At 34.6% G+C, this 72,089-nt stretch overlaps 1 long non-coding RNA gene across 1 annotated transcript; it reads right to left on the reverse strand.

The window, feature by feature from the left end:
* Nucleotides 1–13,553: 13,553 nt before the first annotated feature.
* On the reverse strand, nucleotides 13,554–39,212 carry LOC122235781. Its single transcript, XR_006213819.1, has 3 exons — nucleotides 39,103–39,212; nucleotides 35,940–36,058; nucleotides 13,554–13,881 (listed from the first exon to the last, which is right to left on the reverse strand). It is a non-coding gene; the product is annotated as an uncharacterized LOC122235781 (long non-coding RNA).
* Nucleotides 39,213–72,089: the final 32,877 nt, after the last annotated feature.

Genomic DNA, 72,089 nt, shown 5'->3' on the forward strand with positions numbered 1-72,089 from the left:
CATTCAGAGTAATTATTGACAGATATGAACTTAGTGCCATTTTATTACTTCTTTTGTCATTTCTGAAGATTTTCTCTCTCCCTTTCTTGTCTTTGTCAATTTTGGTATTTCCTTTCCACTCATAGAGTCCTCTTTAATATTTCTTACAGGGCTGGTATAGTGGTCACAAACTCCTTTAGTTTTTGTTTGTCTGGGAAACTCTTTATCTCTCCTTCTGTTGTGAATAATAGCCTTGCTGGATAGAGTATTCTTGGCTGCAGATTTTTCCCATTCAGCACATTCAATATATCATGCCACTCCCTTCTGGCTTGCCAAGTTTCTGTTGAGAGATATGCAGCTAACCTTATGGGGCTTCCCTTGTAAGTTATGGACTTCTTTTGACTTTCTGCTGTTAGGATTTTTTTATCACTATAGTTTTCAAATTTATTTGTAATAGGTCTTGGTATTGGCCTACTCTAGATTTTTATGGGATTTCTCTGTAACTCCTGGATTTGGATGACTGTTTCTTTCCTCAGATTAGGGAAGTTTTCAGCTATGATTTCCTCAAATGAATTTTCTGCTCCCCTTTCTCTCTGTTCTTCTCCTGGGACTCTCTTCCGGGACTCCTATAATACAAATATTATTATGTTTGATGGAGTCACAGAGTTCCCTAAGTCTATTCTCATGTTCCATAATTCTTCTTTCTCTCTTTTGTTCAACTTCATTATTTTCCATTAATTTATCTTCTATATCACTTATTCATTCCTCTCCTCCTTCCATCTTTGTGTTCATTGCACACAGTCTGTCTCTAATCTGTTATGTATTTTTCATTTCTGTTTTTTAACTCTTTTTTCTCTGTGGTAAGGACCTTCCTGAAGCCTTCCTTTATTTTCTCAAGCCCAGTGAATATCCACGTGATTGTTGTTTTAAATTATCCTTCAGGTATATTACCTATATTTGTTTTCCTTAGAATCTCTGGCCATGACCTTATCTTTTTGTTTAATTTGGGATGAATTAAACATCTTGGCATTTTGTCTAGGTCTCTGTCTTCTTCTCCATGTCAGAAAAGCCTATTATGTTTCCTGATCCTCAGAGTAATGGTTTTATGAAGAAGAGGTCATATGGTGACCAAGGACTGGTGCTTCAGGGAATGTCTACAGTGTGTGTTGTGTGCACTCTGCTGTGTGCATTTTGGCTGCTCTGTCCTTCAGGCCAGTCCTCTGCAGAGGACTCTGTGCCTACAGTGGGCAGTTTTTGGTCATTGGCCAGACTGTGGCAAGTTAAAAAATTTTTTTAAAATATTTATTTCTTTATTGAGAGAGAGACAGAGAGCAAGGTGGGGAGAGGCAGAGAAGGAGACACAGAATCTGAAGCAGGCTCCAGGTTCTGAGCTGGAGCCCAATGCAGGGGCTATTTTTTCTTCTCACACATTTTTGTTTTTGCTATCACATTCTGCATCTTTTTATATTGTGTATCCATTAACATTTTCTTGTTGCTATAGTTATTTTAAATACTCTCTTCCTTTAACCTTTATGCTAGACTTAAGTGGCTAACACATCACAAGCATTCGAGTATTGTGATCTGACTATATACTTGTGTCTACCAGTGTTTATTTATTTTCATATGTTTTCATGCTACTAGGTAGCAACCTTTTATTTCAGCTTTAAGAACCCCTTCCCAGCCTTTCTTATAGGGCAGGTCTAATGGTAATGAACTCCATTAGCTTTTGTTCATTTGGGAGAGTCTTTATCTTACTTTCATTTCTGAAGGACAATTTTGCTCAACAAAATATTCTTGGTTGGGTTTCTTTCTATCAGAACTCCAAATGTATCATTCTATTCTCTCCTGGCCTGCAAGATCTCTGCTGAGAAATTCACAGATAGCTTTATGAGAATTCTCTTGTATTAGAGAGTTATTTTTTTTTCTTGCTGCATTTAAAGTTCTCTTGTCATCTTTGATTTCTGAGAGTTTTAGTATAATGTGTTTTGGAGAAGTTCATTTGGATTGGAATTTTGAGGTGACGTATTAGCTTCATGAACTTGGATGTCCAGATCTCTTCCTAGGTTGGGAAATCTTCAGCTATTATTTATATTAATAAACTTTCTACCTCATTTATTCCTCACAGCCTAATGATATAAAGATTGTTTGTTTAAATGGTATCCTATAAGACCTGTAAACTTTTTCATTCCTTTTCACTTTTTTTTATTTTTTCTCCTCTAACAGGATATTTTCCAGTAATCTGTCTTCAAGTTTACTGATTCTTTCTTCTTGATGGTCTAGTCTGATGTTGAAGCTCTCTGTTGAATTCTTCAAATTTATCATGGTTTCTTCAGCTCCAAAATTTGTTTGGTTTGTTTGTTTGTTTGTTTATTTATTTATTTTAAGTTTATTTATTTATTTTGAGAGAGACAGAGACAGCATGAGTATGGGGGGGGGGGGGACAGAGAGAGGGAGAGAGAGACAATCCCAACTAGGCTCTGTGCTGCCAGTGCAGAGCCTGATGTGGGGCTCAAACCAACAAAGCCATGAGATCATGACCTGAGCCGAAATCCAGAGTCAGACACTTAATCTCCTGAGCCACCCAGGTGCTCCTGTTTGGTTCTCTATATGTTTTCTATCTTGTTGAACTTCTCTTTTGTTTTTGTATTGTTTTCTTGATATTATTCAATTAATTCTTGGTATTCTTTTGCAGCTCTCTGAGCATCTTAAAATACTTATTTGGCCTCTTCCTTGTCCATAACCATCTCTATACATCTCAGCTTTGGCAATCTCTGAGTGGGATGAAACCAAAACAGGACCCTCCTTCAGTGCTCTAAAAGGCTAGGGAAGCTGTTCACTTACCCCATTCTTCTTTTCCCTGTGAGGAGAACTCTTTCTAGCTGGGTTGTTTCTTCTTGGCACTGAGAAATGCCAGCTTATGGGATGAGATGATGTAGGTAAAGTGAAGCTGTTCTCCTTTCCTTTTGTGCAGTTATTCTCAATTTTTTGTTCCACTGAATGATTGAAGTTTCTTAAGTGGGCTCTCCCAGATCTGTTTTTGTTTTGGGATAGTTGTCTAATTGTTGATCTTTGTCAGGGATGGAGGCTAAGGTCTCGCACTTTGCCATCTTAGCAATATCACTCTTTGTGTTTATTCTTACATAGTAACAAATACCTGGGGGTTTGTAGATAACTTTATAACTAAATGCCATTGAATTTTTTCTTAGGTGTGGTTCTATGAAGTCTAGACCTGCATAGATGGGAAAACTTTTGCATACAATTTGTTGCTATGTCTATGGAATTAAAATTATTGGATTATTCTGGTGTTCTGAGGATGCCCCAAGGGGCAATTCAAACTGCCATTCAATTGACTGTGCTATGTAAAAGAGCTTACTGGTTTCTAATGTGACCAGAAAAATAGTAATTTCACTCATTACACATAGAAAGGGCCTATAGTGTTTGCAATGACCTTTTAACTAGTTGGATTTTTTGCCTACCTTCTAATAGAAAAAAACAAAACAAAACTTTGGAGTAGACTTACTAACCTTTTTAAGCCATGAGGGTGTTTTTTTATATAATGAAGTAGTAATTTAAAAAATGGTGAACCAAATAATTAAATGACTAAATGATATCCAATGAGTCAAAAGAATAAACATAGCTTCTCAAAGATCCTAATTGTCAGGGTATAGTTTATATATTAATAGATGATCTTTTTATATAACTTTAGATAGTTCATGATTGAATGGCAAAATTTATCTATCTACATAAAAATGCAAGGATCTGTATTATAATGCAAGTATATTGAAAAGAGAAATTATTATAGGCTTAAATTTGAAAATTACTTTATTGCCATTTCAGTATTAGGATTATGCAAGTTTCTATTAATCTCCTAATTTTACTGTTGAATAAGCTGAGACACTAAGAGGCTAAGTTACTTTTCCAAATTTATAAACTGAATTGGTAGCAAAACTGGAATTACGGAGTCCCCACTCCATTACTTCGTTCACTGAATCACTTTGCGTTTCTGCTTTGTGTGTGAGGATTGTTTTACATTAATTAAAGAGCCTGACAATAAACACTCATTTACTCATTTTTGCTTTTTATAATGAAAAATGTTCAACTAAATGAAAAAAAAGTCTTTACTTTGGCATTCACATTAGCCTAAAACAGCTGAACTGGATTTTTGTCAAACTTGGCAAGGACTGAAGTCTGACAGAGAGTAAACTCATGCCAAGTTCCGTTTGAAATTAAATGTTCTGCCAAAGTTATAAGCTACTGAAAATTGGGACTTCACATTAATCTGTGATTTCAATATACTATACCAATGTCTCATAAAATTTCTTATTCTAATAAGTAATGTTGATGTTATTATAAAACTTATGTGGTATGCTACGTGCTGGACTTCCCAGAAAAAATGACTCTGAAGTGTAATTCTTTGGAGATTCATTAGATATTCCATTTATATTTTGTTTTTTATTGTTTCTTTCTTTATATGCAGCTTTTTTCATCTTTGTTTTGACCCCATTTCCATGTTTAAATCTAGTTTTACTAGTATTCTTGCTTTCATTTCATTTTTAGGTGAAATACTTTAGAAATATCTAGGTGTTCTCTCTTTTAAGCAACTCCATATATGGATGAATTTATGGCATATGTCTTGCTGTCCACTAAAGGCAAAATTGTTAACTAAAGTCTCCTACTCCTGACTGCTTTCTTCTCCTTTTCTTCTATTTACCAGAGAAAGGAGCATATTTCCACTTGAAACTACCCTTAGAATTGAAGAAGAGCTAATTAAGTATGTGTAATGTATCTGTCAAGAATTTTAAAACCAGAATATACTACTTTTAGATTTTTGGAAAAATTAAAAGCCCAACAGGTGAGAACATGTTAAAATAGTGTTTTTTTTTTTATACCAATTAAATGCCTCACAGTTAGTTACAATGCTGCCAATTACTTAATGACTTACAGAAGCTCAATGCCCTGCCCTTCTCCCACCCTCCATACTCTAACTTGTGTTGTAAACCAGATATTTGGGCATCCCCATCGATTATCCTTTCCCCCAACCCTCACACTTCAACCCTTCTAATTCTAGTCTTAAGTGTTTCTTGATACATTTCCTTCCTCCCTGTCTCTGTTGCCATTTCCATTTTCTTAATCAGAATCTCACCTTGATTACTGCAACAGATGTGATCTTCTTGCTTTTGTACACACCTCCCTCCAGTAAAATCTTTTTATGCCTCCAGAGTGATCTTTTAAATAGGAAAAGTCTGATCTCTCCCTTGATTAAAATCCTCCTGTAGCCCTTTAGTGCCTTCATGATAAAATCTGAACACCTAACTTTGCTATCTAAGACCTTCCACTATCTGGCTGTGGCTTCCACTACAGATTAATATCCTGCCAGTCCTGTATTAAACTTTACGTTGTAGTTCCCTGTAGCTCTTGTATATCCTATACTATGCCACAATGAAACTTCAAGCTGTAGTTACGTTGTAAAATCCACCCTTAAATTATCCTTTCTTTATCTGAATAATTCATGTGCATTTTTCAAGACTGAACAAAGACATGTATACTCAAGGATGCCTCCTTCTCTGTCTGCTCTAGGTGCCGGTAAGTGCCTTTTACCCTGTAAGTATTTGCATCACTGCACTCAACACACTGTAAAAGAGTGTCTTGTACCCTAGCCATCTCCCTTATTAGATTATATGGTATTAGAGGACAGAGGATGTTTTGTTTAGCCTTGAAAGTTAGTTTCCCATAGTGCTTGGTACATGGTAGATACTCAGTATAAATATGCTGAATAAATCAATGAATGAACACATCTCTTTCCTCTTTGTGCTCCCATATGTTCAATATTACTTCAATTTTTCTTACCTGGCTCAAGACAAAACCTCACATTTCTATTTGACAATTTATGAAATAAAACTTTTAGAAAAAAAAGCTGCATCATAAATAATAATTACGTTAGAGTAAATTATTTGGTGGGTTCTATTCCAAAACCTTTACAAACATGACCTCACCTAATCGTAACAAAACCCCTTAAAAGAGGTGCCATTAATAATACCAATTTGTAAATGGAGAAACCAAACGAAAGCTTCAGAAGGTTAAGCAGCTTATCTGACCGAGATCCTCTAGCTAGAAAGAGACAGAATCCATATTTAATTCCAAGCTAATTACAAATGCTTGTCTCCTAAGAGCCACATTATACTTACTTTATCCTAAAATCTCCTTGTATCATCTTGCTATAATTAAAACTACTGGTGCTAGTACAAATTAGTTAGTTGGAAAAAGCACTAAAGAACCATTGACAATAAGCCTTTTTCAGTAACACAGATAACTTTTGTTTCATATATTTTATGATTTGTTTATAGGGCATGGAAAAGGTATAATGCTTAAAAGTAATTCATTTATTTGACTGATATCTGCTTTGTAGACTTAGACTTTTTATTCATCTGCTTTGTAGATTTAGACTTTATTTGTTTGTAATTCTTTTCCACTGCTTTTCCCAATACTTCTTTAAATGTTAAGCTCTCACAACTCTGAAAGAGGAAAGAAGCCGTTGAATGCATCAGAATGGGATCAGTTGCAGTTTTAATACTCTATTTTTGTCTTTTTGGGTTTCAACAGCCCTTCCTTCCTCTCTTGATGGTTTCGAAGATTACTTTTTAAGCTAGTTATATTACCACAGTGTATAATAAAAAAAAATGCTAGAGGCACTTTTATGACAACAGAATCTTTTTTGTTCCTTTTTGACTTTAGCAGCTGAGATTGTTATGAAGAAGCATTGAGAGAAAAGGGAACATGACAACAATGATAAACAGTTACTTGGAGAATGGGGGAGATACACAGCCAATTTAATTCATTCTTAGTGACACAGGCAGACCCTTGAGGCTAAAATGGCTAGAAGATTACATGGCTCCTGAGATGGAGTAGAAATGGGGATAAGGAGGTAGGGAGGGGATTTTTCCTGGGAACATCATGAAAATTTGCACATGATCTCAAGAAGATTTCTTTCCATCATTCTCATACCCTGTTCTAATATTTCCATGTGGTGATTATTCATACAGTCCAGGTGAGCATTTTTATATTAATTTTCTACTATATGCTCAAGGTAGAGTTGCCAGATAAATCAAATATAAGTAAGGGGCAACTAGTTAAATTTGAATTTCAGATAACAGATATCTATATATGCCCCATGCAATCCTTATACTAAAAAAAAAAAAAAAAGTGTTGTTTATCTGAAATTAAATTGAACTTGATGTCCTGTATCTTATCTTGCAACCTTAATCCAGGAGCTCTTTCAGTTTATTTATGTAGAATTAACACATATTTCTGTGAGTAAACACAATATACAATAGGAGAGGAAACATAGAAGGGATTCAAAATCTGTCTAAATTTTCACAAATCAGTTTTGGTGCCTGAATAGAGTTGTGAGAGATGGCATCTTACTACTAGGTTTTATTTATTAATCGATTGAGAGATATATACAGGCTTCACCTTTTCTGTAGTTCCATATGATCATTAGTCTTGATATATTTAAAGTTCCTGGCTGATAACATAAAGCAAATCCCTTGTTCTATTGCATACACAAAATTCAGCACACCTAGAAAATGGGCCCCACTGAGGCTTTATCTTAAAAGGAATAAGCCCTCCTACCAAAGAAAGTGACTTTAAAAGTTGACTGGACTTAGTCTATAAGGTTTTACTTTTAACTCCTGAAAGAGTTTTGTTTTGTTTTGAGATTTTTGTGTAAACAATTCAGTTATTCTTTGATAACTGTAGAATTCAGGGCTAGTTTAAGCCCTTTGGATATCTTAAGAACTAAGATTATGGTTATAGCTTTACCTACTGCCCATCTAATAATACACAATTCAACATAAAGAAACACCAAACTATAAAATATCAATAGAAACACCAAAAATAATTTCTTGTCACACTTTTGGAAATTTAAACTTTGTTCAAAATAAATAATTTTGGTCCCTCTATTTTGCTGGTGTCCTAAACATATATTTTGCTATCATATAATCCATCATGAGTATTATTCTCATTACAAAATAAGCAGTAAACTACTTATTAAGTAGTTTACAAATATAAATAAAAATGACTAATAACAAGGTATAAGTCATGCTCATTCATAATTAAATGTTTAGTATTAACTATTTGTGAGAACTTTGTACTGTGTCTATTTACCTAAAGTGAAACCATGTTTTCCAGAATTCCCTTCCCTGGCCACAGGATATTTTGTGCAAGATCTGGAAGGCAGATCTTAAATTCTGAATACTGGTGCAGATCACCAGGTACTGTGGAAGCTTATTTACCTCATTACTGACCTACTAACTCATTTCAATAGAGTGGAGCACCAGAGGACCATCCTGTTTCTTCAAGTTTTGGGCCAAGTTTAGTGTAGCAATATGGCCAAGGGTGCCTCCTTTTCCTACAGCCATCATGGCATCATGATTGTAGCTAGTGACAGACGAACACAAATTCCACTCTGTCCTTATGGATTCCAGTAGTCACCTTCTCATGGATTCCAATCTGTGCAGGTCTCAGTTTTTCCACTTTATTTCCCAACTACTAATCTGGCCAAGCTAGAGACAGAACAACAGACAATACCTACAAAGGTTGATCTACCCATTCACAATGGTTTGAGGTCCAACTCCTATAATGTATCAGCATTCTAGATCACTTGTACTATGTTTGCTTCTCTGATAGAACTCTGACTAATACATAGTCCTCATCAGATTACTGGGAGTGGCTTAGACAAGATTTGTGTGGAAATGTCTATCCTGAGACATCTTCTTCATACCTCTTCCTGGTTCTGCATTTTTTCCCTCTAGATACCTAAGCTTGCCAATGATCCATGTTTCATGTTACAGTAGGACAATCAGTAATGAATTATCACTTTTTTTTTTGTCAGAACTGTATAAAAATAAATAGCATTCCATTTACTTTTACTGTCTATAGTTGGTTTATTAAAATATTTATTTAAATTCAATTAGCTTCTGCTTCTGAGTGTCTTCTGAAGTTCTACAGTTAACTTATCTTAGAGTTTTATAAAGAAAAAAAGTATCATTTAGGAATAATATAAGCCCCAGATAGAATAAACTATATAATATTTACTTATGAGCCAATGTATCTTTACCAAGCTACAAGCAATAGGTGAGCAATCCAGCAAGTAAAAATTATGTAACTTTCAGGCAATGTTTTTCCCAAGAAAACATTAGGAAGAGCTTTTCTTCTCTCTTTTTCCCTTAGCCAGTATGGCTGCAGAAATAAAGAGAAAACTTGTCTGTCACCTTGTAACAGATGCTGCCTGGTTAGAGTATTATATGTAACCTGATTCTTGCCCTTGGTTAGCAGGCAGCAATGACACAGTCCACTCCTAGAAACTGAGTTCTTTACTGACTTGACTTTGATGTATCTAAATCTGATTTTAGTTTCTCTACTAGCAGGATACTCTTCTCCCTCTAAAATTCCCCTTCAGCTAATAACAACAGATTTTTCATTACTGTTTGAATATTCCTTGAATTTTTGTATATGGGAGTTTAATATGTTTGAACTGTTAATTGTTGTTGTTTTTTCAGATTTTTTTCCCTGCACATATACACTTTCATTCTAGCCAGGCTCTTTTGTAGTCACTGCTCTAGGAAAACTATGTCACAGCAACAGAAAGCAATGAATAGGGAATTTTCTAATTAGCTTTTAGTTTCAAAAGATGAGACAAAAAAACAAACAAACAAACAAACAAAAAAAACAAACTAGATATTTCATTGGATACCAGCAAGGACAAATAAAGAATCAGATGTTCCAATTTCCCTATGATGCCTTAGAAATGAATAATCTCTTGAGTTTGGACCCACCTTGAAGGAGGTAGAAGATGAAAAATAAATATGGACAACATAGGATAATTTCTGTCATAGGGACTGGGAATCCCCATTCATATTAGAGTAGTCACACTGCTAATAAGAAGCTATCAGGGAACTGATTACTGGCAGAAGAAAGTAGAGCGTATGAAAGGTGTATGAAAATTTGCTTGTCATATCAATGAAATTTTGGGGTGATGGGGGAGTTTGTGGGATATGTGTGATATTCCTTGGACACTCCCTGCTACCCCCAAACAAAAAAGGACAAAAAACAAATGGTTATACTGGTAAGAGTCTCTACCAGTTTACCAGAAAAAGGCAATCCCTTCAACAGCCTGAAGTCCAGGAACTCTCTCCGGTCTTCAAGTTAATGCTTTAAAGGGAAAAACAACCTTAGCTTGACAATTAGCTAGGCCTCCAGTAAGTCTTTAGCATGTGAAAGTCTCTTTGGAAACTGCCTCTTGACTTTATCTCCCCAGACTCCATAAAAGGGTCACTGCCACCCACCCCACCCCCACATTTGCAGTGCAGCTCTTCTTGCCCATGGGTCCTGTCCTTGTGTTTTAATAAAATCACCTTTTTGCACCAAAGAGGTCTTCAAGAATTCTTTCTTGGACATTGGCTCTGGACCCCATGAACCCCCATCACCCCAAAACTTCATCAAGACACTTAATCAACACTGAGCTACCCAGGCACCCCTATCAGTTAACCACTTGTCTTCCCCTTTCCTTTGTTCTTGGGCAGCCAGGAATGCCTGAGGAATGTCATACGTATCCCACCTGGGCTGGGGTTATTCCCGGCTTGTGCTTTGCTCTAAGCTTGCCTTATGCTCCCTCATCAGTATAACATCCTATATTTGTAGAAAATTAAAAAGTAGAAATAATAAGCAATAAATATAATTGCTACCATTTAATGAATGTATACTGTGTGCCAAAAATTTGTTAGCTACTTTACATATATTGCCATTAGTACTTTCACAACACTGGAAGTAAAGCATCCCCATTTTATGAGGGAACAGAGTTCATAGAGATGATGTGATTTGCCAAAATCACAGAGAACAACTGGCAGACCCAAGATTCTATAAAGGTTTGTCTGAGTTCAAAAACATTTCTTGTCTAATGTGTTCCTGTTCAAAAGCTAATTGTCCTGATGTGCACATTTTATTTTATTAAAAATACCTGTAATTATTATTTTTGAATCTGTTCAATAAGCATTTATTGAGCACCACTTTCACGTAAAACATTGGGCCATAATCTGAGCTTATAAGAATAGAAAAACATATAATAACATCCTCAAATTATAATTTTCAAAAAGTCATGATACATCTTATGAAAAATATTATTTGTAAATTAAATTATAGCTATACTTTATGGATTAAAATCTCCATGTTTCAAAAGAAAATTAAGTTGCTTACAAAAAATGTAGTAAAAAGTATAATGTATATATAATAACCTATATGAAATTTAAAAACACATGTAAAACCACAGAAGGAAGAAGAGATTTAGGCATGAATCAAAATCCTGCATTAAGTGACTTAAACTGGCTGTAGATATTTTTCCTATCAGTAGACAAAGAGAAATAATCAAAGTATCTCACTATATATTTTGTGGAATCCCCTTATCATTACCTGAATTATTTCAGAAAAAAAGATAAAACAAACTTCTACTGGGTTACTTGGGTCCATTTTGCTTTAAAAAACAGATGTGGACTCAACTTAATAATAAATACTTTCACTGTTTCTCCTAATAACAAGTCTAGACTCTAGAAGTTGGCTTGTACACTTATCCATTTAGATATTTTTGATGCAATTATATTTCTGCAGCACTATATTGACATAGTTAGCCCAATCCGTCTCAGAATTAATCATCTCTATCCCATTTTCTTAGTCAGTGAAAAGTAATTTAATTTTTTGCTAACACTTATTTAAATAAAAATGTTTACCATTTGTTTTTCCTTCAAAATGCTTGCAAATGAAAATAAATATTAACTAGCATGACTTCTAATAGAGTTTTCATAATTTAGAATTAAACCTAATATTTGAATTAGTTGAATTCATTTAGAGTAGCACAGAATTGAAAATGTCATAGAATGAAAGAAATATCAAATATTAGAGAACTAAAAGGAGTAATAACCTAATGCGGGGATAATCTAAGGATAGAATTGTTTAACCTGTGTTTTTATTCAATATTAAGTAATCTGTTTTTGGAATTTTTTTGAATGAAAGCACTGAAAGTACTAAGAGAGTACAATGCTGAAAGTATGTCAAGATTCCTCTACAATTAGCAGAATTCTTTGTCATTTTGGCAGAGCTGAAATAATCCCTCACATAACTGCTTAAACCCACGTCAAAATGTCATCAGAAGTGTTTTTTTCCAGTACTCAGAATCCTATATAAATGTTAAACAGAGGCATTAAGCTCATTAAGACTATGCCACTGGGTGATTCCTGAGGGTGTTCAATCTAGAGAAAACTAAATTATAGAAGTTATTTCAGCACCTTTTTGATTTTAACCCAAACTACTAGCTGTAGTAAGAGAAGCCTCTGCCAGGCAGTCAGCCATTAACGCTGAGAAAACCAGAACAGGAAGCAGAGGCAGGGCAGTTCTGATCTAAGAGTTCTTGCCTAGGAGTTAGAAATTACTCAACAGGTGTGCTAGGCCACTTCAGGTAAACCACTTGACCCTTTTTATCTTGACTTCTTAGAAGTTAAAATTATGAGAACACTGACCTTATTGTACATAACAGTTGGGAAATATCGCTAATAAATTCACAGTAAAGTTCTCTAAAATGTTGAGCGCTAAATCATACACAGAGATAATTGTTTTAATCTCCTCGTTTAAGAGTAGTGTTTTCACTCACAATGTTTAGAAACCATGATAAAATAATTGTTAGAAAAATGACGACTTTCTTTAGGATGCCTTCATCTATAAGTAAATGAAAAGCCTAAATGACTTAATAAATGAGAATTTGTTATCTCACATTACTAGCTATGTGAACAGAGTGGTTGGAGGACTGGTTTATTCAGAGATGTAATGATGTCATCAAAGATATGGCTCCATCATCCTCTCTCTTTGCCATCCTCAGCATATTCTTCTAGTTACAAAATAATGGCTGAGGTTTTAAGTATCACTGGCAGATTAAGCAAAACAGAGGAGGGGAAAAAAGCATTAGCTTTCTCTGTTTATTTCTTCTTAAGAATTGTGAAACTTTCCCAGAAGCTCCACATCCCTTCAGGCCTTTCACATCTCTTTGAGCAACTCTAAGCCAATTTATAACAAAAGGAATGAGGCAATATGATTGGATTTGGATTAGTTTAATGAGGATTTATTTGGGTCAAGTAAAGGTGGGGTACCACAACACTGAATTACCCCAGTACTTCCTTTTCTCCCGCACTACCATACTGCTGAATGTAACCATACATATCGTTAGTGTCCCGGTGCTTCATGGTATTAAATCATATTTAGGCCCTCAATGCTGTTCAGAAAGTCTTCTATTTCTACTTGAAATATAAAATTTAAAAATATTGATGTCTTGGGGCACCTGGGTGGCTCAGTTGGTTGGGCGTCCGATCATGATCTTGCCGTTCCATGATCTTGCTGTTCCAGAGTTTGAGCCCCGCACTGGGCTCTGTGCTGACAATTTGGAGCCTGGAGCCTATTTCAGATTCTGTCTCTGTCTCTGTCTCTGTCTCTCTCTCTCTGCCCCTCCACCACTCGCATTTAGTCTCTCTCTGTCTCAAAAATAAGTAATAAAACAATAAAAAATTTTAAAAATATTGATGTCTCTATCTACTGGTGTCCTAAGGTTTTCTATGCCTTTTCTGTAAACTTGCAGTCTCCACTCTTATGCTAGATCTTGTTCTCTTGAGTCTCCTCATGTGTAACAGTGGTGGTGTCTCACCATTACTCCAGTCCGTAAGAAAAATCCCAACCGATTTTGCTATAACAGAAGTATCATTAACTGGATGGCTTGTAGTTCAGGAGGCTGTGAAGTCCAAGAGCATGGTGCTGCTAGATTTGGTGTGTTGGCGAGAACTCATTTCCTAGATGGCCATTTTTCACTGTGTCCTAATATGGAACAAGTGCAAGGGATCATTTAGGCTTCTTATAAAGGTCCTAATCCCATTCCTGAAGCTCTATCTCAGGACCTAATAATCTCCCAAAGACTCCACATCATCATATCATCACCCTGGGGGTAGAATTTCAACATACAAATTTGGGGAGCACAAATATTCATTCTGTTGCACTGCCCCTTGAAATCCCAGGATTTCACATTTTGTGAAATCATGTTTATAGCTAAATATTAAACCTTGCCTTTCAGCAACAGATCCATATGTTCACCTGCTTGACCTGCCCGCAAAGCTTTCTTTGTGGAAGAACTAGAAATAATTGGGACATAGCTTAGTCTAAGCATAAGGAGATCCAATATATTAACTTTTGCAATTTTCCACTAGTTTTCATTCTAGTTTCTAAATGATCTAACGTCCTACCAATAATGAAATTCATTGGTGTCTCTACTCACATTAAGAGAAGAGACAATGGTATCTGGCTCAATCTCTCACAGGAAATCATAGCAGCACCATCTTGAACATTAGTGTCAAATTATATAAATAGTTTATAACAAAACTTTGCATTGAGGTATAAGATCTAAAATACTAGTGCAGATATGACAAAATAATAGAATCTCAGCAACTTTTTTAATGAAATAATTTCCAAAAAAAGAGACAAAACTTGACCTGACCTCATTATGATTTGGATTCCAATATGATTCATCTAAAGAGAGAACTACACACTGAACTAGAAAAAACTCTGGCCTTATTTTCACCAGATATATTGAATTACTATTTATAATACTTTTAGTTCCAATTAATTAATCTTCTTTTATCTAGTAAAACAAAATGAAACAAAAGTGACCAAGTTGATTGCTTGGTCCAGGAAAATAACTGACACCTGAGTTAAAGTATAATCCTTCAGTGGCTATGGGTGATGATGGGAGCAGTCTTTTATTTCTCTAATAATTTCTGTGCATAGACCAAGTTGATTTTCATTAAGAGGCTTTCTATGAGGTTGATCATCCTGAATTCCCATTTAATAAACAAAGGTTGCAAAAGAAAGCATTAACTGCACTGGCAGGAAACTCTTACAATTGGTTGAGACATGTATCTCATACAAACCAAGATGGTTGGTTTCTAAAACCATAGTTTCCAAACCAAGTTCTGTTTAGAAAATACCTGGTGAGCTTCCTGGTGTCCATGGCAGATTTATTGAACACAAAAGTCTAGAAGAAGGATAATAAAAAATCTCTACTTAAGAACAGGTTCCTTTGGGATTTCTGATGATGCTTGTCCTTCAATATTTCTTTGGCAATCATTTTACTCAACATATGTTTACATTGTTGTGCCTGGGACATATTCTCTTGAGATCTTGCAAACATCATGCGGCTGGGTGGCAGAGACCAATGTATGCCACTCCACATGGCTCACTAATCTCTATCTTAGTGCTATCTCACTCATTTTTTCTGTGTTTCAGTATGACTGAATGGTAGTTGGCATTATTTATCCAGTGGCCTAAGACAAAATTAGAATTATCTATGATATTTCATTTACACATCAAATCAACTACTAAATCTTATCCTAACTTTCTTGTTTCTAACATGTATTCTATTCAATCCATTCTTTCCCCTTTATGATTTCTCAAATTTACTCACCATTATTTCTCATTTGGACTGCATAAATGTGTCACTAAATCATCCCCATTCTTATGCATTTGCACACTCCACTTCATTCTCCCACTCTGGGGTGATACTGGCAATCCCTTGATTAATGGGTCCATATATCCCCGTTGTCTCAAGATATAATCCCAAAATTTTCAAAAGACCTCTAATGGTTTAATGATTTCAGTAGTAGAATGAAGTTCCTTTGTGAGTACTTAAGAGATTTTCAAGAGGTATGTTTAGCATTAACAGTTAAAAAAATCAATTTCCTGACCCTCAAATTCCATATGCATTCCTTCCTAACTTTATGTAGTTTCCTTCTTCACCTTCCATGTCACAATTTCTCATTCCTTACTTCAGAGGGAAAAAAATGCACATAATTCACTCATCCAAAATTTTATTATGGTACATTCCTTAGTTATGTAAAGTGCTTTAGGGTAACTAAAAATGGAAGATTTATTGCATCAGAAGTCTTACTGACTCTTTTTATTTTGAACATATTGTTATTACACATGGAGCATGACTTTAAAAATGAGTTGCTCTGGCAATTGTGTGGATTCTCTGACTCCACATGTAATGGTAGAATGTGTGGGCAGGGAGAATTATGGTAATTTTCTTTTAAGAATCCTACATCTTTCATCCACTGAGTGTCAAACAAGGCAAAGATTTTATGGGAGAGTATGATGAGGTGAATCAAAAGGAATAATTGCTCCAAAAAATAATGAAAAAAAAAATGGCCTTTTCTCCCACCTAAGTATGCAGTTTATTTTGGATGTATTCACGTTCCTAAGATGTGCATTAGTTGGAAAAGGAAAGTATTTTTAAGTGATTAAGAGGCCCATGCTATTGATATTGATATACTTCAAAATAGCTGAAAGGTTTTCAGGGACTACCAGAAAGTTATGTAGGAAAAGATCCACAGATTAAAATGTTACATAGTTTCTTGTCAACTCAGGGCATATTTTACAACTGTCCATGTGCTAAATCACGTGGGTAAGTCTTAGAACTAGGTTTCCAAGAAATTACTTCCTGGCATGTTCCAAGGTAAGAGCGGTCTCTTAAAAGCAGAAATCTGTGCACAATTTTGAAGGCTGAAGTAAAGCAGACACTATTGCTCTTGGGAAGCTGTTAGTCTGACAAGGTGACAGAAAGATGCCTGGAACCCCAACTTGTCCTCACTCTGCTCTGCTCTGCATCTCTACGGCTGGCTTTACTGAATACCAGCAGCCTGGTCTATCCCAAGCTGTTTGGACCTAGCAGCCCATAAGCAGCTACTGCAAGGAGGCAACAGCTTCCTGAGGGGGCAGTTTCCATGGACCTCTCCATGGGTTGCCCCTTTCAATCTCACTTATGTGGTCAGATATCTCAAGTTCTTACATTTTTTTCTAAGAAAATCTTGTCTTAGAATGCTTAGACTTGTCCACTCACTTCAGTGTTTCAAGAAGACTGGTTAATGACGGTTTCTCTGGTCTTGCTGTTTTGATTTTTCTTCCATAGCTTCACTTTGCTAACACCCTCCCACGTTCATGTAAGGTTTAATTCCTATACTAATTGTCTCATTCTCATATTACTTCTAGAGCCTCTGGTTTCCATAGGAACCTTCACAGATACAGTCAGCTAAAAGCCTATGTTATCAACCATAGTATGAAATCCTATTCTAGTATTAGTTGTCAGTTTACTAGCCTTAACAGATGATTAATATTAGCCTTAAGTGATTAACATTTCTTGTGCCTGTTATCACAAATAAAATTATATATTAGATGTTGGACAGATTATTTTTATTTTTTTTTAATTTTTTTATTTTTATTTTTTTTTTCACAGTAAATATTTATTTATTTATTTATTTATTTATTTTTTTAATGGTTTTTTTTTTTTTTAATATATGAAATTTACTGTCAAATTGGTTTCCATACAACACCCAGTGCTCATCCCAAAAGGTGCCCTCCTCAATACCCATCACCCACCCTGCCCTCCCTCCCACCCCCCATCAACCCTCAGTTTGTTCTCAGTTTTTAACAGTCTCTTATGCTTTGGCTCTCTCCCACTCTAACCTCTTTTTTTTTTTCTTTCCTTCCTTCCCCTCCCCCATGGGTTTCTGTTATGTTTCTCAGGATCCACATAAGAGTGAAACCATATGGTATCTGTCTTTCTCTGTATGGCTTATTTCACTTAGCATCACACTCTCCAGTTCCATCCATGTTGCTACAAAAGGCCATATTTCATTTTTTCTCATTGCCACGTAGTATTCCATTGTGTATATAAACCACAATTTCTTTATCCATTCATCAGTTGATGGACATTTAGGTTCTTTCCATAATTTGGCTATTGTTGAGAGTGCCGCTATAAACATTGGGGTACAGGTGCCCCTATGCATCAGTACTCCTGTATCCCTTGGATAAATTCCTAGCAGTGCTATTGCTGGGTCATAGGGTAGGTCTATTTTTAATTTTCTGAGGAACCTCCACACTGCTTTCCAGAGCGGCTGCACCAATTTGCATTCCCACCAACAGTGCAAGAGGGTTCCTGTTTCTCCACATCCTCTCCAGCATCTATAGTCTCCTGATTTCTTCATTTTGGCCACTCTGACTGGCGTGAGGTGATATCTGAGTGTGGTTTTGATTTGTATTTCCCTGATAAGGAGCGACGTTGAGCAGGACAGATTATTTTTAAGAATATTACCTTTCTGCCTGAACAGCTGGGTGGTTCAGTCATTAAGCGTCTGACTTCAGCTCAGGTCATGATCTCACAACTTGTGAGTTCGAGCCCCATATCGGGGAGAGTTTAGTCATGATGCACAGTGGCATTAATTAAATTATGAAGTTTGTTATATATGATTCTTATTTATTCTTAAAAAATAATATATAGAATTCAATATATTCACACTTTACTAAAATGATATTATACCTTTGGTCAAACCTCTCATTTTGTAAACAACTTATAGTTTTAGCTATATATTGCATTGCTTTATTGAAGTTAGCAATAAGAAATAGCATTTAGAATAAATATTATTATGACTTCTTATAAAAACAAATGAATTAATAATACTCTTTATATTGGTTTAATCTTGATTGATTTTTGCAACAGACCTTTAAAAGGTGTTCCCTAATTTATTTCTCACTGGGTTTTATAATATTCCTTAAACATGTAACATATACTTGAATTGAAAAATGAGGTTAGGCTTTTTCTGACAGAAGTTTGATTTACCTTATACGAGAACTAGTTTTGCTAATTAACTTACATATGAGACATTACATGGAAGTTGCAAGAGCTGAATATGCAGGTGTTGGCAAAATTATATTTAAGGTACTTGATAAAAGTAAAGCATTTTATTAATAACTACTGTGTTGATAAAGATAATAAAATTTAACAAAATATTTATTCTTTCATATTTTTTGAGTAAATTGGGATATATAAAATGCCTCTGTGGGTAATTTTATTAATTGATACAATTGATGCTAAGTTATATCTCATTCTGGCATCCAACAAAATTTATTTATAGAAAATGAATTGGAAAAATTTTAACTTCATCACATGAAAATAATTTTTAACAAAATTTTACTTAGTTTTAAAAAATAAATAAAATGTGGGGTGCCTGGGTGCCTCAGTCAGCTAAGCATCTGACTCTTGGTTTTGGCTCAGGTCATGATCTCATTGTTTGTGGGTTTGAGCCCTACATCGGGCTCTGTGCTGATGGCGCAGAGCCCACTTGGGATTCTCTCTCTTCCCTCCTCTCTCTGCCCCTCCCCCACTCTCGCTCTCTTGCTCTCTCAAAATAAATAAATTTAAAAAAATAAATAAAATATTTAATACCTTCATGTTATGTGATAATTTAAAACATAAATCCAAAATTATATTTCATATAAGTCTTATAATCACAGGAACAATTTTAAAATAACTTTTGATTTCAAATTTATTTCAGAAAAATGTGATATATGACCAACAGAAAGTTTTGAGACATAAAACCATTATGTTAAACAGAAAGTCTGTGAGCAAAGTAAAATTAAAAAATTAAAAAAATTAAGGGGGAAAATATAATGATGTGTAGTTTCTCATAAGATCCTGTCCATGTATTTTCTAAGTAGATGCTGATGGAAAAGTCACCCTAATATTTAGATTTCATTGAGTACTAAGGTGATGTAACCATTTCATTTCAAAATATAATATTTACACATACTGGAAAAATTTTTGCTTTGTATCTTTTTCAATTTGATTAAAAGTTTAAAATGTCTGGGATGCCTTGGTGGCTCAGTCGGTTAAGCATGGGACTCTTGATTTAAGTTCAGGTCATGATCTTACGGTTTGTGAGACTGAGCCCCAAGTCAGGTTCTGTGCTGACAGTGTAGAGCTTGCTTGGGATTCTCTCTCTTCCTCTTTCTCTGCCCCTCCCCTGCTCACGTATGCACACTTTCTCTCTCTCTCTCTCTCAAAATAAACATTAAAAAAGTTTAAAATGTCTATCTAAAACTGTGTGAGATGTGCATAACTTTCCAAAATTATTTTAAGAGGTACCTGTACATAAAGGTTTCCTAACTGATCTATCCTTTATTTACTTTTTCATATCCCTCATTACTCATTACCCTTCCTCAAATTCATCACTAATCCAGCCATACTTAACATCCCATGTTTCAAAATTGCCATGCATTTCTTTGCCTACAATGTGCTAAGCACCAAACTTCTCCCTGCCTACCTCCATTCCATTCCCCGGTACCAAGATACTCCTTACCTATCATATGCAGTTTTTATTTTTCATGTCAGGGTGAAAGTATCATTATCATGGGCATTGATCATAGTAAATCAGGTATCTCTCCTAACTGCTCCCAACAATCTTGTGCTTGATGAAGCTTGTGGTTGCCTATTTACTTATTTGACACTTCTTTTTTTTTCTTAATGTTTATTCTTTTCTAAGAGAGAGAGAGAGAGAGAGAGAGAGAGAGAGAGAGAGAGAGAGAGAATCAGTGGGAAGGGGGCAGAGAGAGAGGGAGACACAGAATCTGAAGCAGGCTCCAGGCTCTGGGCTCTCAGCACAGAACCAGACACAGGGCTTGAACCCACGAACTGTGAGATCATGACTTGAGCTGAAGTCAGATGCTGATCCGACTGAGTCACTGAGGCATCCCTACTTATTTGACACTTTTAACAGGTCATCAGTTAAGTTCCCAACACAGTTTGTGGGGGAGGGGGGGAAGAAAATCCTCAGTAAATGTTATTTGAGAAGACAACTGATTGGCTGACAACGAATGAATCAGTGAGCAAATGAACAAATAAATTCCAACAGAATATTTAATAGAGAAATAATGGAATAGAAATTTAAAACCACAGAATCTAGCCAACTCTTAACTAAATCACTTGGTCTATATATTTAATTTACATCTAAGCTACTACTTGCACTGAAATCTAGAAAAATGATATTTTATTCTTAGAAACTTTATCATTTAATATTTATTTTCTCCTATTTTTTTTGGTGAAATGACTAATATTAAGAGTGGAAGGTAATACCTAAATAAACAAATATTATTGTTGTTTATAGGTAAGGTGATTTTTAAATGAACTGCTATACATATAAACATATAACTATATGTAATACTATGTATTATGATATATATGATTCAATTTTATAAACTCCAGTAGTTTTATAGTTGAGAAAATATTAGAATTGGCTTCCTATGGAAGCAGTATCATATATCTAGTGGTATTTATGATTTGTAATAATAAGGATTGATGATATTTAATAGGTTGCTTTCGTTGGTGCTGCTATGATTAGATGTATTACTAGAAAAGAGTATCAATTTATATTTTAAAACTAACAAAATAGAAAAATAAGAGAGTGATATAAATGAGTTATCTAGGGAAATTATGTATATATTTTGAATTCAATTAAAATCAATGTTCAGCCAATGATATCTAAAAAACTAGTAAAACAAATTTATAGATTAACAATAAAGTTTTTATGAATATGATGACATAACCAAAGTTTTTTCTCTAAGTAGAAATAATACTTAATTCCACCCTAGCAAAATTACTTTTAGAACTCCACAGTCATAAAATTATAAATACATAAGACTCAGTGCTTGTAAGATTACAAATTTATGATATGAGGTAAGTCAAGTTATACAGTCATATTGTTATCAGTAATCCCCTACAATTCCTTAAAACTGAATCTACAAGATTATGTTTGGTCTCTACATTAGGTTTGAAAGGGTTTACCCTCCATAGTCCCTAAGTCAAGTGGTTTGTGTTGGAAGGCTTATGCTTTCCTAAGGGTCAGATCCTTCACAGGATTCCATCCCCTATTTCTTCTTTCACCTCTATTGGAGACACCGTGTTATTTTCTAAACTAGGTGATTTCTAGGTCTTCATAAGTCACAGCCTTGGCACCAGTCAATATTAAATTCTTTGTTTTGAAGTACCTACTTTAAGCAAGTCCTGCTGCTCATTGCCCCACAATATTTCCAAGGAAAAAGCAGTGTGCACAGCACATGAATACTCAGTTAAACAAGAGTCATAAGCTTCCATGAGCATCTAGAGTACATAAATGCTGAGTTCTTACTGATCAGGGGCACATCTTCAAAGTCAACACTATCTAATATCTTTTTAGTTATTGTCTCTCAGAGTTTCTATAGAATATGGATTGAGGAATATGTACTCCACTTAGGCCCCTAATATATGCTTTCTGTTAGTACATTGCTCTTCAGTGTAAAGACATTGAGGAATACCTTAGGAAAGAACCTTCTAATGGGCATTAGGAGGCCTACTGTAAAGATGCTGTCCATTACACTCAGTTCAGTGTTCTCTGTTTAAGTGTTCTTTTAATAAGATGCTTTCTAGCTTTGGAGTTTGGAGATAATTGTCTTCCTTTGAAAACAAAGTTTGCTATTTATTACAAAGCCACTGTGAATCATGCATCTGATGAAGATTTCCTTTTTAGATGAGTTGGAAATCAGAGTCCAATTTGTAGATTCCCCCAATAGCAAGTTTACACTTTGTGATATGCATATTTATATCTGTCCTTCATTTGGCTCTGCTTTATATTCATACTTTTTCCCCCTTTCTCACCTACTTCTAATTTATGCTATTTTGCTACACATAATTTTGTGTTTTTAAACTCTTAATCTATTTTGGGAATAAGGTGTGATTTAAATTAAAGGATTAACAATTTTATAAAATTATTCTGATGCTTTATATTTCTCACTTGCTAGTATCCCTGATGTGGGAATTTGCATCAAGCTCAAATTATTTCTGCCACAGATCCTAAAACTACTCCTATAATGCATGTATTTTACATTAGTGCATATGATACAGAAAACAAAAGCAGAGGCCGATATACTCCAAATACCTGTCACAAAACTACAGGGACCTTACCAAGGTCTTTCTACTGAAGTTCGAACAAAACAAGTATTTTTGGAGATGAATGGCAGTAAACAACTAAGGTAAGGTCTCACAAAGTATTTTTACTGTGAACATTATCAAGGATCTGATTCCCAAACTTACTAGTACACAGAGGTTTATTATTTTATCCAGAAGCCACTAAGTCAAGAGAACAAACTCACCTAAAAATATATTAAAAGAGACAAATGCAGGGGCGCCTGGGTGGCTCAGTCGGTTAAGCGTCCGACTTCAGCTCAGGTCACGATCTCGCGGCCCGTGAGTTCGAGCCCCGCGTCGGGCTCTAGGCTGACGGCTCGGAGCCTGGAGCCTGCTTCCGATTCTGTGTCTCCCTCTCTCTCTTCCCCTCCCCCGTTCATGCTCTGTCTCTCTCTGTCTCAAAAATAAATAAACGTTAAAAAAAAATTAAAAAAAAAGACAAATGCATAGACCAAAAGTTAAATGTATTAAATGTGCATATGTCATACTGATTAAAAATATACTAACTTATACCCTTACACAAAATAATTTTGGCAATCTTCTCATACAAAAAACTAATTTAATGCTGGGGAAAAAATTTCCTCATATCATCAACAGCATCTAGATATATAAATATGACATTCCTTCTGAGTGTGCCGATTTTCATTCTTACAAGCCATAACACAACCTCCCTGAAACTTTGCTGCATATCATTCTTTAAGTAGTCTGATTATTACCATGGACCTTATCTGGAGTGATTAAGACTGGTTAAAAGTAACAGAAGCCACTGGGGAGATGTGAATAAAGAAGGGGGAGAGGGATATGTATGACCTACTAGGTTTCATAAAGCAAATGGAACAAGGAAATACAATGATAGCTAGATCAGCTAGACTAAGACTACGATCTTGTTTCTACAATTAAACAGAGGGCTCATTGTCAGAATTTAGGTCACCTTAGCTATGGGTAGGGAAGAATCATGTTGTACAAATCATAATCATACGAAAGATTTTTAAAAAGACATTTTTAATTAGACTGTTTAATTAGAATAGTGGGACTACAGTTCAAAGAGATTGCATCTCATGTAAAGATTTTGAAGTCATAATCATATTGGAGAAAACTGAACCTGTAAGAATATATGAGATTGCCACTGCAGACACACAAATATAAACGTACGTAAATTAACATGTGTTTAACAACATAAACTAAGATTGATCTATAGTGCTTAGGAATTTTAGAATAAATTTTACTGAAGTATCATTTAGAAACAATAAAATACCTATTTGAAACATAACCATGAAGACTTTTGAGAACTTTGATGCCTGTTTCTACTGTGAACACATGTCTATCACCCCAAAAAGTTCTCTCTTATACACAGCAAACCTCCTTAAAAACCTAGCCTGAGTTCAATTCTGACCTACCATCTTTCATTAAAAATGAGTGCTTTTTTTTCTCTAAAACTTTATGTAGATATATTCATATACTATGCATTCTTTTGAGATCAGCATATTTACTTAACACAAAGTTTTCAAGATTCATCCATATTAATGTATGGATCAGTAATTTGTTCCTTTATTGCTGGGTAGTATCCATTGTATAAGTCAAACCAGAATTACTTATCCATTCTCTCGTTGATAGACAGTTGGGTTGTTTCTGGTTTTTAGTTACTTTGAATAAAGCTGCTTTGCATATTTTTGTATAGTCTTTGTGTGAGTATATGTTTTCATTTTTCTTACATAATATCTAGGGGTCCCATGATAAGAATATGTTTAACTACATAAGAAACTAACACACTATTTCACAAAGTAGTTGAAATATTTTGCAACCCACTAGCAAAATATGAGTACTCTAGTTGCTGTATATCTTCACTAACAGTTCATATGGTTAGTTGTTTTTTATTTCTGATATTGTGATGTTTAATGATATTGTATTGTGTTTTTAATTTACATTTCTTTAATGGCTAATACTATTGACCATATTTTAATATGGTTGCTGACCATATTTTATTTTTTTTTAAGTTTATTTATTTATTTTTGAGAGAGAGAGAGAAAGAGACAATGAGAAGGGGAGGGGCAGAAAGGGAGGGAGAGGGAGAAAATCCCAATGCGGGGCTCGAACTCACAAACCGTGAGATCATGACCTGAGCCAAAATCAAGAGTTGGATGCTTAAATGACTGAGCCACCCGGGCACCCCCTTATTTTATATTTTGAAATATCTGTTCAAATCTTTTGTCTATTGATTTGTCTTTGACATTATTTGCATACCAAAGACATATGTCCTTTGACAGATATACTAGAGGGAATGTTTCTGTGATACTTCTTTGGCTTGTATTTTCATTTTCTTTAACAGTGTCTTTAAAGGACCAAAAATTTTGATTTTGATGAAGTCAAATTCATCATTTTTTGTGTAATGATTCATGTTCTGTCTTATAAAAAATCATTTCCTATGTCTAAGATCACAAATATTTTCTCCTATTATTTTTCTTTACAGAACAGGGTTTCTCAGCTTCAGTATCATTGACACTTTGGCCCAGATATTCTAAGTTGGCATTTTCTCTAGACATTGTCAAATATCCACTGAGAAGCAAAATTGGCCCTGCTAATAATCACTGTTCTAGAAATTTTAAGAGTTTTAGCTTTTACATTTAGGTTTATAATCTATTTTGGGATAATATCTGTGTATAGTTCAAGGTAAGGATTGAGGTTTATTTTTTTGCATATGGAATATGCAGTTGTTCTAGCAACATTTAAAATATATAAAAGACCATCCTTTAGCCATGGAACTGCCTTGGCACTTCTGGCAGAAAACAGCTGACCATAAGTGGACATACTTTTGGTTGCTCTACTTTGTTCCACAGACGTGTCTGTCTTCACACCAATACCACAGTCTTGAATATAGTACTTTTATAATGAGTTGAAAGCAGGTAAAGGTTTTCCAAATTTGTTCTTCTTCTAAGAATTGCTTTGGCTATTTTTGTTCTTTGTATTTCCATATACATTTTAGAATCACATTGTGATTGTCCTTCTCTCAAATACCTTCCCTCAAAAAATCCCTGTTGGAATTATGCTTCACATGGCATTGAATTTATTGGTCAGCCTTGGGAAACTTGACATCTTAACAATACAGTAAAACCTTGGATTGCAAGTGACTTGTTCCGTGAGTGTTCCGCAAGACAAGCAAGCATTTCTAATAAATGTTAACTTGTTAAACAAGCAATGTCTTGCAATGTGAGTAGTATACACTGAATGTCACATGGTCACAACTGAGCCAATAGTTTTTCTCTCTCTCTTGCTGCGGACTTGTGGGTGATTGTCTCCCAGGCTCGGATGCTCGACCTCAGGCTGCAGTGTTCGGCGGAAATCAGTGATTTTTCACAATGTTGGAAGGTGCCCACAACTGGCACTGGTGTATCTTTTGTCACTTCAAAACACCTATGGACAGTCCTTTGCTTTTGCATACAAGAATAGGCTTAGGAATGCTCTGCTTCATTCTAGGTCAGGCTGCCTGCAGATATAGACCCTTTCCTCTGCTGCTTATGGCCAATTACATTAAATACAGTATATGACAAGAGTTTATTAATACTGTACTATAGTCAATATCTGTCAGTGATAATGAAAGTCATCCTACACAATAACCATCCTCTCTCTTGTCTCTCTCACATCAGCCATAAAGGTTTTCAAAGGTAAGTGCAGGTTGATTTATTTTTTTGTAATATTTTGTATTTTCTTTATTATTTTGTATTAATTATAGCATTGTAATCACTTTATATGAATATTTTTAGATTGTGGAGTGGATCATAGGAGTTTCCACTATTTCTTATGGGGAAATTCACTTTGATATACAAGTGCTTTCGATTATAAGCAGGTTTCTGGAATGAATTATGCTCATAAAACCAAGATTTTACTATATTTAGCTTTCCAGTTCATGAACATGGTTTATTTCTCCACTTAATAAGGGCTTTAAAATTTCTTTCTTCTAGCAATACTTTCTAATTTTTGTAAGTCTTATTACAGCTGGTTAAAGCTATTTGTAATTATTCCATGTTGTAGGCATTTTAGGTTTTAATTTTCAATATTTAATGACATATATAAAGAAATATGCTTACTTTTTGTATACATTATAACTTACGATCTCTTTAAATTCAAATTTTAGTTCTGGCAATTTTTCACGGGTTCCTTAGGATGCTCTATTAGCATAGTCTTTTCATGCAATTAAAAAAATCCTTTTTATTTTCTACTCTACACATCTTTTGTTTCTTGTTCTTGCCTTATTGCAACAGCTAGAAATTCTATGGTGCCCAGTTGTTTAACTCAAATCTAAGTTCCTGAATTCCAGTCTAATTTATTGTTTTGGACTAAAGAAAATGGGTCGGGGGGCGCCTGGGTGGCTCAGTCGGTTGAGCGTCCGACTTCAGCTCAGGTCACGATCTCGCGGTCCGTGAGTTCGAGCCCCGCGACGGGCTCTGGGCTGACGGCTCAGAGCCTGGAGCCTGCTTCCGATTCTGTGTCTCCCTCTCTCTGCCCCTCCCCCGTTCATGCTCTGTCTCTCTCTGTCTCAAAAATAAATAAAACGTTAAAAAAAGAAAATTTAAAGAAAATGGGTCGGTATGGATTTTCTAACAATACTCCTTATGGCCTGTAGTAATAGCAGTCTGACATGTGAAGAGGAAAGAATAAGTTTCTCTTACTCTGCACTCCATTCCTATCACCTAGAATGGACAAACAAAATACTGTAAGAAATACATGGCCAGTGTTTTAGATAACATGACAGAGTGTTGAGGCTAATTACTTAACTTCGGTTAAATTAGGTCGTAGTCTGCTAGAATGTAAGATGGTTTGAAGCAAGAGCCCCATTTACCCTGTGTACTACTCCCTGTTGCTTAAAACAATGCTTGGCATAAATAGAAATTCAATAAATATTTGTTGACTGAAGTGAAAGACTATTAGGTATGCCTCTGAGTCTAACATCATTCAGAAAAAGTAGGTAGGGATGTCTGAATAAAATACATGGTCATTATTTCAACATAATTTTTGTACACAAATACAAGGCACTAGGTGGGTAAATTAATTCTTGAAACACTTCCATGACCACACAGGTAGATAGAGAATACACTGTGCATATTCTTCCAGTGCATTATATTCTGAAGCTAAGAGAATTCTTTAAAACATGAGATGGCGTGAGTATAGAAATTGATAGTCTCTACACCAATTATGAAAGGGTTTCAGTGAGGCACAAGTGTAGCTGATAAGATAAACTAAAAAAGCTGGCTACTAAAGGTCAAACAGTCTAGGCAGACATAGTCCCAAAGATGCATGTTCCAGGAGGTCTTTGAACAGGACATTATAGAGATATGAGAAATTGAAAAGGATGATGATAAAAGTACTGCCCTGAAGGAAGCAGAATAAATAAATGTGTAAAATGAAGAGCAGCAAGTCAGGAGAAATATTTTCAACTGTGTGTTTAATCTGCTATTTTATCGTTGTTATGGGAGTATGTAAGAATGCTTTAATATACTCACATATGGTGTTTTATAATGATGAGTTATTTTGTTTATAGATTTGTTATATTAATGCAGTGTGGGCCTTTTTGCCACATGATAATTTTTTTGTCTGTTTTACAGACCATTTGCTCACATTAAAAGAAGTTGATAAAATGAACTGTCATTAAAATAATAGATGTGCCATATTTAATGACTCTCTTCAAAATGTTGACAATTCTTCAAGTCTGGTCATGGGTAAATGGGGATTTGTTGTACTTTTAACTGTTGTGTATTTATAGAAGTTTTCAAAATATTTAAAAATGGTTCCCTGCAAGTCCTTCAATCACTAATTCTACAACTATTTAGGGAGCACCTGTTTTATGACAGGCACTATTCTACAAAGTGGAGATACAGCAGCGAACAAAACACTCTTTTCTTTCATGAATCTTTCATACTTCCTTGCCACATAGGCAATAAATACACAAATTAATATGAAACATAATATTGTACATAGGAGTATTAAATAGAAACATGAAGCAGAAAGGGAGGATAGGATTCCATGTAAAGAGTAGCAGAGGCAACTTCGCTGAAGATAAGCATGCTTGACTTGCGTAGGAAGGGCATAAAGACCAGTAATGCCAAAGGTGCATTAAAGCCAGGATGGGTAGAAGAGAGATAGAAAATGATATCTGAAAGACAGCCAGGAGATGGATTGCGCAAACTCTTCTGAATTCTGGCAAGAGTTATTTTAGAGATTAAGACTTTAAGTCTTAAAGTCTTTAAGAGTAATTTTAAATCTGAAAACATACTAGATATATTAGACTATATAATTTCAACAGCGTTTAAAAAAATAAACTTTTATCTTACAGAGCATTTGAACTTTCCATAAAAATAGAGTGGAATGTATACAGTTCCTATATGCACCCTCCTTCCATCCTTACACAGTTTTCTCTATTAATATCTTGAACTAGTGTGGTACATTGGTTATAATTGATGAGTCAATATTGATACATTAAGTCCAGTGCTTATATTAGGGTTCGTTCTTTGTGTTATACATTCTATAGGCTTTGGCAACTGTATCCACCATTATTGTATCACATGGAATAGTTTCATTGCCCTAAAATCTCCTGTTTTACTTACACATCCCTCCCCTGAATCTCTGGCAACCATAGTTTTACTGTCTCCACAGATTTGCCTCTTTCAGAATGATGTATAGTTGGAATTATAAAGTATGTAGCCTTTTCAGATTGGTTGATTTCATTTAGTGATATGCATTTAAGGTTCCTCCATGTGTTTCTGTTGCTTGATAGCTCATTTCTTTTTATCACTGAAAAATATTCCATTGTAGGATGTAATACAGTTTATGCATTCATCTACTGAATGGCATTCTGGCTGCTTCCAAGACTTGGAAATTATGAATAAAGATGTTATAAACATCTGTGTGTGTATTTTCACGTGGACATAAGTTTTCAACTCATTTGAGTAAATATCAAAGAATGCAATTGGTAGATCATACAATAAGGATTACGTTATTTTGCAAGAAATTGTCAGTGTTTCAAAGTGGCTGTACCATTTTGCATTCCCACCAGTGATGAATGAAAATCCCCATTGCTTCATTTCCTTATCAGCAGTTAGTGTTGTTGGTATTTCAGATTTAGCCTAATAGTTGTATAGTGGTATCTTATTTTCATTTTCAATCCCTTGATTACACAGGTAATCACTTTGTCATATGCTTATTTGCCATCTATGTATCTTCTTTGTTAAGGTATCTGTTCAGATTTTTTGTCTGTTGTTTACTTATTATTGATTTTTAAGAGTTCTTTGTATATTCTGGATACAAGTTTTTTTTTTTTAATCATCAGGTATGTTGTTTGTAAATCTTCCAGACTCCTAGTCTGTGGCTTGTCTTTTAATCTCTTAGGAGTGTCTTTTTAATTTTAATGTGGTCAAACTATCAAATTTTCTTTCATGGATTTTACTTTTGGCACTAAAAATGTATTGCCAAACCTGAGGTCATGTAGATTTCCTCCTGTGTTGTCTTCTAAGAGGTTTATAGTGTTTCATTTTACATTTTTTTTACATTACATTACATTAGTTTTACATTTTACATTATAGTGATACATTTTTATTTAATTTTTGTAAAAGAAATTCTATGTCTAGATTCATTTTTTCAATAGCTTTTAGTAGCTCTGTAGCTAACATGTAGAGAAAGTTTATAGAATGGGAAGAACAGAAGCAGGGAAACCATTCCAGAGGCTTTTGAAGTCATCAATGAGCAAGAAGAAAAAGGCTTGAGTGGAGAACACCAGTGTGCTTTGTATGAAATTATTGTTTCAGGTATTTTGAAATTGGAGTCAATAAGCTTTTATGCGGAGGTATATATAGGTTTTGGTAATAAGAACAGCCAAGAAAAATCAAAGTTCTAGGTCTGACTAACTGTATGAATAGTGGGACTATTTATCAAAATGGGGACCACTGGATAAATAATGTATTTTTTCTTGGGAGGGGATATCATAGAAATGAGATCAGCTTTGACATGCTATATGAGGATTCAATGTACGTACCCAGTGAGCATTATCAAGTACAAAATTGGCTATCTGAATCTGCAGCATGAGAAGTGGTCAGGGGAAAATATTAATTTGGGAAATGTCAGCATATAGGTGGTGTCTGAGGCCTTGAGATGAGGGTGAAAGTAACAAAAAGTGACTACAGATACAAAGAAAAAGAGATCCTAGAAGCCTGGGATACATTGAAACTTAGAGTTTACTGGGAAGTGGTGAATCTAGAACCAGATTCTCAAAGGGAGCTGCCAATGTGCTACAGAGAAACAGAAGGGAGAGTGGGATATATATTTTTAAGAAGTGAGCAACTGTGCCAAATTCTGTTGAAGAACTGAGAAAAATGGAAACGATTATCAGATTTGGCAATATGAATATGGTTGGTGACTTTCGCGGGAGAGGCACTAAACAGTCGGGAATGAACATCAAGTTGGAATAGACTCTCAAGGTAATGGAAGGGTGGCAGTGCAAACATCTGCTTCCTATAGCTCCTGCAGGGAGTTCAGGTATGGGAGATAAAGTCATTTACAGTTTTGGAAACAAGTAGATTAGTAGATTAGTTCTTATTGTGGACAATACAGTAAGAGACAAACTTACTCACATACCAATGTATCATAAAGTTACACACACACAAATTCTACTGCTTTCATATTGTTTTTTCTTTCCTCGCATTATCCCATGAAGTCATATTTCACTTGGCTTTGGAAACAAATGGATTACCAATAGGTGAATTTTGTTAGATATGCTATCACTTCACCACACTCAATGCTTCTGATGGATTGTACAGATCATTGACTCTTTCATGCTTCTTTCAACTTTATAATCTCTCCTGTTAATATATTGTACCTTATCCTCAAAGATACTTTGTATTTATACACACTTGTCTTTTGCTATATAGCACTTGAAAAGATTGAGTGAGATATTTCTGGGACCTAAGACCCTAAATATTTGAATCTTCTCCTTAAATGGCTGTCTGCCTGTGACCCGGGACATTCTCTAAAGGGATATATATATATGTGCACAGAGACCAAGGCTATACAAAGGGATGTATTATTACTAGTAACTGTTTTGGCTCCATAGACCCCAGAACCGTTTTCAGTTGAGCTCAGGGTTAGAAGTGAGCTTAAGGCCTACAACTAAAATAGATCAAGCAGTATTTTTCATGTTTTCTCTCTAAATTCTCACCCACATCTTGGCCTCTGCATCTTTTGATTCTGATTAGGAGGAAAAGAGTCTGAGAAGATCATATCAAAGGGAAAACCAACAGAAGGAAGCCAGGAGCAAAGAGTTTTGCCTTGTATAGGTTTTTTAAAACCCCAAGGCTCTTAACAATAAGGTCCAGTTAGAGTCCTTAAATTTACCAAGCCCATAACAAACCTCCTTTCCTTTTTGGGAGATGGTGGGTGGTGGCAGTGAAGGAGCTGTGTTGCCTTCTCTTGTTGGTACCACCACAAAAATATGAAGAGCTTAATAACAGACACTGAATTCGCATTGTTCCTCTAGTGCCTATCATGGAACTTCTATTGCCTATAATTTTAGCATATTAATAATCATATACATATTTTTTCAATTGATTAAAATTTCAACTTTATTTATTTACTAATTATGATTTTTCCCTTATTTGAAGATGTCTTATAATAATGTGTTTTTGGGTTTTTCTGGGGGGAAATATAGGGGTATTATTTCAGGAGTTGTAATTATTAAGATTTTATGTAAGGACTTTAACATGTTTTCATACATTACATTTTTTAAAAATTTTTTTTTAATGTTTATTCATTTTTGAGACAGAGAGAGACAGAGCATGAACAGGGGAGGGGCAGAGAGAGAGGGAGACACAGAATCTGAAACAGGCTTCAGGCTCTGAGCTGTCAGCACAGAGCCTGACGTGGGGCTCGAACTCACGGACTGTGAGATCATGACCTGAGCCAAAGTCGGACGCCCAACCGACCAAGCCACCCAGGCGCCCCAACATTTTATTGGTATTGAAAAATTGCTTCCATAATTCTTATCAAAAGGTGTTCTTAATGGAAAATGAGACAAAGTCTAGAGATGAGGCAAAATATATCTTGTATTTCTTAAGTCGTTGGTAGTTTCCATTGTTAGTAATATTTACTTTTTATAGCTAGTTAATAGATTATGATTTGACACTATATTTCAATTTTTAGTCTCAATATATCTTTTAATTATAAAATGTATTCCTTTTAAGCACATACAGATGTATTTATAAACAATAAATTCAAATTTATTTAAACCATCAATGCTATAGCACAATTTAAATCTCGGTGCTTTTTTTTTTTTCTAATAGTTTCAATCACTTTGCCAAATATAAACACATGTGTATATAACTTAACTATAGATGTTTAGTATGCACATTGCCAAATGTGGATATTTATAAATACATATTTTCAGTTTATACTTTGATGTAAAATACTATTTCTCAGTGAGGATGTTGGAAATATATATATAAACCCAATATTGGCTTATACACAAATACACCTATGTACATTATTTAGTTTACTAGTTTGCAAATTATCAAAAGATGTTTGTATCTATATTAATAAGTTTAATGGCTTTAATTTTGATTCTTATTGTGTCTTTAACTAGTTTTGCTCTTGTATGAAGCACAGAATGGGTTAGGAAATATTCCATTTTTCCTATTGATTGGAAGAGTTTATTCAATATTGAGACAATCATTTCTGTGAAAGTTCTGTAGTCATAGACTGAAAGCCATTTGTGCATGATATTTTCTTCGTGGGAACATTTTTAATCCGTGCTGTATTTGTATAGGACCCTAATAATAGTCTTCATATCTGGGTGTACCTCTAGTTATGACCTGTCTTCCAATCTTATTAGTTATATGTACCTTCTTTTCTTGTCATAAATGGCAACATAGAAGTATTATTCACTAAACAACAATGAAATGCAGGTTGTATCAAAAATACGTTGCTTTGCAAAGAGGGAAAAAGAGGTTGGGCTGGGTGTGTATTGAAGTGTTACTTCAATACTGGGACCAGGTCCTACTTCTAATAATTTAAATATGATTTTTCACAAAATTGTAAAGTGTTAGTGTTATCAGATACCAGTACAGTTCAGTCATTTATATATGGAAAGCTTTGCATTAAAATTTGGTGTGTTGATACCATGCAAGCCTTTAATGTTTTTAACATGTTTCTAACTTTTATTGCTATTTCTACTCTTACCCAAGGATTATTTAGAAGTGTTTGGTTATTTTCCAAACTTTACCTATCTTTCTAGCTATCTTTCCGTTATTGATTTCTGCTGTGTTTCCATTTTGACCTTAGAACATGTTCTTCATGGTTTCAATTATTTGAAATTGATTGAATCTTACATTATGTCAAATGTATCAGTCATATATTGCTTTGTAACAAACTACTACAAAACTTAGTCACTAAAAACACATTTATCTTCTCACCATTACTGTGGGTCAGGAATCTGGGCATCACAATTAAATGTGATCTCTGGCTTTGAGTCTCTTCCAAGGCTGCAGTTATTTTAAAGCCTGACTGTGAGATCTTGCAGAAATATTCTAAAATTTCTGACTCTTAATTTCATCATCTTTAATTTTTTAAATGAAATGTTATCAAATATGTAAGTTTTATCAATCAAATTGGACACTTGCAACATGATTATCACTGTGCTAACCTTGGAGCTATGCAGTTAAATAAAATGTCATAGTTACCACTTATTGAGCGCAAATTATAAGATGACTACTAAGATAAGATTACTATAAAAAGTGAATAACAAAACAGAGATCAATAAATACTAGTTTTCAGGTTCTGAATTATTAATACATATGTCTGTAATGCTGAGAAATTTTAAAAGTCTACTGCATTCAGAAAATCTGAATGTGTTCATTTTTAACATTGACTCAGTTTTCTGTGTAATAAATTTCTGCCCTTCCTACCATCTACAACTACCCACAAGTCTTGATTATGATTACATGGAAAAAACAATTACTCCCCAAATAGCCAGTATATTCATTTGTATTCCACCAATGTTTTTATATTAAATTTTAGTAAATTGTCAAGATATGAGACATTATATAAAACAAAAAATTTGTTATATGAAAACTTAGGCTGGATTTCTGGCTCTATGAATTGAAAAATTTATTATACTCTTCTGAGCAGCTATTTACTCAACGGTAAAATAGTGGTGATGATGATAATGATAATGATACAACCATACTTGCTTCTGACGGTTACTGTGAGAATCACTTGAATTAATATCCTTGAAAGTGCTCTGCAAGCTGATGAATAACACATATATTATTTTTAGTGAACAGAGGATAATTTATGGCACTAGTATAACCATAATACTGGAATGTTTTAGACATGTTACATAAACAGAAATACCATAATTTAGATGTTAAATTTGGTTCGGTTCTTCCATTACAAGAGATTTATGAAATTATAAAGAATCCCTACATAAAATATAGTCTGATGACCACCAAACTTACTGAACCAAACAAGGTAATTATATTTAAGCCAAGACACCTTCACTTCTTTTCTTACTTTCTAGCTGTCTGTGTTACATCCAATATCTGTTCTCTTCTTGTTGAACTTAATTATGTCATATTTTATTATTTTTACCACTCTGTATTAGAATTATTTCAGCTTTGATATTACTGTAAATAAGTGAAGGAACATGTACATAATGAGCTTTTTAATTATCTCCAGAACGTGCCCTGCTTCTCAGAGCTAAGTACTTTTGCGGAAGCTGAGAATTCCTTTTCCCTTTTCTTCTCTCATCAATTCCTCTGTAGCTTTCAGAGATCAATTTATATGTTACCTTCTCTTAAAAGTATCCATAATCATTCTAATTCATCACAATGTTTCTGTTTATGAAATCTGTGACATTTATTTAGAAACTTCTTTGTTATATTTCTGGAATTGCTATATAAACTTTGAATCAGTTTTTTATGTGTCTTATTTCTAGGTAAACTAAAATATTTAAAGTATTCACAGATTGTGTGTGTGTGTGTGTGTATCTAATTACATGTAAATATATAGTACTTACTTGAGCAGAATTTGTTGAAAGACAGAAGACTGAAGAATTTTTCTTCTCTACCAAGTCATTTGGACATAATCTGGAGCTTTAGCCAGATCAAGTTTTCATTCCCTGCTGTGGAAAAATAGCTTCCAAAAAGACAGTAGAAAAGATGTGCATTAGTTAGTCATGTGATGGTGGTCTTTCAAATAATATAATTCATTTATATTTAGACAGTAAAAATAAGTAGGAGTGCTATCATTCACCGGTAATACACACTGCTGGGCTTTACGTATGTCTCCAAAAGGATGAGGAAGCTGTCAATTTTTGTTAGCAATTATCACTGTAGGTTTTGAATTGTATAGAGTGATTTTTCTTGCTGTCATTTGATGCTTTACTCCATGAAGTTTATAAAACTGTATAAAATTAGAGACCAGTCTTGGAATGCACTTTTCATGAGAACATACTGGATGTTTCATTGTTGAATAGGGGAAAATATAAAACAAACTCTAGATACTTCAGGAACACTAATTCACTAAGAGGACCTATTTATTTGGAACAGTGCTTTAATGTCATATGTTAATACTTAAATTTGGATGGGGCACCTGGGTGGCTCAGTTGGTTAAGCATCTGACTTAGCCTCAGGTCATGATCTCATGGCTTGTGAGTGCAAGCCTTGCACCGGGCTCTGTGCTGACAGCTTAGAGCCTGGAACCTGCTTCAGATCGAGTCTCCCTTTCTCTCTGCCCCTAGCCCGCTCATGCGGTCTCTCTCTTTCTCAAAAATGAATAACATTAAAAAAATACTTAATATTTGGATATTAAAGTTATTTGTTAATTGATACCACAATTAGATGATTAATGATATTTTACTGCTTTTTCATCTGTGGTATAATTTTCCCTACCACTGTCTCAGTTCAAGCTCTAAGCATTTTCCACATGCTCTCCTGACTAGTCTAATAACTGGCCTCCCATTTAATCGATCACTTCTATAATCTACTCCCCACATTGCTCCAGAATAATTTTTTAAAAACTGAAATCTGATCATTTTACTACCTTGATAAATACTTTTAATAATGTCCTTAATCTAGAGAATAAATTTGAATCATTTTAATGACACTCAAAATATCCTTTACGATATAACCCTTCTCTTCAATCTGTTCCCACGTTCCACACCACCACCCCCCACCCCCGTCCACTCTAAGCTCAACTTTTGCTAAACAACAGGCATCTCCTAAATGTGCAAGAATGTTTTATATCTCTGTGCTTGCTAGGTTCTTTTTCAACCTACAGTGCCTCTCTCTTCCCACCACCAGAGGAGTATATACTATAGTGCAGTATTTAATTCAAGAACCACATCTGTCAAGCCTTTTTTAATCCATCAGTATTCCCAGGTGGAAGTGACTGCTTACTATTTTGTGGCCCTACTGTACTAGGTACACATTTTTATCCACATAATAGTGAAATATATTATATTTATCTATGGACTTGTCTGTTAACCTACTCTACACGAGTGGCCCTTTCAGAACAGGAACTATATATTACCTATATTGAGTGCTTGGCTTTTAACATTTATTGCTCAATTGATATACCTCATGTTATAACTAGAAAGAAAAAGTCAGCCTAAAATAATTTAAATAGCAAAACTGTAACTCTCAGTGGCAGTAATGAAATTCAGATCCAGGTACACTTTGATCCAAAACTCATAGTCTTTGGAAATGCCAAGATTTAAAAGTTCAGAATCTCAGAATATGAACAATTTTAAAAGAGAAAGTAATTGCTGAGAAAATACAGTATGGATTTTTATTTACTTTTCTCCATTTCCTTCTCTCCTTATTATAGTGCTTAGAAACTATACTCCTGTACACTGTTCTAGTCACACAAAACTGTGTTCTAAGGACTCAGATCTGTGAAAAATATTAATGCATTTGTCTAGTTTTATTCACTGTCCTAGAAGACATTTGAGTTTGAAGCCCTTGATACACCTTCCTCCCCAGCTCCCACACTTTTCAGTCTTCCTTGCAACCCCTGCTATCTCAGTAGATCCCTCAGTGAGACTGGCCTATGTGTCCCCCTGTAATAGATCTTGTACAGCAGCCCCCTGTTATCTTCTTGGGGAAGAGTTCTGTGCTTTCTTAACCTGCAGACTTTGTTGCAAGTGAAGGAATAGGGAAGCTGAATGCTGACCCTACATAACTATTGGGGTGACTACTGCCGGATACAGAGGCTCATTCTGAGCGCTACCCACATGTGTCTGGCCTGGCAGTTGTTTGCTCCTCCCCTGAACTCTCTAGAGGTGAGCTCAAGTGCAGCCTAAAATCCGAGGCAGAGAAGTATCCACGAACTGGTGAGCAAATGCTTCATCTAAGAAAGGCAGCCATTGCCCATTGTAGCTGACTCACCAAAAGGAAACTGACTTTTCAGAAAAAGTTAAAAATCATTTTTATGTGAAATCTCCCACTTAGTAACTGGGAACTAACCTCCCACCCCATCACCACCAGCAGGAATGCTAAATCTTCTGCAAGCCAGAGAAAACAAATCTATGAGCCACATGCCATTCTACAGCTGCCATTTTGGAAGCTCTATGTTATCGACCCAACACACAGGAAGTATGTGGAAAAACAACAATAAAAAGGGTATTTTTTTGCCATTTTCTAATGCCATACAAAAAATTAAAATAGAAGATAGATGGATAGCTGGCCTGTATGCTAGAGCTAACAAATCCCTTGCAGGGGTCTGAGAAGGCTCACCAAAATGCCATGTTTCATAGTCCTCTGAGATCAATATAGTACAGTTACCTCCTGCCTATGTGTCCCTGGAGTTTGAAGCAGGATGACAAACTGATGACAGCTGCATACGAACCTGCAGCCACCTGGCTTCCTAAGGAAGAACTAATAGATTTTCTGCCATTTGCCAGCCTTTCCCTCAACCTTTGAGATTGGGGTCTCATTAAAGCCCAGGCTCGAAGGATGGTGTGCGGGCAGCATTTAAACGCAATCATCTTCACTAGTTATTCCCGTTCAGGCTTGGTTAACCCGGGCAGGCTCTTGCTCGCCAAATGTCACTGCAATTCTGGGGACTTTGGAAACCAACAAAGAACGGTTTTTGAGACCACCACATTCATTCCATACCTGACCCCAACAACGCACCTGCTCAGAGAGGAGCCCCTCATTTCCGAATAGAAACTCAATTACCTGTCTTCCTGTCCTGAAATATGCCTTCCAGGGAGCTAGAAACACAGGAATTGCTAAAGCCACGAACTCATTCTAAGGGTACTAAAGTCACGGGAGTAGAAAGCGTTCTGTGCCCGGACCACGCAGCAGAGCGGGAGCTCAGCGCGCAGCTCACTCGGTCCCTCCCACAGTGCTTTGCGCTGGTGCGCAGTCCGCGGAGGGTGCCGGGTCAGTGCAGCCGCCTGTTTACTCGCTGCGGAGGGACCTGCGCTCCGCCAGCTGAAGTGATTAGTCCTTCCAGCCTGTATTTCAGTAAGTGTAAGGCAAAGGGGAAGGAAGGGAGGCAGGGAGGAAGGAAGGAAGGGTTTCCAAACGGTAGGGGAAATAAATTTCCTGAAGTTAGTGCATACCCTGGAAATGGAAAGATTTTCTTTGTTTACTTATTTATTTATTTATTTTAATGTTTGTTTATTTTTGAGAGAGGAAAAAAATGCAAGTGGGGGAGAGGCAAAGAGAGAGGCAAACGGAGAATCTGAATCTGGCTAGGGGCTGTCAGCATAGAGCCCCATGTGGGGCTCCAACCCACCAACCATGAGAGCATGACCTGAACCAAAGTTGGAGCTCAACGAGCCAAGCAGGCGACCCCTGTAAGTGGAAAGATTTTAAAGAGAACAATGGCTAAAGAGGTAATACAGCGTACAGAATTGCTTTCACCTCTCGCCCTTTTGCCGCGCTTGCTCTCGCACCCTAATCGGTACATTGTCACTTCTGCTGCTTTGTCTTGCTCAAATCCAGTCGCAGGGCTAGGCTAGGTCTCAAGAGATCTTGTAGCTTCTGATTTGGGCCCACTGGGTAAGGCAGCTGAGCCAGTCTATTTATTGGAGGAGAAGAGGCCACGTGGAAGAATCAAGCTACTCTGCTAGACACGCGATGACAGCCACTGGGAACCTCCAGCCTGGGAGAACGTTTAGCTGAATGCAGCTCGTGATTGAGCCCAGAAAAAAACAAACGGGAGCAGGGAGGGGAGCCAAATATAAAATCATGATAAACAAAAAATTATTATTTTCAGCTACAGAGTTAGAGATGGTTTGTGACCTAGCAAGAGATAGCCGGAACAGTTCCCTTAGTTTTGATGTGGAAGGTAAATCAACAATTCTATACATAAAATATCGGTGGGAGATGATTGGGAGACATACTGTCCCTCAACTGACTCCTCTTTGTTTTCTTCACCATTCCGTAACTAGAAAATGGATGCCACGTTTTGCTGGTGGCCTTACAGCACTGATCTTCACAGTGTAAGTCCTTTAATTAAGGTCAGGTCAACAAATGCTCAGTGGGCAACAAGAATCGAGCCCACTCAAGTGGGGAAGGTGGAAACGGAGGGACACGAGTGAACTTTTTACATACATTGTTATAACCATATATTTTAATGTTTTACGATTCAATACACTGAGGCTGAAAAGTAACTTTTTGTATGTTCCCAGCTAGTAATGTTTGAAAATTAAAACAAGTGTTTTTTGTTTTTTTTTTTAATGTTTATTTTATTTTTGAGAGCACAAGCAGGAGAGGGGCAGAGAGAGAGGGAGAGGGAGAATCCCAAGCAGGCTTGTGCTGAAAACAGTGAGCCTGAGGTGGGGCTTGGACTCATGAACCATGAGATCATTACTGAAATTGGATGCTCAAGGGACTGAGCCACAGGGTGCCCCTTCCCCTGTCTTGTCTTGTCTTGTCTTGTCTTGTCTTTTCTTTTCTTTTCTTTTCTTTTCTTTTCTTTTCTTTTCTTTCCTTTCCTTTCCTTTCCTTTCCTTCCTTTTTTTTTTTTTTGAGAACCTGTTGGAACTTTGGGCAGCATAGCAGTTACTAGCCTGAGTTAATGTGTGGCAAGGGAATTCCAGCTATTGAGCAGTTATCTCAGGACTTCCACCTATATCCCATGAGTATTTACATTCCAGTGCATGTAATTATGGTGGATACTATTCCATGTCCCTCATTTCTACAGCTACCAACAGGGTGGGCTATAGATGGCTTAAATCTCTCTGTGGTATTGCTTTTGGCTACAAGAAGATGCCTCACCCAAGATCATACCTCTTCCCCAAGGGTGCGCACTAAGTAATGAATGATGAGTTCTGAAGGACAAAGGCCTAGTATCATTTCCTTCATTCAGTACAAATCTCAAGAGTCATCCTGACTCTAGATGTCTCACCATATTGGATTTCAGCCTTTCCATCTGCCCAAACAGATTGGAGCTTTTCATCCATTTTGGAAAATTCTCAGCCATTGTATTTTTTAATATTTCTTTCTGTGCTGTCCATTTTTTTTACCCTTCTGTATTGTTACTAGACAAATAACTGAATCCAAACTCTGGTTCAGCTTCTCAGCACTCAAAAATCCATCCTGGAATGACAGTGATGAGGGGTTGTGGTTCCTGAAACACTAGTTGGGGGAAGTGATGCTACTTATCAGGAACGCACATGTTATGAGTGGGAAAAACATACTTGTGTTATGCATGGGCGATTTATAATTAGAATCTGTTATAGCAGCTTGTTTGTTACTGTATCTTACCTAATATAACAGTTGATTAATTTTAAAAACTAAAATGTTAGGTCTCCCCTGTAGAGTCTTGTGTTTAGATCAATTCATGCATATGCCAATGGCAATTAAGATATATATATTTTAATAGATAAAATAAAAATAACAGTAAACATACATTCAAATAGATTTTATATCCCATTTGCTTTTTGAAATATTAATTTTATTGAGGTAATTATGTCTGGAAGGAGGATTTGTCTAAAAGTCTATAAAATATGACAAAATTAATATTTAAACAAAATAAATCCATGTCTCCTGGCTTCTAAATAGGACCCAAGAAAAATGTTAGTCTTGAGGCTAATGCTCTCATTTATGATTGATGTGCTTTTTGAGAAAAATAAAATAAAATAACTCTTGCTAGGCTTGTATACTTTCCTGTTCCTGTAAGATTAATTTATACACGATGCATGTCAGTTTGAAAGACTGATTCTTTGTAAAGGTAATTAACAGAGGAAATTGTTAAACAAGAACTATATTTTAATTGCTTTTGTGTTGTTAGCTTATTTTTTAGTCTGGAGATGAAAAACTCAAATGTTAGATAATGAATGTGTTTTACTAGCATCTAATTCTCAGGTGAATTCGGCTAAAGAGATTGATGTTAATAACTTCCTCTGAAGATTAATTGTTTCAGGATAGATGGATGAGTATTTTCAAAATCTCTTCCTTACCTTCCTGTTGCCATTTATGATTGCACTAAATTCACATTAGGTTTTGTTATATGCTTGAAGATATCATTTATTAATCAAAGCCTCAAGAAAAACAGGGCTGAGATGAGTTTACTTGCTTGAACTAAACATGCTTATTTCTTCTTTCCTAGGCTAACTAGGTCTACATTTATATTTAAACTAGTATCCAATATTTGGGTAAGTGTTCTATCACTGACCCTTAAACTACAAGTCACGATTATGTCCTTCTTATTTTTGAAGTCAGTGACCTATTTGAATGTCATCAAGGGTGACACCAGAGTGTAGTGCTGCCTTTACTAGAAGGAACACTGCATTTTTCACGTTTCTCAAAACAGCACTCAGTTTTATTTGGATGTGTTAAATTATTTTTTATGAGTTTTTATTTTAATATTAAATAATTATAATAGTTATAGATAATAGTACTTTGTAAGTATTAATAGGTCCTTTATTGTATACCAAAATTGTATTTTCCATTAAGCAGAACGGCATGAGGGGCACCTGGTTGGCTCAGTTGGTTAAGAGTCTGACTCTTGATTTCTGCTCAGGTCATGATCTCACAGTTGTGAGATCGAGCCCTGCATTCGGCTCCACACTGGGCATGGAGCCTCCTTGGGATTCTCTCTCTCCCTCTCTCTCTGGCCCCCCCAAGTAAAGAAATAAACATTAAAAAAATAACTGCATGAGAAACTGGAGTCATCACTGGCATTTGACCATATATTAAATCAATATCAGATGATATCAGATGAAAAATCGATTACTAACCAATTCTTGACTAAAGCCATTCCTTTTATTTATTAATATATAATGATCGATAAGTGAATAATTACTGTGTTGTATTGATACAAAAGAAAATCATAAATGTAGAGTTAGTATATAATTATATTTTAATTATATATACATGTGTAATATATGGTAATCAATTAAAATGGCTACATTGACTCAATTACTATTAAAACTTTATCCATGGTTTGAATTCTAGAGCCTGAAAAGAATTACTATTTAAGATGATGTCTAATAGAAAACGATGGAATAGAAGGCAGCCTGCTGATTAGAATATTTTTAACATTAGTAATACTGGCATTTATTCTGAAAATTAATTCTATAAAGATTTTTAAACATCATAACTTTCAGTGAAACTATATAATAACAAAAGTGGACTTACACTGATATGATACATATTTAAGATTACATGACATAAAACCATTTCTTAAAATAAAACATTATTTTATGGAACGTTCAGGGGTGACCGATAAGGATAAGTGCAATCCAAAAGGATTTCTTTTAATTCATATAGAAAGGTAGAAAATTTGTGGTCTTTGATAACTCCTTCTTTATTCTAAGAATTTTATGGATTCTGTCTCATAACTGTATTTCAAGTCTATCACACACACACACACACACACACACACACACACACACACACACACAAAGAGATCATATTTCTCCACTGCTGAAAACCACTCATTGTAAACCTTCTCATCGTACTTTAAATCCATGCCAAATTCCTGACAACTTCAGCCCTGCATGGCCAGGCCTTGATTACTTCTTTAATTTAATATTATACCATGTGTCCCTTCACTCACTATCAGCTTCTTAACATTTCTACGATAGTCCAAGATACTCACTAACATACTGCACGTGATTGTTCCTCTACCTGTAATCTTTTGCCCCATGCTCTTCTCAGGACTGGTTTCTTATCCATCAAATTAGCATAAATATCACTTTCTTAATGGCATCTTCCCAGACCACTCAAATAAAGTCTCTCCTGTCACCTCTATCTTAGCAGTCATGTTTGCTTCTTCTATAGCTTTTCACTTTTTATAATGTTTATTTATACAATATATTTTTGTGTGACAATTTCAAGTTTTATGATGGCAGACGTCCAGCTTCATTTGACTACATATGCAACACCACGCAGTATTTCTGGCACATCACTGGTACTCAATTTATATTCTTCTAATAAATGAATAAATAATCATATAAATGAATAGGCTATTAACTTGAAAGTATAAGATTTAATAAAATTAACTTGAAAAATAAAGTAGAAGAAATATTGCTGTAAATTTTCTTCAGGAATCTTGTGGTTTGTCTATAGAAAGGGCTCTAAGTTTTCTGTCTGGAAGTTGCATTGTGGGTACATTCAGTTATTTGTGTTGCCTTAAAATGGGAGTTGCATAAAGTCTTTCTTTGTTACCAACAATTTAGAATGAGGACTGATAGCTCAACTTTAGAGGATAACATGATACAGGAATAATAGAAGCTTTTAAAAGCCACTGTGAATCTATTTTTTAACCAATAAAAAACAAAATAGTCTTTTTAAAAACATTTTTCTCTGCATGTTTGTAGCCATATAAATAGTTGAATTAGGAACATTAGAAATGTATGTTTATCTAGTGCAAAGAATATAGCAATGGTGTGCTCTCCTACACAAGGGATAATTTTTTTTATGATTTCCCTAAATCAAGTTAAAACTTTGATTTTTTAATGCATGTAAATTTCCATAACTTAGGAAGTTTTTATTAAAATCATCTAAATAATCCCTTTTACTCTAAACTGTTTTTCTGATTAAAATGGTGTGAAAAAATTCCATTTGAAAATACAAATGTTAAGTTTTGGGGAAAAAAAACACATGTGTATATCTGAAAACATTCACAAAGTATTAAGGATAAAAAAAAAAGGAAAACCCGTAGTTTTCCAGCCTCTATTCCCAAAGGCAACCAAGTTGTGTTCACCTTTTGGAGATATAAGCATATTCTAGGATGCTTGTTTTGTTGATGATGCATGAATGACCAGTGGGTGTAGGTTTCAGGAGTATAGAAAGTGGGGGGTCTGAAATATGATCATGTAGTCCATTTATTTGATATATGCATAAAGAAAAATTGAAGTATTTTTTCTTGGCATGACAATAGAAATGGAAGTTTTCTTCATATTGAGAAGCACATTCACCAATATGTATGTGTGACCCAACTTTCAGACAGATTACTTCTCCCACACAAAGATGAAAAGGAAAAGAGGAAGCAAACAAAAAAATGGAATTTTCATCGTAACAATTGCAATAAACCTTTTAAAAACACACACCTGCATATCATTTTTGCATTTTTGTGAGAATATAAATAAGAATCCAATAGGAGAAACATGAACACATATTCATATATACACACGTTGAGTTTTATAATTAAGCGAATGATTATTTGTACATGACCAATTAATAAACATCCACCATTATGTTTTGTGGGATTGTCACTGGTGTCAAGAGGTCACCTAATGAAAACTGGGATAATGATACATGTAAGGGCAGAAGCAGCAGATGTGTAATTAGTGAGAGGCTGAAATTAAGGAGTTTTGGATGATGTACTTATTTTCCCTTGTAAAGACAACGCACACAGCTGTATTTTATATAGTTAAGGAAAAATTATGAATCAATTTACTAAGGGGTGTGTTATACTATTCCTAGTCACTATTATGGTTATTTTTATCATTATAATTTTGAAATTGTTTCATCACACAAACTTCTTATCAAAATAGAATCAAAAGGGTAGTATGCTGATGAAATTATGCTAAAAGTCAAATATACATTGAGTATCTTTTGGGATTAATTTATTTTCTTCTTTTAAAAACTAATTAGTGTAAGCAAAGAAATGTTTGTAATATATTCACACAAAAAGGCTTCTTATGAAAGACATAAGCAATTATAAATATTCTATTTTTCTGAAAAATATCAAAGATTCCTATTTGTGAGGTGCTGATATTTCTGTAGACCATATCAGGATTTTCCAATTTTTTTTGGCATTTCAACATCTTCTGTAGTGATTTGTAATCCACCAATACTCTAAAGATATTAAAAATAATTTATTCTTAGATATAAACATAGTATTTTGAATACAAAAATATTTTTATTTTAGGTTACTATTTGATTAAATTATATGTACTCAATTGTATAAATATATAAATTAATCATATAAAAATTAACTTCAAATTTTTCATTTAGTAACAATGATGTGATAATTAAATGTTTGAACAAGAAAATCCTAATTAATTGATAAATGAATTTTTTAATTTTAGTGTTTAAAAATATTAATTCCAATATAGTTAACATACAGTGTTATATTAATTTCAGGGTATACAATATAGTGATCAACAATTCTATACATTAGTGAGTGCTCATCATGATAATGTACTCTTCTTCCCCTTCACCTATTTCACACATCCTGCCACCCACCTCCCCTCTTTTAACCATCTGTTCTCTGTAGTAAAAGTCTCTTCTGTGGTTTGCCTCTTTCTTTCTTTGTTTTGTTTCTTAAATTCCACATATAAGGGAAACCATACAGTATTTGTCTTTCTCTGACTGACTTATTTCACTTAGCATTATACTCTCTAGTTCTATCCATTTTGTTGTAAATGGCAAGGTTTCATTCTTTTTAATGGCTGAATGATATTCAGTATATTCAGTAATATATATATTACTATATATACATGACTATCATATATAAGTGTGTATATATATATAATATAATATATAATATACATACACACACACACACACACACACACACACACATCACTACTTCTTTTTGTTTGCTCTATCAATGGGCACTTGGGCTGCTTCCATAATTTGGCTATTATAAATAGTGCTGCTATAAACATATGGGTGAATATATCTTTTCTCATTAGTGTTTTCTTATTATTTGGGTACCCAGTAGTGGGATTATTGGATGCCATGGTACTTCTATTTTTAATTTTTTGATGAACCTCCATACTGTTTTCCAGAGCAGCTGCACTAGTTTGCATTTCCACCAATAGTAAACAAGGATTCCTTTTTCTCCACATCCTCACCAACACTTGATTTTTGTGATTTTGAGTTTAGTCATTCTGACAGGTGCAAGCTGATATTTCATTGTGGTTTTGATTTGCATTTCCCTGATGATGAGTGATGTTGAGAATCTTTTCATGTGTCTGTTGGTCATCTGTATGAATTCTTTGGAGAAATAACTGTTCATGTCTTCTGCTTGTTTTTAAATATTTATTTAAATATTTAAAAATATTTTTAAAAATATTATTATAAAATAATCCAAATAATGGGTTATTTGGTTTTTGATGTTAAGTTTTATGAGTTCTTTCTGTATTTTGGATATTAACTCTTTTTTGGATATGTCATTTGCAAATATCTTCTCACATTCTGTAGGTTATGTTTTTAGTTTTGTTGGTTGTTTCTTTTGCTGTGCAGAAGCTTTTTATTTTGATGAAGTCCCAATAGTTTATTTTTGCCTTTGTTTTCAGGAGACATATTGAGAAAAACATTTGTACAGCTGATGTCCAAGAAATTGCTACCTGTGATCTCTTCAAGGATATTTATGGTTTCGGGGCTCACATTTAGGTCCTTGATCCATTTTGAATTTATTTTTGTGTATGGTATGAGAAAGTGGTCCAGTTGCATTCTTTGGCATGTAGATGTCCACTTTTCCCAACACCATTTGTTGAAGAGACTTTTTCCTATAGTATATTTTTCCCTCCTTGTTTACAGATATTAATTGAGCATATAATCCTGGGTTTATTTCTGGCCTCCCTACTCTGTTTCATTGATCTACATATCTGTTTTTGTGCCATTCCAATACTGTTTTGATTACTACAACTTTATAGTATCTTGATTATGGGATTGTGATACTTCCAGTTTTGTTCTTCTTTTTCAAGATTGCTTTGGGTATTGGGGTCTTTTGCGGCTCCATACAATTTTAACATTATTTGTTCTAGTTTTGTGGCAAATGCTTTTGGATTGCATTAAATGTGTAGATTGCTTTGGGTAATATGGATATTTAACAATGTTTGTTCTTAAAATTTTTTTTTCTTCCAATCTATGAGCATGGAATATCTTTCCATTTGTGTAGTTTCCAATTTGTTTTATCTATGTTTTATAGTTTTCAGAGTACAGGTCTTTCACCTCTTTCGCTAAGTTTATGTCTTGATATTTTATTATCTGTGGTACAATTGTAGATGGGATTGTTTTCTTAATTTCTCTTTCTGCTACTTCATTATTTGTGTATGGAAATGCAATAGAGTTCTGTGTATTGATTTTGCATCCTGCAACCTTATTGAATTCATTTATCAGTTCTAGTACTTCTTTGGTAGAGTCTTTAGGGTTTTCTATATATAGTATTATGTCTTCTACAAATAGTGAGTTTTACTTTGTTCTTACTGATTTGAATGCCCTTTATTTATTTTTGTTGTCTGATTACTGTGGCTATGACTTCCAATACTATGTTGAGTAAAAGTGGTTAAGAGTGGATATCCTTGTCTTCTTCCCGATCTTAGGGAAGAAGCTCTCAGTGTTTCACCACTGAGTAGGATGTTTGCTGTGGGTTTTTCATATTTGGCCTTTTTTATGTTGATGTATGTTCCCTCCAAACCTACTTTGTTGTGGTTTTTATCTTGAAGTGATGTGCTTTGTCAAATGCTTTTGCTGCACCTATTGAAATGATCATATGGTTTTTATCATTTTTCTTGTTGATGTGACATATCATGTTGATTGATTTGTGAATATTGAACCACACTTGCATCCAGGAATAAATCCCACTTGATCATGGTGAATGATTTTTTTAATGCATTGCTGGATTTAGTTTGCTAATATTTTGTTGAGAATTTTTGCATCTATGTTCATCAGAGATATTGGCCTGTAGCTCTCTCTCTTTTTTTTTTTTTTTTTTTTTTTTTTGTGGTGTCTTTATCTAGTTTTGGTATCAGGGAAATGCTGGTTTCATAAAATGAATTTGGAGTTTTCCTTCCTTTTCTACTTTATGGAATAGTTTGAGAAGAAAAGGCATTAACTTCCTTTAAATGTTTGGTAAAATTCACTGTGAAGCTCTTTGGTCCTATTTTGTTTGTTGGGAGTTTTTTGATTACTGATTCAATTTCTTTGCTGGTAATCAGTCTGTTAAATTTTTTTATTTCTTCCCAATTCAGTTTTGGTAGTTTATATGCTTCCAGGAATCTATTTCTTCTAAGTTGTCTAATTTGTTGGCATATGGTTTTTCATAATATTCTCTTATAATCCTTTGTATTTCTGTGTTATCTGTTGTTATTTCTCCTTTTTCGTTTCTGATACTGTTTGAGTTTTCTTTCTTTTTATTTTTTTGGACAAGTCTGGCTAAAGGTTTATTGATTTTGCTATCTTTTCAAATAACTAGTTCCTGGTTTCATTGATCTGTTCTATTGTTTTTGTTTGTTTGTTTTTTAGTTTCTAAATCATTTCTTTCTGCTGAAATCTTTACTATTTCCTTCCTTCTACTGCCTTTGGGTTTTGTTTGTTTCTTTCTAGCTCCTTTAGGTGTAAGGTTAGGTTGTTTGTTTGACATTTTCTTGCTTCTTGAGGTAGGCTTGTATTTTTATAAACTTCCCTCTTAGAACAGCTTTTGCTGTATCCCAAAGATTTTGGACCATGGTGTTTTCATTTTCATTTGTCTCCATATGTTTTTTGATTTCCTCTTTGATTTCTTGATTGACCCATTCATTGTTTAGTAGAATGATATTCAACCTCCAGGTATTTGTGTTCTTTCCAGATTTTTTCTTATGGTTAATTTCTAGTTTCATAACGTTGTAGTTGGAAAAGATGCATGGAATGACCTGTCTTTTTGAATTTGTTGAGACTTGTTTTATGGTCTAATATGTGATCTATTCTGAAGAATGATCCGTGTGCACTTGAAAAGAATGTATATTCTGCTGTTTTAGGATGGAATGTTCTGAATATATCTGTTAGATCCATCTGGTCCTGGTAGACATACTTATATCAGATAAAATAAATTAAAACATGGGCACCTTGGTGACTCAGCTGGTTAAGTGTCTTGATTTTGGCTCAGGTCAGGATCTCACAGTTTCTTGAGTTTGAGCTCCACATGGGCTCTGCGCTGACAGCGCGGAGCCTGCTTGAGATTCTCCCTCTTTCTCTACCCCTCCCCTGCTCACACTCTCTCTGTCTCTCTAAAAATAAATAAATAAACTTAAAAAAATTAAAACAAAAACTGTAAGAGACACAGAAGGACATTATGTAGTCATAAAGGGTACGCTCCAAGAATATACAATTGTATTGAAAAGAAATGTATTTATTTTCACTCTATTTGCATAATAAATGCTCTTCCATCTCCTGGCTTTCAATCTGCACCTTTAGGTCTGAAATGAACCTCTTGTAGATACAATAGAGATGGGTCTTGCTTTTTCATCCATTCCTTCACCCTATGTCTTTTGATTGAGCCTTTAAGTCCATTTACATTCAAAATACATTAAAACCTTGGATTGCAAGTGACTTGTTCTGCGAGTGTTCTGTAAGAGAGGCAATCATTTCTAATAAATTTTAACTTGATAAATGAGTGATATCTTGCATTATGAGTAGTACGTAACCCTGAACGTCCCATGATCACAACTGAGCCAATGTTTCCTCTCTCTCTCTCTCTCTCTCTCTCTCTCTCTCTCTCTCTGTCTCTCTCTTGCTTGTTGGGGGATTGTGGGTGATCATCTCCCATGCTCGATGCTCAGTTTCAGGCTGTGGTGTTACGAAGAAATCAGTGATTTTTCAGAACATTGGAACGTGTCCAAAACTTGCACTAGTGTATTTTTTGTCACTTCAGAACACCTATGGACAGTCCTTTGCTTTTCCATACAAGAGTAAGCTTAGGAATGCTTTGCTTCATTCTAGGTCATTGGATAGATTCCTTATTAAAGTTGCATGAAAAGAAAAAGATTCCATTGGCCAATAGATAGCAGTGATTCTGTTAGTAATAGTGAAATTCATCCTACAAAATAACCCTCCCCCCTTTTGTCTCCCTCATACCAGCCACAAAGGTTTTCAAAGGTAAGTGCAGGTTAATTTGTTTATTTTTCTTTATATTTTGTATTTTCTTTATTGTATTGTATTACAGTATTGTAATAATTTTTATATGAATATTTTGGCATCGTGGAACGAATCATCTGAGTTTCCATTACTTTTTATGGGGAAATTCACTTTCCATTACTTTTTATGGGGAAATTCACAAGTGCTTTGGATTACAATCATGTTTCTGGAATGAATTATGCTTGCAAACCAAGGTTTTACTGTAAGTACTGATAGGTATGTACTTACTGCCATTTTGTTACTTGGTTTATGGTTGTTCTTGTAGTTCTTGTCTGTTCCTTTCCTCTCTTGCTATCTTCTCTCATGATTTGCTGGCTTTATTTAGTGATATACATGGATTCTTTTCTCTTTATTTTTAACATATCTATTTGCTTGCCAGTTTTTGATTTGTGATTACCATTAGGTTTGTATATAATATCGTGTGCATATAGCAGTCTAGATAAACCAATTTTTAATTGACATTGTGTCATGCTTGACTTAAGGACCAAAGGTATATTGAAAAGTAGAATGAAATTTTATTATGTTTGTTGGAGGAGGTCATTGAGGAGACATGAAGACAGATTGACCATGAGTTGGGCAATCAGAGGCTCCTCATCCCTACCCCTGTCCTTGGAATTTATATTCCACTCACCTTTCCCTCACTTGGAGACATTCCAAGGGCAAATCCTTAAGAGAGTAAGGTTCTATTGAGACCTACTGGATGGTGTACATTACTAAAACCAGTTAAGACCTTTATACAAGCTTTTAAGATTTTGGCAGGCACATGTGGAGATCTACTCTTCTTGCCTCCAGCCAGACAAGCTTCATATGTTAGTTTCCCTGGTTGTGAACCCAAGGTGTTTTATAACATCAAACAGACTGATTTCATTCTCAAATATTTGTAATTTCGTTTTCATTTAAAAGTCAAATCACTTATGTTAATATTTTGTATTTTGAGAAAAAAGTTCTAGTTTTTATGATATTTAAAATGCTGAATTGATTTTAATCATTATGTTGACTCTTAAACATTTGTTTATTGTAGTATTAGAAACATTGAAGTTCTTTTTAAAGTCAACTTTCAATAGATGGAAGTATCTCAAGGTTATCTGGAAGAGAGGTTACAGATTTATTATTATATTTTCCTCAAGTGTTATTATATTTCAGTAATGGAATTTCTTATGCGTCCTATTTTTTAATCAATCATGATAATGAACAGTATTTTTTGAGAATAAATGCAATTAAAGGTTTTTTTCAAAGCCTTTAAGTTTATTTTACAATTAGAAAAGTAAAATGATCATAAGCAAATATCTTAATACCTTTTTAAAAATCAGGCAAACTCCTATAGCCAACATCTGGAGCAAAACACAGAACACATTAGGGATACAAAAATTGCCCTTGTGCTCCTCCTTTAGTTTTGCTAGTGTTAAACCAACTTTGCTCTTCTAGAGTAAATGCAATTTAGTTACGATGTTTGTTGTCATTTTGTATATACTGCTGGCTGTCTCCTTAACTCCTGCTTAAAATTATTGTATCTTGTATTCACGAACGAGATTGGCTTTGATATTTCCTTTTCTCATACTTTTTCTTTTTGTTCAATTCCTGGGTTGTTTTCTGTCTTCATAAACTAGTTAGGGAACAGATCTCCTTCTTCTAACCTCCAGAACTGTTTGTATAAGAATAGGATTACATGTCCTCTCATTTTATTCTAATTTGGTAGTGAAACATCTAGTATTTTCTTTCACTTCCCCCCATTGTCTTGTATTGAATTTAAAATACTTACAAAAGTAATGTGTGTGCAAACACAAACAACCAATTTTCAGGTGAGTGCAGTTGACCTGCAATGGGTAGGGAACAGTGTGGATCAGAATCGCCTGAAGGGCTTGTTGAGTCACTTACTAATGGGCCCACGTGTAGTCTTGAGACAAGGGATATGGGTTGAGGCTGAGCTTTTGCTCTCCTTGCGAGTGCTGCTGCTGGTGCAAGGACCACGCTGTGAAAGCCACGGAACAAGCGAAGTTAGTATAAAAAACTATATACATTTCTCAGCTTCAACTGTTATGAATCCACTACCAGTGTTGCTTTATATGTCTCTCTCCCATCCTCCTCACCAAATTATTTTGAAAGGAATATCAGAAACCGTACTTTATTTCAAAATATAACAATATTTATCTCTAAATGTAAGGACCCTATTTTCTTCATTTTTCTATATCAGTATGTTGAAGTGCAATTGTTTTGTGTGTGTTCATGTTGTATTCTGTCAATTTGCTAAGCTCACTTATTCTAGGAGGCATTTTTTTTTTCTTTTGCCAGTTACTTGGGATGTTTTGTGTAGATAATCATCGATACCCACAAAAGGAGTTTTATATCTTCCTGTGCACTCAGTATGTCTCTTCTGTCTTTTTTTTTTTTTTTTTTTTTTTTTTTTTTGCCTGTTCTTGTAGCTTGCATTTCAGCGCTGTGGTCAATGAGTGGTGAGAACACATCTTGCCTTGTTTCCAATCTGGGAATGCTCTTCATCTTTCACCATTAAGTGATATGTAAGCTTTCGGGCTGTTTTTTGTTTGTTTTGGGTAGATGTTCTTTATCAAGTTGAAATAATTCCTCTCTATTTCTAAACTTTCTGAACATTTTTCTCATGAGTGGGTGTTGGATTTTCTCAAATATTTTTTTTAGTCTGCTGGAGTTGGGGACTACTTTGATGGATTTTCAAATGTAAACCTTGCATAGTGCTTTCTCTGTTAGGATTTGTTTCTTTATACGGATTCCAGCTCTTTAATGGAAACATTAGCGTGGATCACAATCACCTGAAGGGCTTGTTAAGTTCACAGACTAATGGGCCTCACGTGCAGTCTTGATTCAAAGTGTGTGGGTTGGGCCCAGTGTTGCCCTTCTTATAAGTTTCTTTGTGCTGCTGCTATTGTGTGAGAATGATGCTCCGGGAGTCACGGAACAAACAAGGTTAGTACTAAGAACTATAAACAATTTTCTGCTTCAACTATCATGAACCCATGACCAATCTTGCTTTATACAGTTTACCCTTGAACAATATGGGTTTGAATTGCATGGGTCCACTTATAAGTGTGAATTTTTATGGTACTGTAAATGTGTTTTCTCTTATGATTTTCTTAATATTTTCTTTAACTTTATTGTAAGAACATGCTATATAATGCACATACAAAATGTTAATTGTTTCTGTTATCAGTAAGGCAACAGGTCAACAGGTTATTCGTAAAGATTTTGGGAAGTCAAATTATATGTGCATTTTTGACCATGGGGTCTGGGGGTTCAACTGTATATATTCCAATCCCATCCTCACCAAATTATTTTGAAATGCAAATAAGAAATTCAACTTGTAAGTATGTCAGTATTTACATCAAACATAAAGACTCTGTTTTTCTCATTGTTTTATGTTAGCATATAAAAATGCAGTTGTGTGTATGTGTGTGTGCTTGTATTCTATTTTGCAACTTTGCTAAATTCATTCTAGGAGGTTTTTTCTTTTTGTCAATTACTTGGAATGGTCTATATTGATAATTATGGACACCTGCAAAGAGTTTCTTTCTGAGCACTCTGTTGTATTCCTGTTGTACCTAGACTTTCCAGTGCTGTGGGGAAGGAGAGCGATCAGGGCACATTTTTGCCTTGTTTCCAATTTTAGAGGGGAAGCTTTCCATCTTTCACTATTGAGTGCTATGTTTTAGGGGTTTTTAGTAGATGCTCTTGATCAAGTTGAGGTGATTATCCTCTAACTTCCTGAGAGTTATTATAAGTGAATGTTGGATTTTCTCAAGTGCTCTTCTGTAGTATGTTAGAATTGCGGTCTACTTTGACTTTTCAGATGTCAAATCACCATTGTATAGTGTTTGTTTTGTGCATTGCCCTTGGTTTTAGTATCAGGATCAGACCAGCCTCATAAAATAAGTTAGGATAGACTCTGAAAAGTAACTTTCAGGTTTAACAATAGCATATTAATGTCCTGAAAGCAGTGTAAATAACATTATTACAACAAACCTTTCATGGAATTTTGGAATTAGTATGAGAATGGATATTGGAAATGTCAATATTAGAACTATTTTAATTGGAATGAGCCAAGACTAGCAATGAGTGAGAGATTTTAGTAGCTATTAGTGAGTTTATACTGAAGGGAAGGAGCCAATGAAGATGGAGACAGGGAAATAAAAAGGATTAAAGACCACCTGGAGTGGGACCCAGGAGAGAAGGGAATCTGTAAGTAGAAAGACACTTGTGGTCTTTTGGTGGTATTGGAGTTGCCTCACACTGGCTCAGGAGAGCCTATTATTCAAATTTCAAGTTTGTTTAGGACCATTTAAAATTGATTGGTAGCTTAAAATTGACCAAAGTAGAGGTATTTACACTATAGAAATTGGAAAACAGTACGGATCAAGATTTGTTCTTACACTCACTGCCAGAGTGCCAGTTTAAGTGTTTCCTAGCACACTACGAAATAGAAGACTCAGCTCATGGAAACATCATAAAATCTAGGACATATTTAATATGAATTTCATGGTTCTCATTTATTCGTGGGTATAACTACTTTACAATGGTATTTGCTTCTTTTATTGTAATGAAGCCTCTAAAATTTCACCTGTTTTTAAAAAAGTTTTATTTATGTTTTTAAAGCGAGAGTAAGGCAAGGACAGAGAGAGAGAGAGAGAGGGAGAGGGAGAGACAGAATCCTAAGCAGACACTGCACTGTGAGCACAGAGCCTGACACAGAGCTTGATCTCACAAACTGGTATCATGACCCGAGCTGATATCAAAAGTCAGATGCTTAACCAACTGAGCCATCCAGGCGCCTGTAAAATTTCACCTTTAAAAGCAACCTACTGATTTGTGTGTATCAAACCAATATAAGTCCTCCCCACTACATGCACACAACACACACACACACACACACACACACACAAACACACACACACACACACCTTAAAATTACTTAAGTTGATATATGTGGTTTGGGATTATGTGTTTTTATGAAAGCATCCTAAGGAAACAGCTATAGAAATAACTATAATGCAAATGACATGATCTCACAGTTTGTGAATTCAAGCCCCATGTTGCGCTCTGTGCCAAGAGTGTAGAGCCTGGTTGGATCATCTGTCTTCTCTCTGCCCCTCCCCCACTCACGTTTCTCTCTCTCTCTCTCTCTCTCTCTCTCTCTCAAAAATAAATAAAGATTAAATGCATGCTACATTTTGCTAACAAGATCAAGAATAAATTATATTTTTACAACTGATTATTTCCATCTTGCAAAAAAAGGATCTTTGCCTATTAAAGCATGAAGTTAGATTCTCAAACTGCTGTTAGATATTACAGACTGATAAGAAATATCATTCAAAATATTTATTTTATTTGGAAATTTGGTTATTTGATAGAATATTTGGGTGAAGCAAAGTGTAAAAGATGGAGAGCTACTGTCTAGTTAACATTTATGTTTGTACTTTCTAATACTGGAAGAACGAATACATAAATGTACTTATAAGCACGTCACTACATGTGGCTGTTGAAATGGTCTGCGTGTAGCACTCACTGGATATTGCCTTAACAAGGTGTATATTTTCTGTAAACTGAATCATGAAGCATTTAAGATAAAATAACGTTTTGGGTTAGCTTGATTCAGTCTGTATTGATAATATCAAATCTGTGGGGCAATATAATGAACTTAGCTAGTCAGTAGTTAGTGTTTCCTAAATAAATGATGTAAATTTCTTTCTGTCAGTGCGATGACCTGAGTTGAGTGTGTCATTCTGTATTTTTTCTTTTAAATCGTATAAACTGCCATTTAAAATAGACTGAGATACAATCAATCAAAGCTGTTTCTTCAGCTTCAAACTCTTAATCCTCCAGGGAGTGTGCAAATATGCAGCTGGCCAAAGGTGGGTGTTTTATCACTAACAGTAGTTTTCAGTATTTCAACCACTCCAGAGATGATTGAAAAATTACACTTCAGCTGGAATCTTTTTTTAGCTAACATTAAAAACCTTATGCCACAGGAGGACCAAATTTAGTAAAAGAAAGCAGAAGTAAGGGTAATTAATGCATTTTCTTAAATAGTTGGTAATTTATATGGATCAACAGAATTCCTCATCCATCTGCAATGGATTTTGTCATGCTCAGGCTCCTTGTAGGTTAACTCAAGTCTGCTAGAGCCAAAAAAATTTTTTTTCCATATCTGTCAATAAACTGATCAAAATCTGAAAAATTGTTTCTCTTTAACCCTATTAATCCTAAATATCTATTTTTTTAAATATCTCTACCTTGGCCAAACTCGTTCTTTAGAGGCAAAGGTGCTTCTACAGGATAATCCATCTTTTAGTGTTAAGAAAAATCTCTCTAACCAAGTTTGTTAAGAACCCAAAATACTTAACCCATTATATTTAATAAACTAAAATCTTCAAGCTAAACTGTTGGTATTCAATCCCACACATCAACCAGAAACCTTACAAAGAATGGCCAACCACCACCTAAAAGGTCCCACAGCTATCTTCAAACTTCACATCTGCAAATCTTTGAATTGTGTAGCCTTTTGAATTGTCTGCCCAGTGTTACCCTTGACACTTTGTTGGCTTAAGATGTGTGTTCTTAGGAAAGGGGATTTTTAATTTTCCTTTCTGGGTCCAAAGTGAAATAGGGTTCATTTGTCTTTATATTTTGTTCCAATTTAGTTTTCTATTTTCCTCATTGTTCAAACTGAAGGTTTGAATTTCCGTGACCTCCTGCCCCTCCTGTCCTTTCTTCTTGCTGCTCCATCCTCATATATACTTTTCATAAAAAAAAATTATTAATTACAACACATTTAAAATGGGAAAAAACAGATAAGCAAAGTTTACTTGAAGTCACTGCAGTTTCCTGAAATATATATTCTATTTCTTAGAAGGGGAATTACTGGACCAAAGGATATGGTTAGTGTTAAAAGTATATTGCAAACAAACTCCGGAAAGCATATGCAATTCCAGACTTTCATTCTTAGTATATGAGAAAGTACGCTACTTTATTTTTTATATATTAAATTATACGTTGTAAAACCATGTTTACTATTTGTTTTAACTCATGTGTCTATAGTAATCCCTTGTCAAAGATGTCTGCATCCTCACCCCTGGAACATATTAACATTACTTCATATTGTAAAGGGAACTTGTGGTGATTTTATTAGGGTTCTTGGTGGGGTAGGGTGGTAGTGGGTGGAAGCATGTCCTGCGGATTATTCTGGCAGGTCTAATATAATCACAACAGGCTCTTAAAAGAGGTAGTCAGGAGGGTCACAGGGAAAGCAATATGCTGATGGAAGCAGAGACAAGATGCAAGGATTTATAGGAAAGGAAAGATTCTTTTACCCTTTAAGGTCTTCTTGCTGGACTAAGACTTGAATTTACATGAGCCAGATGAACAGGCGAAAATCTTGACATTTTATTATATGTGCATGGATCCCAATAATGAAATTGAGGCCTAAAGAAAAGACCAAGGCAAGCAATTTTTAAATGTTACAGACAAAGACAAATGCAGGGGGGAATTGACGGGATAAGGAAAACAGGTGTTTGGAAGCCTTAGTTAGTAGGGAATTCTAAGCAGAATTTAGACTGAGGTAGTAGATTAGAAAAAGTAACAGTTTCTACATCTTTCTCAGCTTTAAAGTCTTTATCTCTGGGAATAAGGATGTCTTTCTACTAGTTAGAAGGGGAGGGTATTTTTCATATGAGATATTTGCTTCCTGCTTTCAGGGGCGGGGGGGGGGGGGAGGAGGGGCTGAGTGTCCTTTCATCAACTATTGAAGTTGATTATTTGAAGTTCTTATTTAAAAAAAATGTGCCAAAGGGCGGCGTTTTAGGGCAGCCTGTCCTTGGCCCCTACAGGTAGAAGTAGAGGTCAGAGAAGATACTCCAATGTTGGCTTTGAAGTTGAAGAGTATACAAGTCAAGGAATATGGGCCACTTAAAGATGAAAAAGTCAAGGAAATGGATTCTCCCTAAAGCTTCTAAAAAGGAAAGCAGCCCTGCTGACACCTGGATTTTTTTTTTTTTTTTTTTTTTTTTTTTTTAGCCCAGTAATACTGATTTTGGGATTTAGACCTCCTGAACTCTAAGATAAATTTGCTTTGCTGTAAGCCATTAAGTTTGTAGTAATTTGCTCTGACAGCAATAGTAGAGTGATACAGTATCACATGCAAATATTTATAAACGGTTTGAGAGAAAACAATACTGTTTACCCATCACCTGACTAAGGAATAGTACATTACCAATATTCTATTTGAAATCCTCATTAGCCCTCTCCACCTAGAAATTAACATTTTCCTGAATTAACATTTTATTCATTTTTCTTATTTTTGCACATATATACTATTGTTTAGTTGTACATTTTTTGATATCCTGTGTTTCCATTTACATAAATATTACTCTAAATTCCCCCTATCCCCCATGTTCTATGTAAGAGTTACCCAAATGGATTTGTAAGAAGTATTTTTTATTATGTTATTTCATCTAATCTGATGCATCATAATTTTGACAATTCTAGTGTTAATGTTTTTTTAAGGATTTTTACATGTTTCTAGGGTTTTTTTAACGTAAATAATGCTGCTGTGAGCATTCTTAATGTGTCTCTTTGTGCACATATTCAGGAGTTTCTGTAGAATATATCTGAAAGTAGAATTGTTGTGCCACAGGGTATATTAAACTGTTTACTAAAGTAGCTATTCAAATTTACACACCATACCAGTGATGTATGGGTGAATTGTTAGCCTTTAAATTATGCCAATCTGGGGGCTGTAAAATGCTACTACAATTTGCATTTGACTAATCAATATATTTAAAAATATTTTCATATGCTTAACTATTTAGCTTGTTCTATCAAATGGCTAATCTATTGTTCATTCGTAATTTTTCCCTATGGGTTTGATTTTTTTTTTTTTTTAGTTTGCTTAATAAACAAAGTAAGCTATGAATATACATGTATACATCTACATATATTAGGCATATATTTCAATTTGTGGCTGGTTTTTTGTTCTTTTCATTCCTTATGGCTTTTGAACAAAATTTCTTGTTTTTTTTTTGTTTTTGTTTTTTTTTTTAATGTTTGTTTTTAGAGAGAGAGTGTGTGCAAAGGACAGAGAGAGGGAGAGAGAGAATCCCAAGCAGGCTCCCCCCTGTCAGTGCAAAGCCCAATGAAGGGCTCAGTCCCACAAACCATGAGATCATGAACTGAGCTGAAATCAAGAATTGGATGTTTAACTGACCGAGCCATCCAGGTGCCCCCAAAATTTCTTATTTTTAACCAAAGTTTTAAGTCTTCATGCTTATCCTGGAGTAAATTCTCAAATACTGTATGACAAAGGGATCCAATTTGATTTCTTTCATGTGACAAACCATGTAAACCATTAAGCTAATTGTTAGAGTGTCATTTTTGTTTTTACCCAAATATCTAAAAAGAAACTCAAGATTCAAAGTATGTTCTGAACATCTTCTTGGCTCCTTATTCTAATTCATTGGTCTGTTTATGCCTATACCAACTTCTTCACTGTTTTAAACACTAGGGCTTTAGCCTTCATTTCTGGTAGGGTAATTCAGAATTGCCTTGGCTCTTATTTCTGGTCCATTCACGTACAAGTAACATTAGGACTAGCTTGTCAACTGATACACAACTACGAACACGTTCACACATTGGAATTATATTTCAAATATTTTGGGGAGATATGAAAATTTTAACTTCAAGTTTTACCCATGAGTCTGTATATGTCTTGATTTTAATTCTTCAACTAAACATAAAATTAATTTATTTTGCCTTAGATTTATTTTCGTACATTATTTTAGCTATTAATGCATCTTAAACTTTCTGAATTACTATCACAAGTGTATACAAGTTAATAAAGTATTAATCATACAAAACAACCTTGATAAAATTACTCTATTTTTTACTTATGTCACTTGACCTCCTAGTGGTAATACTATATTTAAAGTACTCATGTGAAAAATTTGTTTCTACCTTTACATTGACAAGTGTTCTGTTACATTTTTAGGAGAGAGGTTTTTTATTTCTCTGGCAAGTTTCTCCATAAATTGATAGCAGTAGACATTCTGTACTTCATCTTGATTGTAAAGGGAATGCTTCCAGTGTCTCCCATCTACAATAATTTTTTTAAATACATTTTTGACAACCTACTTTTCCATGTAAACTGTACAGTCTCCTCTGTTACTGAAGTATTTTTATAATCAATATTCCTGCAATGAGATCATAAGATTTTTTTCATTAAGCTGTTTTGTGGTAAATTTAGATTTTCTAATATTCATGAATTCTTCAAAGAAACTAAATGTATAGATGGACTCACCTTACTAAATCTTAAGAAATTTTGTATCTACTTTGATATGTGAGATCAGCCTCCCCACCCCACCCCCACCTCATGAATGATTATTGTCTGGTTTTAGAGATAAGAGTATTTTAGCTTTATACAATGGGTTGCTATCTGTTCCTTCTTTCCTCTTTCTTGACTACAATTCTTGATACATGGGAATTTTTGTCAAATATCTCATACATGCTAAAATTATCTCGGGTTTCTGTTTGTGAAAAATGTCAAATATTGAAACAAATGATCTTTTTGTTTTGGAGCAGTTGTTTTAAATTTTATTGTGAAACACACATAACCATTTTTAAATATACAGTTCAATGACATATATATATATATTGTGCAGCCATTACCATCATCCATTCACAGTGAGTGACCTTTCATTACAGGGTGAAGTGTTCCCTAAAGCCACCAGATCATGTTTATCTTATCATAAACTTCTGTTTGTTTTTTAATTTTTATTTTAACACTGCTTCTATCTCTACCTATAATTCTGTATATTTGCGTATTTATATATAGAGAAGTTAATATTAGGTGAATGCATTTAGAATCTTTATTTTCCTCCTAAATTACATTTTCAATACATAGTGACTTTTTGACTATTAGTAAAGTTTTTTTTCCCCCCCTTACCTTAACTTCTATTTAGGAGTAAAGGTTTTCAGTCTCCATCTAACTTTAAATAATGAAATTGAATGAACTTCATTTTTTATTTTCAATATCATTTTCATATACTCTTTTCATAAAAAAATATTTTATCAATTACAAAACATTTACAATGGGAAAAAACAGAACAGGAAATAAGCAAAGTTTACTTTAAATCACTGCATTATTATTTTTGAGTCCAAACATTTTCATCATTATATTTCTAAACATCTCAAACTAAGAAGCATCATCTAAAGAGATGGGATTACTGTCTCAATAGAGATGACCTGAACGTTCCTTGAGGAAGGCAAAAAAGCCAGATGAATCTTGTGGCACCACATTAGACTCCTTAATTGCTTTTAGAAGTCCATACCTTTCAAATGAGGTTGGTTTCTTCTATGTTGAAGTTGAGACACCCAGGTAGTGTTTTGTAAACACCTGTCATTTTTGATTGAGCTGATCCTGCCTCTTGCAGTCACTCTTAGGTTAGAGCTAACTTCCTTCAGTATTTCCATTATCACCCAAATGAAATATTTTTTTCTTGTGGGACATAATTATAGCTCATTGAAATAAAATCATGTTTTGTATTTCTATGATAGCTTTTTGTTTTGTACTTAACAACATTAAAGTCATGCAAATGAAGTATAATATTTGGTTATACTATGTTTTAAATGTTAATTTTTTCAGAATTTATTTTGGTGTATGAAAATATTTCAAAATAGTTAATCATCCTAATAGAATCCTTTAGCCACCAATAAGAGTGTTAGTTATTTTTGCTTCTCTATTTGTAAGCTCCACCCATTTTTTCATTTTAGATTTAGTTCTGTTCATATTCATTTAAAAGTAACTTTCATTTATTAAGGCAGCATTTACAAAACTATTTTTGGAAAAGCTATTTCCAGTGGAAGTTATTAGGAACTCCTAGAAGAAATTTATTCGACTGGGGTTTGGACACTTCTAATTCTCTGGGGAGGCAACAAAAACATTTTAACAAACTACTATTGACATTTTTTAACATAGGCCATTATCTTGGGAACCCTAGTATTAAAAAATTTTCTCCTTTTTGCTTGTCATGTTTAACAAATTTATAAATGTTAAATACACACAAAAGTGTAGTGCTATTTACATGGGAGTTCATTCTTTCAGAAAATCACATGCCTATTCATGTGTACTGTGGCATTGTAATTGTGAGTTTAAAACATCAACTTTTCAGTAATTACAGACTCAAAGGAATTTTCAAAAATACAAATTTCTGTGTATTTTTTTTTTTACCTCGGTGGTGAGATCTGACTGAAGTACAGTGAAATATCAAAACACTTTTTAGCCAGTATTTCTTCAAATATATATCTGTATATTTTAACTCTTGCACTCTTCACCCCTACTGAGACTCTTAGAATACATAAAGTTACATTTTTGTTGTGACAGATGACTGAATTCATTGTTACTCAATTTTCTATTCTGTTCAGATTGGGTAATATCTGTCAATTTGTCTTGAAATTGAGTTAATTCTCTTCTCAGCCATCTCCAAATATCCAATGAGTTTTTTTTTTTTAAATTTTTACTTTAGTTCTAAAAGTCCCCTTTGATTCTTTATCATATCTTAATTGCTTTAAATTTTATCAGATAATTCCATGTGAATTATCTAAGTATTGGCATCTTTTCGATTGTGTTTTCTCATTCAAGTCATTGTCCAGATTCTTAATCTGATGCGTTTTTTAATTATTATTATTATTATAAAGCATTTAGAGTATTAAGTTGTTAGATTCAGAATACTATTTTTTTTTAATTTTCTTATTTGAGCCAGTAGTCACTATGTTTAGTTGAGGCACAAAGATCTATTTATTCTGTCCAGTTCTGGTTAGAAATTGACATTTAGCTCACCTTTGGGCCTCACTCACACCATCCAATGGAAACAAACTGCTGCATCCCCCCAAAATGTTGTCCCTAAGAAGAAGTAGATGTTTGGCTTGCAGCGTATTATGTGGACTAAATATATATCCAATTAATTATTCATCTCAGTTCAAGATCTCCAACCTTGATTTTGCTTTACTTTATCAAATGTCTTCCATTAATTTGGTCATAATCTCTGAGATATTAAAAAAGTTACTTTAAAATACATAAAAGAGAGTTAGTTAGCTTGTCAGTTTGGCCATATAGGAGCTTTACTTGGTTCTTTTAACATTTTAACTTCTTTCTAAAACACCATACTATTCTCACTTATAATTTGGGCAGCTATAATCTCTCGTTCTAATAAAAAGAGAGCTAGTTAAGTTTTAAAAAATCACATATATCTAAATTCATTTAATTTTGTATAGCCTATTAAACCAAATCTGAAAGATAGAAATGATTAAGTTCTGGGGCACCTGGGTGGCTCGTTGGTTAAGTGTCTGACTTCAGCTCAGGTCATGATCTCCTGGTTCCTGGGTTTGAACCCCATGTCGGGCTCTGTGCTGACAGCTCAGAGCCTGGAACCTGCTTTGGATTCTGTGTCTGCCTCTCTCTCTGCCCCTCCCCTGCTCACGCTCTGTCTCTCTCTAAAAATAAATAAACATTAAAAATAATTAAAAGGAGATGATTGAGTTCCTATTATGTTTTATGCATTTGATACTCATTATATCTAATCCTTAAGAACAACAATTAAACATACATGTCCTACTTAATTGACTTTTTACCTACTTTAACTGAGCAAATTCATGCTCAGAAAATTCAAGTAATTTGTCCTAAACCGTAGAATTAACAATTGATGGGTTCTAAGTATGTTCCACTTCAAGCCAATACAGTAATCCCTCAGAAGTTCTAATTTTTATTTTTATTTTATATATTTATTATTTTTTGAGAGAGAGAGACAGAGTGTGAGTGGGGGAGGGGCAGAGAGAGGGAGGCACAGAATCCAAAGCAGGCTCCAGGCTCCAAGCTGCCAGCACAGAGTCCCATGTGGGGCTCGAACACACAAGCTGTGAGATCATGACCTGAGCTGAAGTCAGATGCTTAACCGCCTGAGCCACCCAGATTCCCCTTCCATTTTTAAATGTTTATTTTTGAGAGAGAGAGAGAGAGAGAGAGAGAGAGAATGCAGGCGAGGGAGGGAGGGACAGCAAGAGGGAGACAGAGGGTTCAAAGCCGGCTCCACGCTGAGAGTGCAGAGATGTGAAAGCATGACCTGAGCCAAAGTCAGATGCTTAACTGACTGAGCCACCCAGGCCCCAAAATGTTGTAATTTTTAAGGAAGTGAATAACCATAGACAAAACCTTTTTGCAGTAGAACATATTTGAAATTTTGAAAAAAAATGCCCACATTAAGTGTTCCTAATGACTGTGGAAATTTGTATTTAATTTATGTTTTAAAATAAACAAACTGTAATTTCCATTTGGAAAATATACTCAGTAAAATGAACTTAAATATTTTAGTTTGTCTTCATATAAATACCTAAGAAATCAGATCCACTTGCCATTGAGCATTATGTGCATTCAGCATTTAAAAAATTAAAATCCTTCATGTTCTGGAAGGAGTGCTATTCCATTAAATTACTGTAAACAGATTCCTAGCTTATAATTGCTTAATCACCAATGCAGCAGATATTTGAAGAGCTACGTTGCTAAATTTACTTTGTAATTTTAATTAACTTATTTTGCCTTTCTAATTAAATTTGCTCTTGTTATTTTTGATGGGCTAACACTGGTAGACAACTAGCTTTGTTGGCAAGACATATTTTCATCAGAAATGGTCAAGTTCAACATAAAAGAGATTGAGTGCTTTAAACATCATGAGTAGACTAAAAATAGGGGTATTTTTCAAAGTCAGGTTCATGTTATAAAAATCTTGAAAAGGAGCTAAAGATATCTGCCACCTAAATATGTCAGTTTTGCATGTTTTTGTAAGATTATATACCGTGAAATTTAGTTCAATGTGATATTTGGTACAAAATAGATTATATAAATACAGGCACCTCTTCATTGTCAAAAAGTAAATTGATAATAGAATGGAGTTCTTAAAAACTAAGTTTTATTGACTACTGAAAATATAAATTCATGTAATTTTCCATTGCCTTTCCTTAACCCAGTATTCTTTGGCTATTTCTTTGCCTGTCGTCTTTTGTGTGAAAAATATCCTCAGGATTAGGTTTATTATTTACTTATATTTTCTACTTAATATCAGACTCATAACCACTGTTCAGTCAGGTATAGGTATTTTAATGTTTACCAGCTCAATTACTCTAAATATCTCCTTGATCCAGAGTCATTTGAACTTCTCTATGTATGGTGCTGAAGGCATTTAAGTCAATCATTTTTCTAAAGTCAAATTTACTTCCTTTTTAGCACAGTTTCCATATGTATTCGAACAATTTGGGGCTTAAACCGAAATCCCAAGTTTTCTCCTCTTGAAGATAATCATTTATATGAGCCTGGTTTTCTTTTAATTCTATCAATAGACCTGTAAATGCTTTGTTATACCAAATAGCTGTGGTGGAAAGATTAATGTTTGTTATAACATACTTTGGCTAAAATCATACTCTTTCTTTCCTCATGTACCACATTCCCAGTAACTGAGGTAGTGGCTTGAGACCAGTTTTCAATAAACTCTGAATTTGATCTGCTTTGTAGACATAATTGTATTCCAGGTATTATAGAATAACTTTTAGAGACATTTGGCTTCCAGGTGCCATTATGTAACACTACCCATCTATCCTACCTCCCCCTCCCCATAGGGATGACATTGTCGTGTTTCTTTTTCTGTCTGATACTGACCATTTGCAACACAGGAAAGATAACTCCATTTTCATAAGCATATGGTACTAGATTCATTAGAGGATAATAAAAGTGTTACTGTTCAATAATGTTTTGCCATTATTTAAGGTTACCATTGCTTTCCTACAAACACCTTTTAATGGTGCATATCCAATAACCCTTCCTGGGTGAGGGTGCTACCTCCTTGTACCGTTGCTGGTAGATAGGGTTCTCTGTTAGTAGCATTATTAAATTCCCCTCCTCATTTAGAGTTGTATTGTCTCTGCAGTCTGGTTTTCAATTGCAGCTTGTCTTCTGGAAGATAGCGCCCTCTAGTGTCTCTTTTTGAGTTAATAAGTATTTTTTGCAATATGTAATATGAAAAATGCATAATATTGGAAAAGGATATGAACCTCGAAGTATTGAATGGTCCATGAGTCTACTTACTGTTGGTACATGAGACTACCAGTGGTACCAAATATAGTTCCATCTGGGAGTACCATAATGCTTCTCACAGTGTACCTAACTTTGTGTACCTCTGAAGGAGAATGACCTGTAATAGCCAGAATCAAACATCAGCAAACCAGAGTGACAGCTTTGCCTTAGCTAGGGGAGAATTTTAATGGCTGGAACACATAGTGGTCCATGTGAAAAGGACACTATAAATGCCCCCATAGGGAGTAGAGCAGCTTCCTTATATGTACTGTGGACTTCTCCCCTTCGTGTATTCTTAAAATTACTATTTACTCTTTATTAGTAAGCTTTGCTGTACTATCCCATCCCCAGTTAGATGTCTGTCTGGCATCACCCAAGGGATAATTGGTAACTTAGTCATCAGAATATTATATGATAATCCATGTTGGTAGGACAGTCCTAACTCAAGTCCAGTAATGTACCACTGATTGTTTTTCAACTAGGCTATAACACATGTAAGACTGTTTTCCATTTGGTGTTTTCTGAAGATCTGTACTGAAGATATTAAGTGGTAATATTAAAATGCAGTTTGAGGGGCACCTGGGTGGCTCAGTAAGTTAAGCATCTGACTTCAGTTCAGGTCATGATCTCACGGCTTATGAGTTCAAGCCTGATCTCAGGCTCTGTGCTGACAGCTCAGACCCTGGAGCCTGCTTCAGATTCTGTGTCTCCATCTTTCTCTGCCTCTCTCAAAAATAAACATGAAAAAAATTAAAACTAAATGTGGTTTGATATTAAATAAGGAAATATGGCAACATGTGGAAAATGTGCATAACTGAGTAAACTAGTATTTTCCAATATATGACCAATGTGTGTTTTTCTGGGAGTTTTACAGTTTCAGATCTTGTGTTTAAGTTTTTAATTAATTTTGAGTTGAGTTTTGTGCATGGTAGAAGATAATAGTCTGATTTCATTCTTTTGAATGTGAAAATAGTTTTCCTAACACCATTTGCTGAAGAGTGTTATTCCCTACTGTGTATTCTTAGAGCCCTTGTCAAAGATCAGTTGGCTATATATAGGCATGGGATTTAATTCTAGGTGCTCTATTCTGTTCCCATTAGTCTGTGTTCTGTCTTCTTCAGTTTTTCAGAAGAATTTAAGAATTTGGGTTAATTTTTATTTATATGTTTGGTAGAATTCACTAGTGAAACCATCTGCTTCTGGGCTTTTTTTGGAGTGGGGGCAGGGGGGCGGTGTTGAGAACTGATTCAGTCTCCATACTAGTTACAGGTCAGTTTAGACTTTATTTCTTCATAATTGTTCTTTGCAAGTTGTATGTTTCTAGGAATTTATTAATTTATTCTAGGTTATCCAGTTTGTTGGTATAGAATTTTTTCATGGTATTTATGATCATTTTTATTTCTGTGGCATAAGCTATAATGTCTTTCATTTCTGATTTCGAGGTTTTTTTTCTTTCATCTAAGGGTTGTCAGTATGTCTTTTCAACATAACTCCTTTTCATTTCCCTCCTTTTACATTTCTACTCTCATCTTTCCTTCCTTCTACAAACTTTGTGTTTTGTTGTTTCTTTTTCTAGTTTGTGATGTGTGAAGTTGTTTGAGATCTTTTTATAGGTAAGTTATTTTTATTACCACCATTTACAATCCTTGAAGAATCCTGGGGCTTTAATGTTAGATAAACCGTCATTTGATTTTTGGGCCTTGACATTTAATGTTGTCTGATGAGTCAAAATAAATGATTTGTCTGAGTTTCAGTCATCTCCTGTGTAGAATAAGGAAAATAGCTTCTTTATATTATTGTGGGGGATTAAATAAGACAATGTAAGTAAGTGAGGGTGGAACATGGTAGGGTGGCTCAATCTTTTTTTAATGTAGGTGTTTATCCTTTTGAAATTCCTTCTTATAAGATGATGAAAAACCAGTACAAACTTATGGTATATTGTGTTTTTTCATTTGGAGATTTTTTTTTAAGTTCCTATTGGATTTCCTCCTTGAGCCAGTGATCAAAAACATGTTTTAATTTCCATTTATTTGTGAGTCTTCCAGTTTTCTTTTATTGATATATATTTTCATTCTATTGTCATCAAAGATACTTGGTATGATTTCAATTTTCTCAAATTTAAATCTTGTTTTGTGACTTAATAGGATTTGTGCTGGAGAAAGATCTACTTGCTTGACAAGAAAGTGTATTCTTTTGGTGAAATATTCTATTCTGTTAAGTCCATTTGGTCCGTAGTGTTAAGTCCTATGTCCTTATTGATCTGTCCGAATGGTCTATTGAAAGTGAGGTAGGAAGTCTCCCAGCCATTATCATATTGTGGTCTATTGCTTTCTTTGGTTCCGTCAGTGTTTGCTTTACATATTTATATGTTGTGATGATTATAAACCTTATATCTTCCTGATTGAGACCTTATCATAATATAATGCCCTTATTTGTCTCTTGTGACAGATTTTTCTTAGTGTATGTTGTCTTTTAAGTATAGTCACACCTCTCTTTTGGTTACCTCTTATATAGATTGTTTTTCCATTCCTCTCAGTGTGTATGTGCCCTTAAGTCTAAAGTGAGTTTTTTGTAAACCACGTATAGTTGGGTCTTGTTTTTTTTTTTTTTTTTTTTTTTAATTCTAAATGGCTCTGTCTTTGGGGAATTCAATTCCCTTAAATCTCAAGTAATTGATAGAAAAAAAAGGCAATAGCAAAGCCTTCCCATTCTTTTTAGTTATTGTTGTTGTAAGTCTTATAGTTCTTTTGGTCATCTTCTCTTGCTCTCTCTCTCTCTCTCTGTGTGTGTGTGTGTGTGTGTGTGTGTGTGTGTGTGTGTGTGTGTATACATCTACTTTGATTCCTTTCTCTGTAACTTCTGTAAAATTTTTTTTATATGGTTACCTTGAGGCTTACATTAAAGTATCTTACATTTAAAACCTATTTTAAACTGATAATAACTTAAAATGTAGAGTTTTTCTATATGACTGAATGAACTTCTTCCCTCCACTCTTTGTTATTGTCACAATTTACATCTATTTGTATTGTGTATCTTTTAACATATTTTTAGTTGCTAGTACTTCTGTTTTAACTTAACTATAATTAAAAGTGACTTACCAGCACCATTACAGATTTGCCCATGTTATGTTGGTAAATTGATGTGTGTGTTGGGAAGGAAGATCCAGTGTTTCCTACTTTACTGTCTTCATGTCACTCCTGAAAAATATTTAACCCCAGAGTGGGATAGTTAAAAGTTTAAGTGTTCTTTAATTAGTCAGTTTTAATTTCTAATAAGGTATATATCAATAAATCCACATAAGCAAAAGTTCTTTGGTGTCCTCAACTGTAAGAAAACAAAGGAAACCAAGGCAAAAATGGTTGAAATCCATTGGTGTCCAAGAACATTCTTCTTTATACCATGACCATATCAGACTACTGAAAAGGAAGTTAGTGAGAATCAAAATTCCTACCCCAACCAAATGTTTAATAAGTATAATATCTCTTGGTAGCTTCTGGACTTTAGTTTTGCTTAATGCTTAATAAAAGGTGGTCTGGGAAAATTCTGAAGGTTTGCATTTATCATAGCCAATTAAAACAAGAGGAACTCAATATATACATGAAAATCACAAAAGCAACATGATCTAGTTACACATAATATCTAATAACTGTACCAATTATAAAATCTGGTAAAAACTACTTGACCACCAAATCACTCCAGTCACACTTCCAATTTTTTTTCTGTTCAAATTTTTATTTAAATTCTAGTTAACAGACAGTGCAGTATTGGTTTCAGAAGTATAATTCAGTGATTCATCACTTACATACAACACCCAGTGTTTATGATAACAAGTGTCCTCCTTAATACCGATCACCCATCTAGCCCATCCCCCACCCTCCTCCCTCCATCAACCCTCAATTTGTTTTCTATCTTTAAGCATCTGTTCTGGTCTGTTTGCCTGTCTCTTTTTTCTCCCCTCCCATATGTTCATCTGTTTTGTCTCCTAATTTCAACATGTGGCACTTCCATTTTTTTAACATCACCTTACTGTTTTTCCTTCCACCATAGCATCTCTTTATTTAGACAAGTTCATCTTAGGGCATTTTCAGAACTTATTTTTATTTGTCCTTCATATAAATTACTGTACATTGAGACTGTTTTTAATAGCCACTTAAACAAAAATTAGTTACTTACTCTTATGTTCTTGGCTTCTTAAGACCAAGATTGGTTAAGGCATCCCAACACTGGGGACCACTCCCATCAGGGCACCTACCATTTCTTTGTCAGTGACCTTATAGTTAGTATTTCTTGCTAATATTTGTAAAGCCAGATTAAAGTAACTTGTATTCTAACTACATTCTCACTATAGAATTCAGTATTCTGTTTGTGAGTAGGGAAGGGGTAGGACAGTTGGCCCTCTCAGGATAGGTTTGATAAAGCCATGACTTTACCTACTATAGCAAGTTTTCCATTATACTATCTTGAAGTATATGCTCACAGATATTTAAAGCCAGATGGTAAATAGTTGTCTACACAAATAATCACTACATTTTGTGATACATAAAATACATGTCTTAGCCCCTAATAATTAAGAACCCATTTCAATAATGATTTACCAGGCTTCTGCTGAAATTAATTCTTAAATGTCCAAATTCTTTACCCTCATGTAACTATTGAATACTTGTAGCACTTGGTAGTTAGTTCATCTGGTCAGTAGCTCTCTGTATAGCCTTTCAGTAATCAGTAG

This window comes from Panthera tigris, chromosome F3, assembly GCF_018350195.1.
Source record: "Panthera tigris isolate Pti1 chromosome F3, P.tigris_Pti1_mat1.1, whole genome shotgun sequence".
NCBI lineage: Eukaryota > Metazoa > Chordata > Mammalia > Carnivora > Felidae > Panthera > Panthera tigris.